The sequence below is a fragment of the Triticum urartu genome, chromosome 2A, assembly GCF_056163025.1.
Source record: "Triticum urartu cultivar PI428250 chromosome 2A, HENAU_Tu73, whole genome shotgun sequence".
Lineage (NCBI taxonomy): Eukaryota > Viridiplantae > Streptophyta > Magnoliopsida > Poales > Poaceae > Triticum > Triticum urartu.
In genome coordinates, this window is record NC_141874.1 from 3,940,862 (window position 1) to 4,011,380 (window position 70,519).

General features: G+C 45.5%; 3 protein-coding genes, 1 long non-coding RNA gene and 3 pseudogenes across 9 annotated transcripts; 1 reads left to right on the forward strand and 6 right to left on the reverse strand.

Moving 5' to 3' along the window:
• Window positions 1-11,972: 11,972 nt before the first annotated feature.
• Window positions 11,973-16,371, reverse strand: LOC125530406 (D111/G-patch domain-containing protein). Its single transcript, XM_048694808.2, has 7 exons — window positions 16,294-16,371; window positions 15,934-16,219; window positions 13,684-13,838; window positions 13,308-13,451; window positions 13,075-13,184; window positions 12,812-12,962; window positions 11,973-12,390 (listed from the first exon to the last, which is right to left on the reverse strand). Exons 1-7 carry the CDS (start codon window positions 16,294-16,296, stop codon window positions 12,304-12,306), a joined length of 936 nt encoding a protein of 311 aa, XP_048550765.2. The 5' UTR covers window positions 16,297-16,371; the 3' UTR covers window positions 11,973-12,303.
• A 172-nt stretch (window positions 16,372-16,543) lies between these two features.
• On the forward strand, window positions 16,544-21,200 carry LOC125530405 (uncharacterized). 2 transcript variants are annotated; one of them, XM_087542641.1, is made up of 14 exons: window positions 16,544-16,716; window positions 16,833-16,936; window positions 17,053-17,179; window positions 17,285-17,366; window positions 17,455-17,525; window positions 18,646-18,687; window positions 18,840-18,964; window positions 19,048-19,141; window positions 19,440-19,672; window positions 19,730-19,747; window positions 19,828-19,933; window positions 20,008-20,113; window positions 20,322-20,408; window positions 20,834-21,200. In XM_087542641.1, the coding sequence occupies exons 1-14, from the start codon at window positions 16,580-16,582 to the stop codon at window positions 20,984-20,986; spliced, it is 1,485 nt and encodes a 494-aa protein (XP_087398767.1). In that variant the 5' UTR covers window positions 16,544-16,579; the 3' UTR covers window positions 20,987-21,200. The 2 variants fall into 2 exon arrangements, with proteins under 2 accessions (XP_087398767.1, XP_048550764.2); XM_048694807.2 differs by having other exon boundaries at window positions 16,547-16,716; window positions 19,440-19,747.
• Window positions 21,201-22,098: 898 nt separating this feature from the next.
• Window positions 22,099-23,498, reverse strand: LOC147982697 (uncharacterized). Its single transcript, XR_015615487.1, has 4 exons — window positions 23,471-23,498; window positions 23,261-23,385; window positions 23,000-23,163; window positions 22,099-22,896 (listed from the first exon to the last, which is right to left on the reverse strand). It is a non-coding gene; the product is annotated as an uncharacterized LOC147982697 (long non-coding RNA).
• A 118-nt stretch (window positions 23,499-23,616) lies between these two features.
• On the reverse strand, window positions 23,617-29,853 carry LOC147982698 (putative disease resistance RPP13-like protein 1; annotated as a pseudogene). Its single transcript, XR_015615483.1, has 5 exons — window positions 29,610-29,853; window positions 28,917-29,033; window positions 24,415-28,824; window positions 24,232-24,343; window positions 23,617-23,639 (listed from the first exon to the last, which is right to left on the reverse strand). The product of XR_015615483.1 is annotated as a putative disease resistance RPP13-like protein 1 (transcript).
• Window positions 29,854-35,802: 5,949 nt separating this feature from the next.
• LOC147982699 (putative F-box/LRR-repeat protein 9) lies at window positions 35,803-37,746 on the reverse strand (annotated as a pseudogene).
• An 8,551-nt stretch (window positions 37,747-46,297) lies between these two features.
• LOC125534957 (uncharacterized) lies at window positions 46,298-48,752 on the reverse strand. 3 transcript variants are annotated; one of them, XM_087542646.1, is made up of 7 exons: window positions 48,475-48,752; window positions 47,791-47,910; window positions 47,598-47,669; window positions 47,387-47,508; window positions 47,156-47,306; window positions 46,883-47,042; window positions 46,298-46,720 (listed from the first exon to the last, which is right to left on the reverse strand). In XM_087542646.1, the coding sequence occupies exons 1-4, from the start codon at window positions 48,573-48,575 to the stop codon at window positions 47,478-47,480; spliced, it is 324 nt and encodes a 107-aa protein (XP_087398772.1). In that variant the 5' UTR covers window positions 48,576-48,752; the 3' UTR covers window positions 46,298-46,720; window positions 46,883-47,042; window positions 47,156-47,306; window positions 47,387-47,477. The 3 variants fall into 3 exon arrangements, with proteins under 3 accessions (XP_087398772.1, XP_087398771.1, XP_087398770.1); XM_087542645.1 differs by having other exon boundaries at window positions 46,298-46,793; XM_087542644.1 differs by lacking the exon at window positions 46,298-46,720 and having other exon boundaries at window positions 46,800-47,042.
• Window positions 48,753-51,115: 2,363 nt separating this feature from the next.
• On the reverse strand, window positions 51,116-54,618 carry LOC125534230 (putative disease resistance protein RGA4; annotated as a pseudogene). Its single transcript, XR_015615485.1, has 3 exons — window positions 54,273-54,618; window positions 54,107-54,177; window positions 51,116-54,024 (listed from the first exon to the last, which is right to left on the reverse strand). The product of XR_015615485.1 is annotated as a putative disease resistance protein RGA4 (transcript).
• Window positions 54,619-70,519: the final 15,901 nt, after the last annotated feature.

Below are 70,519 nucleotides of genomic sequence, written 5' to 3' on the forward strand. Positions count from 1 at the left end.
ATGATCGGTTATGGTTTAGTTGATTTGGATCACGTGATCACTTAGAGGATTAGAGGGATGTCTATCTAAGTGGGAGTTCCTAAGTAATTTGATTAACTGAACTTAAACTTATCATGAACTTAGTACCTGATAGTATCTTGCTTGTTTATGTTGCTTGTAGATAGATGGCTCGTGCTGTTGTTCCGTTGAATTTTAATGCGTTCCTTGAGAAAGCAAAGTTGAAAGATGATGGTAGCAATTACACGGACTGGGTCCGTAACCTGAGGATTATCCTCATTGCTGCACAGAAGAATTACGTCCTGGAAGCACCGCTGGGTGACAGGCCTGCTGCTGGAGCAACGCCAGATGTTATGAACGTCTGGCAGAGCAAAGCTGATGACTACTCGATAGTTCAGTGTGCCATGCTTTACGGCTTAGAATCGGGACTTCAACGACGTTTTGAACGTCATGGAGCATATGAGATGTTCCAGGAGTTGAAGTTAATATTTCAAGCAAATGCCCGAATTGAGAGATATGAAGTCTCCAATAAGTTCTATAGCTGTAAGATGGAGGAGAACAGTTCTGTCAGTGAGCATATACTCAAAATGTCTGGGTATAATAATCACTTGATTCAGATGGGAGTTAATCTTCCAGATGATTGCGTCATTGACAGAATTCTCCAATCACTACCACCAAGCTACAAGAGCTTCGTGATGAACTATAATATGCAAGGGATGAACAAGACTATTCCCGAGCTCTTCGCAATGCTGAAAGCTGCGGAGGTAGAAATCAAAAAGGAGCATCAAGTGTTGATGGTTAGCAAGACCACTAGTTTCAAGAAAAAGGGTAAAGGGAAGAAGAAGGGAAACTTCAAGAAGAACAGCAAGCAAGTTGCTGCTCAAGAGAAGAAACCCAAGTCTGGACCTAAGCCTGAAACTGAGTGCTTCTACTGCAAGCAGACTGGACACTGGAAGCGGAACTGCCCCAAGTATTTGGCGGATAAGAAGGATGGCAAAGTGAGCAAAGGTATATGTGATATACATGTTATTGATGTGTACCTTACTAGAGCTCGCAGTAGCACCTGGGTATTTGATACTGGTTCTGTTGCTAATATTTGCAACTCGAAACAGGGACTACGGAATAAGCGGACACTAGCAAAGGACGAGGTGACGATGCGCGTGGGAAACGGTTCCAAAGTCGATGTGATCGCGGTCGGCACGCTACCTCTACATCTACCTTCGGGATTAATATTAGACCTAAATAATTGTTATTTGGTGCCAGCGTTGAGCATGAACATTATATCTGGATCTTGTTTAATGCGAGACGGTTATTCATTTAAATCAGAGAATAATGGTTGTTCTATTTATATGAATAATATCTTTTATGGTCATGCACCTTTGAAGAGTGGTCTATTCTTGTTGAATCTCGAAGATAGTGATACACATATTCATAATATAGAAGCCAAAAGATGCAAAGTTAATAATGATAGTGCAACTTATTTGTGGCACTGCCATTTAGGTCATATCGGTGTAAAGCGCATGAAGAAACTCCATACTGATGGGCTTTTGGAATCACTTGATTATGAATCACTTGGTACTTGCGAACCGTGCCTCATAGGCAAGATGACTAAAACACCGTTCTCCGGTACTATGGAGAGAGCAACAGATTTGTTGGAAATCATACATACCGATGTATGTGGTCCGATGAATATTGAGGCTCGCGGCGGATATCGTTATTTTTCTCACCTTCACAGATGATTTAAGCAGATATGGGTATATCTACTTAATGAAACATAAGTCTGAAACATTTGAAAAGTTCAAGGAATTTCAGAGTGAAGTTGAAAATCATCGTAACAAGAAAATAAAGTTTCTACGATCTGATCGTGGAGGAGAATATTTGAGTTACGAGTTTGGTGTACATTTGAAAAATTGTGGAATAGTTTCGCAACTCACGCCACCCGGAACACCACAGCGTAATGGTGTGTCCGAACGTTGTAATCGTACTTTACTAGATATGGTGCGATCTATGATGTCTCTTACTGATTTACCGCTATCGTTTTGGGGTTATGCTTTAGAGACGGCCGCATTCACGTTAAATAGGGCACCATCAAAATCCGTTGAGACGACGCCTTATGAACTATGGTTTGGCAAGAAACCAAAGTTGTCGTTTCTTAAAGTTTGGGGCTGCGATGCTTATGTGAAAAAGCTTCAACCTGATAAGCTCGAACCCAAAGCGGAGAAATGTGTCTTCATAGGATACCCAAAGGAAACTGTTGGGTATACCTTCTATCACAGATCCGAAGGCAAGACATTCGTTGCTAAGAATGGATCATTTCTAGAGAAGGAGTTTCTCTCGAAAGAAGTGAGTGGGAGGAAAGTAGAACTTGACGAGGTAACTGTACCTGCTCCCTTATTGGAAAATAGTACATCACAGAAAACAGTTTCTGCGACACCTATGCCAATCAGTGAGGAAGCTAATGATGATGATCATGAAGCTTCAGATCAAGATACTACAGAACCACGTAGATCAACCAGAGTGAGATCCGCACCAGAGTGGTACGGTAATCCAGTTCTGGAAGTCATGATGCTAGATCATGATGAACCTACGAACTATGAAGAAGCGATGGTGAGCCCAAATTCCGCAAAGTGGCTTGAGGCCATGAAATCTGAGATGGGATCCATGTATGAGAACAAAGTATGGACTTTGGTTGACTTGCCCGATGATCGGCAAGCAACTGAGAATAAATGGATCTTCAAGAAAAAGACTGACGCTGACGGTAATGTTGCTGTCTATAAAGCTCGACTTGTCGCAAAAGGTTTTCGACAAGTTCAAGGGGTTGACTACGATGAGACTTTCTCACCCGTAGCGATGCTTAAGTCCGTCAGAATTATGTTAGCAATTGCCGCATTTTATGATTATGAAATATGGCAAATGGATGTCAAAACTGCATTCCTGAATGGATTTCTGGAAGAAGAGTTGTATATGGTACAACCAGAAGGTTTTGTCGATCCAAAAGGAGCTAACAAAGTATGCAAACTCCAGCGATCCATTTATGGACTGGTGCAAGCATCTCGGAGTTGGAATAAACGCTTTGATAGTGTGATCAAAGCATTTGGCTTTATACAGACTTTTGGAGAAGCCTGTATTTACAAGAAAGTGAGTGGGAGCTCTGTAGCATTTCTAATATTATATGTGGATGACATATTGCTAATTGGAAATGATATAGAATTTCTGGATAGCATAAAGGGATACTTGAATAAAAGTTTTTCGATGAAAGACCTCGGGGAAGCTGCTTACATATTAGGCATAAAGATCTATAGAGATAGATCAAAACGCTTAATTGGACTTTCACAGAGCACATACCTTGACAAAATTTTGAAGAAGTTCAAAATGGATCAAGCAAAGAAAGGGTTCTTGCCTGTGTTACAAGGTATGAAATTGAGTAAGACTCAATGCCCGACCACTGCAGAAGATAGAGAGAAAATGAAAGATGTTCCCTATGCTTCAGCCATAGGCTCTATCATGTATGCAATGCTGTGTACCAGACCTGATGTGTGCCTTGCTATAAGTTTAGCAGGGAGGTACCAAAGTAATCCTGGAATGGATCACTGGACAGCGGTCAAGAACATCCTGAAATACCTGAAAAGGACTAAGGATATGTTTCTCGTATATGGAGGTGACAAAGAGCTCACCGTAAGAGGTTACGTTGATGCAAGCTTTGACACTGATCCGGACGATTCTAAATCGCAAACCGGATACGTGTTTACTTTAAACGGTGGAGCTGTCAGTTGGTGCAGTTCTAAACAAAGCGTCGTAGCGGGATCTACATGTGAAGCGGAGTACATAGCTGCTTCGGAAGCAGCAAACGAAGGAGTCTGGATGAAGGAGTTCATATCCGATCTAGGTGTCATACCTAGCGCATCGGGTCCAATGAAAATCTTCTGTGACAATACTGGTGCAATTGCCTTGGCAAAGGAATCCAGATTTCACAAGAGGACCAAACACATCAAGAGACGCTTCAACTCCATCCGGGATTTAGTCCAGGTGGGAGACATGGAGATTTGCAAGATACATACGGATCTGAATGTTGCAGACCCGTTGACTAAGCCTCTTCCACGAGCAAAACATGATCATCACCAAGGCTCCATGGGTGTTAGAATCATTACTGTGTAATCTAGATTATTGACTCTAGTGCAAGTGGGAGACTGAAGGAAATATGCCCTAGAGGCAATAATAAAGTTATTATTTATTTCCTTACATCATGATAAATGTTTATTATTCATGCTAGAATTGTATTAACCGGAAACATAATACATGTGTGAATACATAGACCAACAGAGTGTCACTAGTATGCCTCTACTTGACTAGCTCGTTAATCAAAGATGGTTATGTTTCCTAACCATGAACAAGGAGTTGTTATTTGATTAACGAGGTCACATCATTAGTAGAATGATCTGATTGACATGACCCATTCCATTAGCTTAGCACCCGATCGTTTAGTATGTTGCTATTGCTTTCTTCATGACTTATACATGTTCCTATAACTATGAGATTATGCAACTCCCGTTTGCCGGAGGAACACTTTGGGTACTGCCAAACGTCACAACGTAACTGGGTGATTATAAAGGAGTACTACAGGTGTCTCCAATGGTAGATGTTGGGTTGGCGTATTTCGAGATTAGGGTTTGTCACTCCGATTGTCGGAGAGGTATCTCTGGGCCCTCTCGGTAATGCACATCACATAAGCCTTGCAAGCACTGCAACTAATATGTTAGTTGTGAGATGATGTATTACGGAACGAGTAAAGAGACTTGCCGGTAACGAGATTGAACTAGGTATTGGATACCGACGATCGAATCTCGGGCAAGTAACATACCGATGACAAAGGGAACAACGTATGTTGTTATGCGGTCTGACCGATAAAGATCTTCGTAGAATATGTAGGAGCCAATATGGGCATCCAGGTCCCGCTATTGGTTATTGACCGGAGACGTGTCTCGGTCATGTCTACATTGTTCTCGAACCGTAGGGTCCGCACGCTTAACGTTACGATGATAGTTATTATGAGTTTATGCATTTTGATGTACCGAAGGTTGTTCGGAGTCCCGGATGAGATCACGGACATGACGAGGAGTCTCGAAATGGTCGAGACGTAAAGATTGATATATTGGAAGCCTATGTTTGGGCACCGGAAGTGTTCCGGGTGAAATCGGGATTTTACCGGATTACCGGGAGGGTTACCGGAACCCCCCGGGAGGCAAATGGGCCTATTGGGCCTTAGTGGAAAAGAGAGAAGGGGCAGCCCACAGGCTAGCCGGCCGAACCCCCCTTCCCTAGTCCTATTAGGACTAGGAGAAGGGGCCGGCCCCCCTCTCTTCTCTTTCTCCCGAAGAGTCCTATTAGGAATAGGATTTGGGGGGAGGAGTCCTACTCCCGGTAGGAGTGGGACTCCTCCCTGCGCCTCCCTCCTAGCCGGCCGACCCCCTTGCCCCTGGCCTTTATATACGGGGGCAGGGGGCACCCCATAGACACACAACTTGATCCTTGAGATCGTTCCTTAGCCGTGTGCGGTGCCCCCTGCCACCAAATTCCACCTCGATCGTACCGTTGTAGTGCTTAGGCGAAGCCCTGCGTCGGTAGTACATCAAGATCGTCATCACGCCGTCGTGCTGACGGAACTCTTCCTCGAAGCTTTGCTGGATCGGTGCCCGAGGAACGTCATCGAGCTGAACGTGTGCTAAGAACTCGGAGGTGCCGGAGTAACGGTGCTTGGATCGGTCGGATCGGGAAGAAGACGTACGACTACTTCCTCTACGTTGTGTGATCGCTTCCGCAGTCGGTCTGCGTTGGTACGTAGACAACACTCTCCCCTCTCGTTGCTGTGCATCACCATGATCTTGCGTGTGCGTAGGAAAATTTTTGAAATTACTGCGTTCCCCAACACTAGGTGGGGAGGCGTGCCAGCCCACTAGGGGCTGGTTCTCTCTCCCACTTAGCCCATGTGGCCCCCCCGGGAGGGGTGGCCCCTCCCGGTGGACCCCCGGAACCCTCCCGGTGGCCCCGGTACAATACCGGCATGCCCCCGAAACTTTCCGGAGTCCGTTTAACCACTTTCCATATATAAATCTTTACCTCCGGACCATTCCGGAACTCCTCGTGACGTCTGGGATCTCATCCGGGACTCCGAACAACATTCGGTAATCACATACTTGTCTTCCTAATAACCCTAGCGTCACCGAACCTTAAGTGTGTAGACCCTACGGGTTCGGGAGACATGTAGACATGACCGAGACGATCTCAGGTCAATAACCAACAGCGGGATCTGGATACCCATGTTGGCTCCCACATGCTCCACGATGTTCTCATCGGATGAACCACAATGTCGAGGATTCAATCAACCCCGTATGCAATTCCCTTTGTCAATCGATATATTACTTGCCCGAGATTCGATCGTCGGTATCCCAATACCTCGTTCAATCTCGTTACCGGCAAGTCACTTTACTCGTACCGTAATGCATGATCCCGTGACCAGATACTTGGTCACTTTGAGCTCATTATGATGATGCATTACCGAGTGGGCCCAGTGATATCTCTCCGTCATACGGAGTGACAAATCCCAGTCTTGATCCGTGTCAACCCAACAGATACTTTCAGAGATACCCGTAGTCTACCTTTATAGTCACCCAGTTACGTTGTGACGTTTGGTATACCCAAAGCACTCCTACGGTATCCGGGAGTTACACGATCTCATGGTCTAAGGAAAAGATACTTGACATTGCAAAACTCTAGCAAAACGAACTACACGATCTTTATGCTATGTTTAGGATTGGGTCTTGTCCATCACATCATTCTCCTAATGATGTGATCTCGTTATCAATGACATCCAATGTCCATAGTCAGGAAACCATGACTATCTGTTGATCAATGGGCTAGTCAACTAGAGGCTTACTAGGGACATGTTGGTGTCTGTTATTCACACATGTATTACGATTTCCGGATAACACAATTATAGCATGAATAAAGACAATTACCATGAACAAGGAAATATAATAATAATGCTTTTATTATTGCCTCTAGGGCATATTTCCAACAGACATAACTTACACTATGCATATGTATTTATCGAAAAAGGCTTTCGCCCCGCACACACACACACACACACACACACACACGAGAGGAGTCCACACGAACATAGAGTACAATCTAGGGTTAATGCTGAGGGCACAACTCAACAAGCCCTGAAAACAGAAAGAAAAAAACACGAGGCACAACGTGCAAGATCGCAAGGCGCGGATCACATCCAGCGTCTCGGGGGGGGGGGGGGGGGGCATGCCTAGTCGGGCTCTGGGGGTGGAGGCGGAAGAGGAAGCGCCATACGGAAGGCCATCGCCCGAAGGTAGGCGTTCTTTGGATGACAAGCTTGTTGCGGATGATCCAGAGCCTCCAGGCAAGGACCCCCACACACAGCCACCTAATGTGGTGGTGGTGTGGGAGGGGGGGGAGGCTTGGATTTCCACCAGCACGTCTTGGAAGTTGGTGTTGCACCAATGACCACCGACCGTATCGTGGAAGTAGGCCCACAAGAATTGGGCCGTAATGCAGGAGAAGAAGATGTGGTTGGCGTCCTCTACTGTGCCACACAAGGGACACATCCCGTCCCCAGGCCATTGCACTTCAGGACTTCAACCCCAGAGGGGAGGCGGCCCTGAATCCACTGCCACAAGAAGATCCGGATCTTCAACGGCAGGCGGATATCCCAAATCAGGCTAAATGACTCAGGGTCCGGAGAGGGAGCAATGGCCTTATAAAGGGACTTCGTGGAGAACCGTCCCGAGGACTCCAGACACCACGACACGGAGTCAGGCGCGCCATCCAGGTCCAAAGGTTGGAGGCAAATGGCCTGGAGGAGGGCGTCCCAAGCGGCCACCTCGAGAGGGCCGAATGGGCGTCGGAAGGCGAGCCGCCCTAAGTCAATAAGGACCGACTCGACGGAGACCCGAGGGTCAACTGCTATGGAGAATAGCTCCGGATAACGAGCGGCAAGGGGGGATTCCCCCAACCAACGGTCGAACCAGAAAAGCGTCGCGGCTCTAGAACCGACCTCGATGGAGGTACCAATTTGGAGGACATGAAGTAGCTGAATCACCGCCTGCCAAAATTGGGATCCACCTGAGCGCTGACAGAAGGCAAGAGGCTGTCTGCGGAGGTATTTATTTCGGATGAGGGTTAGCCAAAGTCCCCTGTCCCCATTGGCGATCCGCCAAAGCCAACGTGTCAGGAGAGCGATGTTCATACGCCTGGAGGACAGGATCCCAAGGCCACCCTGGTCTTTGGGTTTGCAGATGTCGGGCCAGCTCACCATATGACATTTCTACTTATCTCCCTCTCCAGCCCAAATGGAACAACTGATAGAAGAGAGGCCACACAAATGTGCGTCGAGATATGTGCGCTACGACCCGAGAAACCACGTCGATCCCGACGACATGCATGATGTGTTGATGAAACCTCAATCTTTGGCAACCAATTGACCTACAGCTACAAGTAGTAACCTCGCCTCTAGCTAGCTAGTCAATGGATGGCAAAAAGGAGAAGCCACACAAGTGTGAGTTTGACCTTGCTAGCTAGGGTAGCATGAAACTGAAGCTAGTGGCGGTGAGAGCCACATGATACTTGGGTTAGTTTTCTGACCAACCAAACCATTCATGGCACCATGTGTGCATGCGTTTTTTTTGTTTTCATGGAGAAGTGAAGAGAAATGTATGCATGTTAGGTGTGAGGCATCTGCATGGCCAAGCTAGAAGCTCGTCTGCATGGCTCCATGTCCATGCATATGCCCTCACAACAGAACCCCAACCAACAATGCTGGACCATCTGATATTTCTCTCAAAAGAGGTCAAAGTGAAACATGCATGAGGGTGATCCATATATATAGCTGCCTGATAACCCCAAGTGAAACTGGGTTCAAGGCATGTACTTGCTCTACAGAGGAGAACATGAATAAAACCAACAATGATGGTCCATCCGATCCATCTGGTTTAGATGCTCGCATTCATGGCACGGCGGCCCTCATGGAGCAAGCTGGCATGAACGGGGGGTGACGTCATCCACCTCTTCTCGATGGAGGCAGCGGAGACTCAATACCACCCCGCGCTCACCGAGGAGTCTGAGCACCTTGCAGCCGAGGCGCACCTCGAGGCCAAGCGCACCGACATCGCCACAAAATGCGCCTCCATGACACCGAGCGGGAGAAATTCTTCGCGGAAGACGCGAATGATGAGGAGATGCCCTTGGTTTGTCCAGCCACCAACACCCATGAGGCTGGTGGCTCTGGCAAGGGGGTCATTGAGCTCTCCTCCGACGAGGAGTAGGGTAAGTTTTCAGTTTGTTTTATGCATTTTTCTTTTGGTATGCCTAGTAAATTTCACATTTGGTTTTAATATGTTTATCTATCCTATGTATAATCTATGTGCATGTGTTTGTATTGATTTGAGGTTTCGAAAAGGAGGGCACCATTGCCCGTATGGGCAAATGGGGGTCGGCCGGCTCTTGTCCACGAACAAGGAGAGGGGGGGTGTCAAAATAACCTAGTTCGGTTGGAGTTGCTCTTACAGTGAAATGTGTGCTAATGATAGTCAGCTGGCAATGTTACTACCTCTCATGTTAATGTTGACGTACACCTTTTTGTGTGTGGGGGCGGGGCGGGGGGGGGGGGGGGGGGGGGATTTGCATAGACATTAATGCATGATAAAATAATTTACATGACAAATAGCCATGAAAAGATAGATCATCAACGGAGATGATGGGTGGTGGCGATCGGTGAGAAAATGGTGCTCAATTCACGTGTCCCGAATCGACCAGTGTTTCCCCAAGATAGATATATCCAAATTGTTGCAAGTTGTGGGTACATCTTTTTTTTAGTAGGGAATATTTCCATACACTATTCATGGACTATTTCTGTACACCTTAATACATAATAAATCAGGTCATACGAACAATTACGTTAGCACACGGGATTGATAATAAAAGCCATGAAAAGACAGACCATCGGCAAGATCACGGGTGGCGGCGATCGTCGAGGAAATGATGCTCAGTTCATGCATATCCCAAATATATCCAAACTGTTGCTTGTTGTGGGTACGACATGAGCCAGTGCCAGAGTTGCTAAGTAGATGCAGGCCAGTTAAACAAATATACATGCTGATCCCAGTTGCTCACCTGCCCCAGTAGCTTAACTGCCCTCGGCCCCAGTTCATCCTTGGTTCCTTGTCCCTCTCTCTTAATCAATTAATGTTAACGTCATGCTCATCGATGTGTCGTACGACATTGCTATTATTATTGAAGATAATTTCTGCGGGGAACATGGATTTTGGTTTCTTGCCAATAACTTGGATTGGGATGGTACATAGCGGTGCACATGGAGGCAGATTGGTGTATGTACCCTACCACTCACATAGACATGGACATAACATATTCTCATGAGCATCTGCATTTGGCACAACTGATAGAGGAGAATCCAGGCGAACGCGCGTCGAGATTGGTTTGGTATGAAGAAGAAAACACGCCGATCCCCGGCATGCACCATGATTTGTTGATCAAACTTGAATCTTCAACCAAAAACAACATAGCTACCAATTGACCTATATCTTCAAGTCGTATGCCATTATTTATTTGATAACTTAAGATTAATTTCTATGGGGAAAGAAATTCCGGTTTGTTGCCAATAGCTTGGATTGAGATGCTATATAGCAGCAGTAGCAGGGCACATGGATGCGGATTGGTACTTACACTGACATGGACATCTTATACACTGTGCAGCTGTATTTGCAACAAAAGGGCACAACTGGTAGAAGAGAAGAAGGACAAAGGTGTGTCGAGATCCGTGTGATACCGAGAACCCATGTCGATCCCGGCATACAGGATGATGTGACCATCAAACTCCGATCTTGAACCAAATCAACATTAGCTAGGATCTGAATCACCAACTGACATACTCATCTACAAGTAGTAACCTCACCCTTCTTTAGCTGGCTAGATAGATAGTGAAATGGATGTCAAAAAAGCTGGAGAGGAAAACAAAACATGTACTAGTTCCTGCTGAAAGTGTGTCACCTTTCTAGGATGGATAGCATGAAACTGAAGCTAGTGAGAGAGAGGCACATGAGACCTGGGCTGGGTTAGTTATTTGTCTGACCAACCAACGATGCATGGATAGGAGATGCATATGGCAGCATGTGTGTGTGCATGCATTATTCAGAGCAGTGAAGAGGAATACTACATATGCATGCATGTTAGGTGCGAGGCATCTGCAGGGCCGAGCTAGCGGCTGCCCTGCAAGGCTCCATCTCCATGCAGATGCCCTCACAGCAAAAACCCAACCGGCAATGCTGGACCATGCAATGCATGTTCTCTCTCTCTCTCTCACCAAAAAGATGAAGGCCACAGCAGAGGAGGAAGAAAGTGAAACATGAGGCTGGTCAGCTTATCCATAACCCCAAGTGCAACTGGGTTCAGGGCCTGTACTTACTTTTTCAGAGGGAGAAGATGAACAAAAAGACCAATAATTGGATTCTTGTTTTCAACAATGGATGCTGATGTATGCGTGTTTGTTATGTGTGCCTGATGGATGACCATCATGGTCAGTGTTTCTGACATGCCTGCGTTGCACGCACTCACTCGCCCTGCTGCAGATCTGTGCAATAACTTCATACTGAGATGTGGGGGTAAAAAGGTGATCCACATGTACGCATGTAGGTGTGATCTGATCTCTCGGGACTGTTTACATGTCAATGCATGCATGAATGCAACCATGTTCACCATGATGGACCACGGCTCCAAGAGACAGGTCAAGCCAACTGCCTCTCCCTCTCCCAGGGGCTCCATCAACACCAAGCCATTTGCACTTTGATCTGATCAATCACCCTCCCTTTTTACCTGCTTTGTGAAAAAAGTGAGCAAAGAAATACACTTCACCACCCACCGACCGCCGAGGAATCTCGCAAGAATCCAACAATATTGATACAAAAGGTGTGCCCCAACAAAGGGGGGCCATGTTCTTCTAGTTGCCAGCCTGCCATGGCTCAAGCCAGTTACAACCACTCTGATATGGAAGTACAGACAGAGTTGCTCTTACAATGTACCATCAGTTCAATACAATTGACACCGCCCTGTTTGTTCATGGGGTTGGCCAAGATGCCGCTATCCACATCTGCCCAAACCAGCAGCACATTACATGCACGGCATCTTCTCAGGGATGACTTACTGGAATCTGCTGACAAGGCCGGCATTCCCCTCCTTTGTGAGGTATCATGTGAGGGCAAAGGAAGGTCATGCCTCCTCATCGCTGTCGTTTCCGAAGACGGAAGGGACTTTCGTGGCAATCTTTGGCTTCTTGCTCATGTTTCCAACAGGTGCCTGTACATTGTTAGAAGGAATGCTCAGTCAGAATGATCTCACAGAATTAGCAACTAAAGCATGATACATGTACTGTGAGTTTGACAGAAGACAAGCAGGAGATATTTGTGGAATTAGTGAACAGGAGGTAAAAGTAACTTCATTTGTGGTCTGCACAAAGAAGACAGGGATAAGAGGCTAAGATATGAAATTTTTGCACAGCACACAATTGCATATTTTTGCATGAAATTTCAAAAGCGCCACATTATTTGCAACATGTACACATGGTATTCTTTGCACTGTGACAAAAAAAAATGCTGTTTCCGAAGCAGGAGCAGAACATGCTCAAGCTCAGTTCAGAGTAACCAGAATGCATGCACAGTACCCTTTACTTCCATATAGTTATATCAGCTGAACAAAATGTGGTGTTGATGTAAGATACCTTGGAAGGGGTCATTTTGGAGAAGCCAAACTTCAATGTTCGACGCTGATCCTGATTGCCCGGGGTCGGCAAGTTCTTTGGCATAGCTTGCTCTCCTGAGATCTCTGGTTGTTCTTGCTTCTCTTTCTGCTGCTTTCTATGAGCATCTGCCCTGCGAGTCCCATCAAGGAAAGTACAAGTTTAATACACATTCAATGCATTCCTAAGGAAAAACAAGCATTCATCGTGTTTTATTAATTGAGGACAAAGTACAGAATGCATACAGTTGGGCAAATTTTGCCAGCTCCTTCTCTTCTCGCTGTTGCTCACGTTTCTGCCTATCATCACGGTTGCCACTGTTGCCGCTTTGCATCTCTTTCATTTCCTTGAACCTCTGCAGAACCAGAATATACAAAGTGTCATGTTTGGGGGACAAGGATACATGTGTGGCACAAAAATTAAAAAATCACAAAATAAAAATCAACGAGAGAGAAATTCAATAGAGCAAATGCATTACCTTCCTATGATTATGGTCATATGAGCTTAGATGACTCTCAAATTCATATGCCAGCTTGTACTGCTTATTACAGAGGCTGCAAAAGAACGTCTTCTGTATCTCCTTAACCTCACTGCGGATTTTCTGTTCGCGTTCTGCTGTGACCTGGATTGTCATGATTCGCACCAAGCAGGGAAAAGAAGCCACCAAATAAAAAGTGCACAGGATGCTAAAAAATTCATGAGGGTTGATGCTACAACTCCATATCCAAATGGCGCACCAGCATAGGTGCCATGCAGCGCCGCCAATCAGATACCGGTTCTCACAGCTGAAGCATCAACCCGGAAGAATCTCAAAAGAAAATACAGAAATTAGCACTCAGTGTGTGATTGCGCACCTCACGCTTCTTAATATGCTCTTCAGTCTCCTCAAGTTCAACATTCAATCTCTTTCTTTGTACATTGTCCTCAGCTGTGAAGAAGTCATCCTGCTCTTGTTTCCCCACTCCTAATTTTGCATCCCTGATACCGGCTTTTATTGGCTCTAGTATACCTGCATCGGAACAAAGTAATGTATTGTTGAGGTGCAGGAACTAGATGCCAATGCTAAATTGTAAAACGTCTTGGGAAGAACAAAATATCATCTCAGATGAAACTGTAGCGTAAGTTTAGAACAAAAAATGAGACAGAAATAAAAGAAAATATCCAGATCTTCAGTAATATGAAGCACTAGATATACTATGGTTACCAAAGTTGGCGAGAAAACTACTGCAGATTGATCTTCTCCGGATTCTTTTAGAGTAGAATAAAGCTACAGTATGTGCTGTGAGCCTGTGATGGTGGTAGCATACATATGTCCTTCAGAGCATTAAAGGAGACAGAGACTAAATTCTAACTTGAACTTGCTTTACGTTAAGGTTGCAATCATTTGTCAACAGCACTCAATTCAGTCCAGGCAGCTCTCAAACAGTGCAATTGACTTCTACTAGACTACTAGTACTCCAATCCAAAGTCCAAGTGCACTCATTCGATACACCAGAACTTTATAGAAACACATACAAATGTACCATAGAACATTAACATCGATAAGTCCCAAGTTCCAATGGCATGGCCAGAGCCTCTGCATCAAGCACTCCGCCCTTCCAGATCTATCAATATGGACTTTTTGTTCATTGCAGTATCCTCATCTTTGTTTCCTTTAGTTCCTCTCTCTTTCTTCTGTCTGGTTCCAGGTTTGGTGATTGATTTGATCTGAAGGCTTAGGAGGCAGAGAGCCTACATTGATGGGGTTTCACAGGGGTCAACAAAGAGTTGGTGCACTTTCCATGGGGATCGATGACGACAAGGGATGCCACGCTCTCTGAGATGACGTAAGCGCTTGCCACCTGCCGCAAAGTCGCTTTCGTGCATGATTTGTTTTAAGCATCGTTGAGACTCAACGGGTCCAGAAGAGTGTACACGGATGGCCCCTGCAACCTAGACCACTGGACCAACATGATGACACCAATCAATGGTTGATACTCCCTCCGTAAAGAAATATAAGAGCGTTTAGATCGCTACTTAACAATATAACCTAATCGTTTAGGTATGGTTGATCTGCTATGCCTTCAGCTACTGATTCTACTAATTATTGTCTCTTGCTGCATCGGGACAACGAAATGTATTGTTGAGGTGCAGGAACTAGAAGGCAATGCTAAATTGTGAGCCTTCTTTGGTCAATGATGGTATGTCATGGAAAAGAACAAAATAGCATCTCAGATGAAAAACTACAGCAGTGAGTTTAGAACAAAAGATGATGCAGGAACGAAAGAGAACGTTCAATTTTCGGTCATATGAGGTACTCCCTCCGATCCAAAATAAGCTTCACAGTTTTGAACTAAGGTTAGTTCAACCTTAGTTCAAAACTGCGACACTTGTTATGGATCAGAGGGAGTACCAGATACGCTCCTGTTACCTGAGTCAACGAGCAAGCTACTGCAGATCAATCCTCTCTGGATCTTTTAGAGTAGAACAAAGCATTAAATCTACAGCGTCTGCTGGGATGGTGGTAGCAGACTTCTATCCTTTATATTGCATTATTAAAGGAAACAGAGGCTAAATTCTAACCGAAACTTGTTGATTTACACTACGCTTGTTTTCATTTGTTAACAGCAGTCAAACTAGGCCACACAGCTCTTAAGCAGGGCAACTGACTTCTATGGCAGTAAGTGTGGACTCTTATTGCATTGACGAATGACAACGCCCTTTCTCCAAACCCCAAACTCGACGCTTAGCTCGCCTAAATGTGTCCCTAGACAGGCTTAAAATCCAGCAAGACCCCAACCAAGACAAGCTTAAAATTAACATGGTGGTCAGTCAGGCAGGTAATAAAACCAGCACAATGGACATTACGCAACCTGTCCTGCAGCCGCGGCATCAACAGCAGCCTCTGCTATGGTGTCCCCGGCTACTACTGATTGCCCTAATTGTGTCAGTTGCAACTAATTACTAACCGATGAGACAGAGTCTGAAACAGCCAAGGATGATGGCTGACAACAGTTCTTCACAGCCAAGGATGATGACTGACAACAGTTCAGTTCAACTACTGAAGTGAACTGAATCTATCTAGAGGGTAAACAAGCAGCTGAGAGGAGCAGAAAGAAAGAAACCTTGCTCGTTCTTGCCGAGGCCCTTGCCGGACTTCCATCCCATCTTCTGCAGCAGCCGGAAGCCGACGTTGGAGGCGGCGAGCTGCGTGTCGACGGAGGCCTGCTCCAGCCCCTCCGTGTCCAGGTTCTCCACCGGCCGGTGCCCCCTCGGCAGCCGGAACTCCACCTCCTCGTCCAGCCGGTCGTAACCTCCTCCGTACTCCTCATCCCCCGCCTCCTTCCCAGACGGCGGTGGGTTCTTGCTGCCGCTGCCGCTGCCGATGCCGCCGTGGTAAGACCGATTCTCCTGCGCAGCACGAGTCAGATGAGACGGCGGCGGATCTGCAGCGCGAGTCGGTCAGAGGAAAGCAAAGCGCTCACCATGGCTCGCTAGGGTTTTCGCCGGCGCCGGCGCCGGCGACGAGGGTGTGGGGATTGGGTTGTCGATGGGCTCTCTCCTCTACCCTCTCTCTCTTCCTCCTCCTACTAGATAGAAAAATAATCGTTGGTGGGCCCGGCCCGGAAGTGCTCCTGATGGGCCGTGCTGGGCCCAGCCCATTCTCGTGTTGGAATTGGGTCCGAGTTGAGTTGTTAACGACCCGGCCCGCGTGTCAAACGGTTAAACCCTCGTCTGGTCCCGTCTCCCCTCCCGAACTCGGCGACACCAATGGCGCAGCCGCCGCCGCCGCCGCCGCCGCCGACGCCGACGGCAGTGATACCGCGGGAGGCGTGGGAGGGGTGCAGCGTGCTCCTCGACATCAACGACGGCGACCGCCTCGCATTCTTCCGCCTCACCCCCGGCGCGTCCGTACCCTCCCTTCCCCTTCCCCTCTTTAGCTTCCTGCTCCGAAACCCTAGCTAGCTGTCCGTGCGGCCGCGCTGACGTGTCTCTCTGCTGCTGTTGTGTGTGGTTGGCGCAGGACGGTGAAGATAGGGGACAAGAGCTGCTCGCTGCAGCCGCTGCTCGGCCGCCCCTTCGGCTCCCTCTTCCGCGTCGGCCCCGACGGCCTCCTCCCCTGCCAAGGCAAGGATGGTTACACTGTTTTCCCTTGCAGTTCATCTCTGCACTCTACTCATCCAAACATGCTTTGCTGTTTCACCTTAGTAACAACAATGCCTGCCATTACCTTGTTGGTACAGATGATAAGCCGAGAGACGGCGGCGCCGCCGAGGGCCAGCCGCAGGACGAGACCAGGGACAATAGGTCCCTGGTCGACAATAACACTGCACAGACTCTGTCCAGCGAGGACATCGAGGCGATGAAGCGGTGAGGATCCGACCGACCGTTTCCCACGCGGCTTGGCTCAGCAGGATATTTATCTGTCTGTTCTCTGTTATTTAATGAGATCTTGACGTCGTGCGGTTTTAATAGGGAGGGTGCGAGCGGCGATGCGATCGTGGAGGCTTTGATAGCGAACAGCTCCACATTTGGAAATAAGACTGTGTTCTCACAAGTGAGTATGACTTACTTATTGGCTAGTTGATTCCTTGCTGTTTTGGAGGATGCTGAGAGCTGATTTGGTTCGATCGTTTTGGCTGCAGGAGAAATACAAGCTCAAGAAACAAAAGAAATATGCGCCTAAAGTTCTTTTGCGACGCCCCTCCACCAGAAGGTATGTCATGCCGCCCTTTTTCGCGGCAGGAAAAATATCTATATCTTTTTGAAAGCGAATACTGTCAAATCTGTTGTGCTGAATGAGTATGACAATCACATATGTGACCATATGTAGTGTTTATTTATGAATACAAAAATACATCTTCTGATGAGCTCTTTGTAGTGGATGTCTCGTCCAAACTAGTGAACCAATATCTCTGAACTCTCAAGTATCTTCTTAACTGAAGTTTGAAGATTGTTGTACTGTATGAATGAAGTAGGAGAAGTAGGAAAAAGTCATTGATTAATTTGTAATTTCGTACAACAATTGACGAAAACACATCTAGCATATAGGCTGTTGCTTTCTATTTCCACATCACCGCCATCTCTCTATGGCAGTAATCCAGTCTGTTGTGCTTAATCTTACATAGCCTAGCCAACCTTAGGTCACACTAACTTCTACCAGGTAGTGGGCTACAATGTACAATTTGAAGGCATTTGAATACACGCTTCCTCTGTGTTTTTCATCAAGAGATGCAGGAACATAATGATTATATATGCTATCATCATTCATCAATACAATCGAATGTGTGCTTCTTAATCTGAATATGACACGGAACATGGTGTATCAATTTATAAAGTGCGTAGAGAAGGAAAATAAGAAGAAGACTAAAACGAAATGTTTGTGAACTTATAGCCTATGGAATTTGAGTCGCACAGCTGCTCTTTTGAATATTTGTGTATCCTCTGTTTCATTAAAAGTGGTGGTATGGAGTATTCAGAACAAGAAATAACTTGTGGCTGCATAAAAGTCGCAATGCAAATTAATTTGTTTAAGTTGACATATGGATATGTTGTTGGTTGGGATGGGGCTGGGAGGGTTTTAATTTTCTCTTAATAGAGCATGTAAGTTTTCCAGCTTTTTGACTTGAAAGATTACCAGGTGAACTGGATTTAACTCAGTTATTTGGGAAGTTGGCATAATTTTGAAATAACTTTGTTGTAACTTATATTTGCAAGTGTTTGGCACTTGAACAAATAATTGCCTTTTAAATTATGGTCATTGAATTTAGCATATACTACTAGAAGTGGAAGGTGTGCAAAATTGTCTAATATTTTTGTTCCCTTTTATGCTACAGCATTTGTGAGACATATTTCAAGAAGTATCCAGCTCGAATAGGGTAATTAATTCGCTTTCATTACTTGCTGGAGCCAATATATTCTTTTCCTTTTCATCATCATAGTCAATTTCTTGATCTTGTTTCCTAGAAACAACGGAAGTGTATAGCTATAGCACTTAATTACATAACACTGTCTTTTCTGTGTTCCTCAGGTTTATGCGAGTTGATACACTCTCCCTCTTGTTGTCAATGGCAAATGTTGGTGCATATTCAGATGTGCTTGCCGTTGATATGGTTGGGGGTTTAGTTGTTGGAGCTGTAGCTGAACGCTTAGGAGGTAAATTATGCTTGTGCATTGCCGTTTTAATGCATATGTTAGTTTACAATCAATATTGATTGTCTCTTTTATTTCTATTATAGGTACAGGATATGTTTGTAGCACATATCTTGGATCAGCGCCCAGCTCTATAGACATAATAAGAATGTATAATTTGAACAGCGAGATGACCAGCAGGTAAATCCAATTTTTGAGCATTATATGGCTTCTCATTTAAAGATGCTTCTCATTTAAGGAGATAGTCAGTTAGAGAACCTTTGGAAAGCAAGCAGGAGTATAAGTTCATACATTAATCTGAAACATACTTTTTTTACCCTTAAAGTGGCTATAAGACCATACTAAGAATGTTGGTAGTTACATTATTTACAGTTTCCGATAATATGCAGCATCATTCTTATCATTATGTATTATATCTTGAGTTGTCATCTGTTACTTTTATCAGTATGTACATGTAACTGTATGAAGCTCCATTCAGGATTTTCCAGGCACCACTTAGCGACTTGTGCTCCTTGAAAAGTTCTGGCAATGCTCCTGGTAGCGTTCAAGGTGATGCGGTCGAACCTAGTGCAGTACCAGACGAGAGCCTTCAGTCATCCCTGGAAAAACCATCTGATACAGAAGTATCAGATGGGAATGCGCAGTCAACGACAGCGCAGCCAATTGTTATAGAGGCCCCTGAGCCTGCAACGGATGAGCACCTTAATCAAGGTGACATTCCAATTGATATAGAGGCCCCTGAGCCTGCGGATGAGCATCTTAATCAAGGTGACATTTCTATGCCGGGTAAGCAGTGATCAACCTATTACAAATAACTTTCCATGAGAGTGCGATGTTCGACCTACTGATTCTATCTTGATATGTAGATTGCAAAGGAAATAATGGCAATTCAATAGCTCCCAAAGCGCCGAGAGCAGGAAAAGCACCCTCACCGGAGAGGATGAAATATTGGGGAGAACATGGCTTTAGCAGGTAACGCAAAATACACTCCCATCAGTAGAAGACAACTGCAGTATGCATCTAAATATTTTCATTAATATATGCAGTTTGATTGTTGCTGCTCCGGGACATGAGGTGGAGAGTGTAGTTGCTGATTTGCTTCCACTCTTGTCTTATTCGGCCCCATTTGCCATTTATCACCAGTATCTTCAGGTAAATCATTGTTCTTTACAATTGATACAGATGCCAGTTCCTACAAAATGTTTGTCTTGCGGCATTTCTGCAGATTACTTTCCTTTATAGATTGGATTTTCTTTAAAAGTAAATCCTGTCGCTTCCCTGAAAAATTAGCCTGTTTGCTCATTTTGTAAAGTGTGGTTTTGCTGTTACTTATCTTTTGTTTTCTGGTGTCTACATGCAGCCTCTTGCGACTTGCATGCATAGTTTGCAAGTATCGAAAATGGCTATTGGGTTACAGATAACTGAACCCTGGCTTCGAGAGTATCAGGTCAGTACGCTAGGCATTTTTCTTCTTGTTGTTTTTATAAGCCTGATTAATAATTACCAAAGTGTGGCTGTTTATAAACCAATTTTGACAATAAGGAATGTAGAGTAATAAAATGTTTGAAGGTCCATATATGGATTCGTGTCTGAAACCTAAATTACCAAAGTGTGGCTGTTTATAAACCAATTTCGTTGCCACCCTACTTGAGTACTAATAACTGCTGGGTTGTTGTGGTGTGTAATGAGCATGCTTGCAACAAAATTGGTTTATAAATGCAAAAAAAATGGCCTCTGAATTATGAATGCTACTTATAAATTCAACAAAGGGTCTGTGACTAGTGTCGCGAATTATGCAGGTAAATCATCTATAAAAACCAGAAACTGTGCTGATTTCCTTGTTATTTTAATCTCCCTTACCTCTGGATGCAGGTCCTTCCATTGCGCAGCCACCCACACATGCAGATGAACGCGTTTGGTGGGTATATCTTGAGCGGCATCCGGGTACACAAGCCAGACCCGTCGGGAGCACGAGTGCAAGAGAAGTCATCTGGCGCAACGGAGAGCATGCTTGTCTCGTTGTAACTTCTTTTTTCTACGGGTTGCAGCGATACGGTTTGCGTTGCGGCCTAGCTAGGTCTGAGGAGTATACTTGGAAACAAGTATGTCTTGCATCCTTCCCCTGTGGGAAGGACATGTAACATATGCCTGCCGGTATTCGCCTGTGTTGTAACTGTGGTCGATTCACATCCCAGTTTTGACTAATTCTCTCTCCCACCAGTGGACCGTTGATATGCCATAGACATGGTTGTCCACATCATTCATTTACCACTTCCTCTTAAGAATTTACCACCATGAATGATGAATCATACCTAGTGACTTTGCCTACCCAACATGTCCTGTTGTCTGAAGAAACTTGATCCGTTTTGCTGTTCCTCAGAGTCAACCCTCTTTGAATGAGAAAACGAATTTGGAAAAACTAATGTGAAGCACACTTCTAGTTAGTCTGCAAAAGCATATTTCATTGTTATAAAAGCTTTGGTAGTAAGATTTGGACGTTTTTTTGGCAAGGTTTGGGATTTTGGTACTAGAACTCAAATATCTGAAATTTCAAAAACTATTCAGAATTATTTTGAGATTTCTTATTCAATTTTGAGAAAAAGATATCTGCTATATTTGAATTTGATTTCAAGCGTGTCAAAAGTTTTGATACCCACCGAAACCACCAAAAATCAAATGGTGAACTCTTATTTGTAGCTTTGACAATATTTCTCAAGGCCATGGAAATTGTCTGGCCACTGCGAACTCTTGTCCACTAACGCTTAGTATAAATCTATGCCACATTAGCTGGAAAATTACATATGGGTGTGAATATCTGTTGTTATATATTTGAGGGTTATCGCTCCGCTAAGAATTTGGAGGTGAAAAGGATCCTCTCCTGAATTTTGTCAGAAGTACTGCATGAATTTCCCTACATACTGGTGATGCTAAGCAGAGAACACACTCTGATGATGCTAAGTAATTGGTGAAGGAAGGATTTCATGCTAGTTAGAGCTGACAAACATAGTAACAGTTCAGTGTAACTGGAAGGAAAGGTGCGGCTTGCTGTGCCGTCACGGCTCGAGAAGTAAATATGGATGTTGATAGAATGTCTCATCAGACGATGACAATGATAATTTATATTGTATGTAGCATGTCTAAGATGTTTCATCACTTCAAAAGAGAAACTTCATTGTGTACAACATCACAAATTTAACTGCTGCTACCAAGTCTGGAGCACAAGACCATGCAGTTCATGGCGAAGAAAAGAAGCTCATATATTTGACGAGCATCTTGACCTGCTCAATGCACAAAATGCAGTAAAATGGTACTCCTCTTCTCTCCCATGGTGATGATGATATCTTGGGACTTGACACCCCTAATTTGGCGATGATCTACAGGATTTCCGGAACACAACTGAAGGTCATGACTTCAAGCAAGCCAGATGAGATCAGCAGCATTCTTCTGCTGAGAGGAACAAGTAGCAGCAAGACCCAAATAGTTAAGAAAACTAAATTACTCTCAGATCACACCTAGTAGCTAAATTACTCTGAGAGGATGGTCGCGACAGAAAATACATAGCGGATTAAGGATACACGTTCACGCCAGCCAGGACATTGCGGCTGGGATTTACCCCAAGTAGAGGAAGTTGAGCTCTAGGGCTATCAGATCGATCTGGCGTTTTGTACCCATTACAACCAGCGAAAGGTAACTTTTATAATGCTAATAATGTAAAAAAGCTGGTGAGCAAGGAGATAGTAAAAGTAATTCAAATAGTGACAGCTCTAGTCTTCAGAGCCGTTGGATGCACGATCAAGGGTGTGGCATTGTGTCGGAACTCTGTGGAAAGCGGTGGTATGTTGCTGTTAGATTTGATGAAGATAACCGCTGGGTGTCGATTTCTTCAGATAACAACATGACAAGTGTCGATTTCTTCAGAAGATGCAGTCTGATTCCTGACAAAGAGGGGGATGTGTAAGTAATTGCCATGGTTCTGCCGGTCAGGGTCAGATTGTTTTATACTGTACTACACTAATACTGAATGACCGAGATACTAACCAACGCACACACGGTATGAATGTGAGTGATGTACTGGTCGCAGCAATTTAAGTCTGAGGCTACGCTTCTGCTAGCCTAGCCTAGGAAAGGCTTCTTCTTCCTTAGCATTCTTATTCCGTAGACTTGCAATTCAACTCATCACCGTCCTTGGCAGCACTCCAATTCTGAAACGTTTTGTTTTCAAGTCGGTTAAGCTAATAAGAACATGTTAGCTAGCTAGTCTGCTTGTTGCAGAGTTGCATTTCACTGTGGCCTTATTACCTTACATGAAAAACGTTCTGCTGGAGTTGCAGTTCTTGGCGAGAAAACACCTTCAGTCTTCATGAGTTTTGGACAAAATGTAAACACAAATGGCCTTAAAGCCCACCAAACAAACATACGAACACCTGAACAACAAGCCAACAGAAATTAGAAATGCAAGAACACCTGGTACTGACAGCAACATAGCAGTATATGAAAAGGAAAAATGACCTTAATATCAGTAGCTTGACCCGAAGTCTCAATTGTTCCATACTGATGTCCTACTGCTATTTTGATCGTGACACCCAAAATAGGGGAGTAGACTGCCATGTCTTGATGAATAACAATAACCCAAATTTAAATCCAAAATATGAAGAAGCCTATAAGATCGAACAAACACCTGCACAGATAACAAAAACAAATGGTGATCACAGGTTTTGTTGGAAGAAAAGAAGAGAGACTTGCAGAAGGCATTGGCTGATAATGATGTCGATTTTACCAATTTGTGGAAAGAAAAGGGGCGTTGAGGAAGAAATCTTAAATAGTTTCACTACTGTTGAGAAGAAAATGGGAATCTGATATGGCAGGAATAAAAGTCGATTTTTTTTCTTTTTGTGGTTTTGCATGTAATGGCTCCACCTGAAATTAGAACCAAGAACCAAGAGGGAGCCCAGTTATAGTTCAGTTCAGAAGTATGTTGTTGAGAAATCTCAATCAGAAAGGTATTTTGGGTGCAGCCCCATGTGCTTAATCCCCATCTTATTTTCTGCTTCTCCTCTCACATCTACTTTGCTTCAACCAAGTTATCTATTCGATCTAATTTCTGGTTGCTAGATAGATCAACTTCTCTCCTAGTTCATACACTTCTCCACCAAAAAACCCCAAATATTGTTGTTATTAGTGTGTCGTGAAAGATCAGGGCCAATCAGCACACGTGGTGTCCTATCAGATATAGTACAGCAGGAGTAAAGTTCCAGTTTAGATGTACTTACCAGATTTAAGTAGAGGAAGGAAGGCCTTCGTTGTGTCATGCATGTGTTTGAATGGGAAGGGAAGAACTCTACAAGGCTAGAGGAATGTACAAGGGAACTCCAACGCATCGTCCTGCATAGTGGATGGGAACAAACTATGTGTTATTAGGAAAACACACACACACAAAAATATGTTTGTGTTACCTTGGATCACTAGTCAATGATGTCTATTTTGATTTTGGGGATGGTTCCCACTAACCCCCTGCACTGCTGTTTCAGCTCCTCACTGCAGCTGAAGATATCTAGCTTTTCCAGTGAATCCGAGAGGGCATCGTTGGGCAATGACGAGATGGCTGGACAGCAGTTGACTGATAATATCTTGAGGCTGGTAAGGTTACGCAGCCCTGCAGGGAGTTGTTGAAGGTCCTTGAAACTCCAAAACTCTAGTTCCTGGAGGGAGGAGAGGAGTTGAAGGGCGTCCTCTTGCTCCTTGATGAAGCGCTCCATCCCTTCACACCAACTCCCAATAAGTTGCAGCTTGGTGAGGGAGGAAGAGAGGAAACTGCAGACGGGTGCAGCAAAAAGTCCTGCTATGTCATCTGTCCTGAGCTCACGCAGTGTGGATGAAACAAGCTGTGTCTGCTGCTCTTCTCCTCCCTCAGCATCCTCCAAAGCCTGTCTGGGATTGGGATCCCAATCAGCAAAGAATCCAGGGCTGCCCTCGACCTCTAAGTTGTTGAGCTGACCCCCGGTGGTAAGGAGAGACCACAAGCCCTGACATTTCAGATCCTCTCCGCAATTCCACAGTTGTAATCTGCTAAGAGAGGAGAGGTTTGAGAGGGGCTCCAGTGTCCTCAAGCCTTTGGTGAGGAAGGAAATAGGTGACGAGAAAAGGTGAAGGTGGATAGAAACTTTGGGGAGCGCATTATTATTAATCCCTGGAGGGATCGCAAGGCTTGGAGCCCTCCTCCACCAGCCGGGTCCACCAGGACCAGCTCTGGGCAGAAAGTGAAATCCAATTCCCGTAGTGAGTCACGGAGATGAGCGGGGAAGAGCAGCACCCCGTCATCCTCTTCCTCTGCTGCTGCGGTTATCTCTGATGCTTCTTGTGTTGTCTGTTGCACATCCACCCCCACTACCAGCTTTTTTATGTTTTTACAATCCCGTATTTCCAATTTGGAGAGCTTTGGGAGGTGGGGAAGGAGCTCTGTCAGTTCCTCGCCAGTATTACCAGTTAAGCCATCGATCTTGATACACTCAACATGGAGCTGCCATTCCACATCACTCTGACCTCCTCCTAGTGGTCCAACTAGACCAACTGATTTTTTTACAGTCAATGTCCTCAACGAGGTTAGCATCAGAAGGTGCTTCAACTCCAGAAGTCCAGTGTCAGCGTCTCTAGACCGGTTTCTTTATCAAAAACTAACACTTGGTCTATGCTATGCAAATCAGCCTCTCCACTAATCTCCAATTGTGCTCCATTGGATGATTTTGAGTAGAAAAAATGCTCCAGTAACTTTACATTTTTCATCATGACTTGACGCAGACCTTCCATCCAGGAGACGAGGATCGCTGACGAGAACTCTGAACAGCAGCTTACCTCAAGCTCTTGTAGCTTGGGGAACCAATATGGGGAAACAATGTGGTTTGAGAAAGGAAACGCCAAGAGTTTCTTTATCAGAACTTGAAAAAGAGGAAACATGTGAGCAGTCGGTGGCAACAAGTCTCCACCAACGGAAGACTCTTGTTCACCTGTGTAAACCCAATTTTCAAAACTTCCTAGGCCAATGAGTGTAAGCTTTATTAGCCTGCAAAAGCTTCTCTCTATGATAAAATCCTTCAGTCTGGCAATATGCTTCAATTTTAGCTCACAAAGATCCCAAGCCTTCCCTAAAGAAGGGAAAACTTCCCAAGAAACACCATTCAGATAAAGAGATTGTAGAGCTTCAACAGCGAACTCCTCTGCCAGCCATGTTGGACAAGAAGGACCTCCATGCCCTCTAATGCACAACACTTGAAGATCTCCATGAGGTTGAAGGCTCTCAAGAACCGCTGCTTCCACACCAGGCTCAACACTAGACTGCTTAGTATCCCAGCTCAATGTTAACCTCCTCAAGTATCTTTTCTCCATCAATTTTGCTTGAGCTGCTTCTTTTGCTGTATCTATCTTCTCAAGTTTGTAGATGCCAAGCTCCCTTAGCTTGGTCAAGTGCTCTAGTTGCTTTGATTCAAACCCTTCACTTTTTTTATTGACTTGAAATACCTTTAACTCTTCTAAGAGTTTAAGTTTCCCCACATTATAAATATCAGAATGAAGCTGATCGTCACTTGGGACATAAAAATGGCACAATTTGGCAAGGTTACTCATGTCTTCGGGCAAATCATGGCTGCCATTCCACAACTCAAGATTTAGAATCCTTAAATGATAAAATTTAGAGATGCTAAGTGGTAAAAGCATCTCGCTCTCCTTTGTCCCTAGACATAGGTATCGTAGATGGACAAGTCCTGCAAAGTTATGTAACATGGACTCCACGGGACAAAGCATGCTAGGCAAATGAAGAACACGAAGAGTATTTGCTTCCCCAATAAAATCACCAAATATCTTAACAAAGCCTTCAGCCATTTGTCCAAATAACATCAATGTTTGCAATTCTTCAACTTTAAATCTTGTCTTTAGTTCTGCCAATTCACACTTCAATTTTTTACCAGACACTGCATCATATTTACCTAAACCATATGTGCTTATAGACAGGTGACGGATGGATGGCTGAATTTCCATTGATCCAACTTCAGAGAGACGTAAACTGAGACAATCATGGGATGCAACCTTCAATGCCAAATCATGCAGCAGGTCATGCATAACATAACGCAGACCATACTTAGTTTTCTCTTCTCTGAAAAATCCATGGATGACTAACTCATTTAAATTGCTCAGACCTATGTCTTCAAATATTTGGTCTTGCCCATTGGGTATCAAAATATCTAGTCCGATCCATAGACTGGTCAGCTCGTCACTTCTGAAATTGTAATCTTCAGGAAACAATCCAGAATAGGCAAAACATTGTTGCAGATGAAAAGGAAGAAAGTCATAGCTAAGCTTCAAGGCAGGCATAATTTCATTGTCATCGGTCTGCTTCTCCCATCCTTTACTTTTTAGGACCCTTTTCCAGTGACGCAAACTAAGGTCTTTACTCAGTAATCTACCAACAGTTTTTGCTGCAAGAGGTGAGCCCTTTAGTTTTTCCATTATCTTATCTCCAGTCTCAAGCAAAAATTGTTTATCCCTTGGATATTGCTCATCACCAAAGACAAATGCAAGGAATAACTTTCTAAACTCTTTAGACTCTAAACCATTCAACTTAATTGAGTGGCCAGGTGTTTCAACCTTCTGTGCTATTGCTTGAAACCGTGTTGTGACGAGAATCATGGAACCCTTTTCCTTTGATTTATTGAGTGTCGACAATAATTTTCCCCAGTCATCCCCATTATTAATCTTCCATATATCATCCAATACAAGTAAGAACCTTTTAGATTTCAATCTTTGGTCAATCAACTCTTCTGTTGTACTATACTCTTTTTCACTTTCAACTCGAGGAGTGTATAGTTTAATCTGTTCTAGCACCTTATCCAGATTGAAACTGAAAGACACACATATCCAAATCATGACTGGAAAATGATTCAGCACTTGCTGGTTGCGATATATGTGTTGTATGAGAGTTGTTTTCCCCATTCCCCCCGAACCAACAACCGGAAGCACAGTTATACCCTTGTCACAGTATTGACCCTTGGTGATGTCCTTTATGATGCTATCCATGACACGGTCCCTCCCATACAGTTTTGGCTCGTCAATTCGACCCTTGGTGATAGGACGACACTGGGCAATGTTTGAGACACTTTTAGGGTCACAACTCTGCAAAAGGCCATTAACATCCTTCCGCACAAGCTGCAATTTCTCTGTGATGTCCTTCATCTTTATTAGAGAAATCAACCCTATTAAACTCAAACTTTGGCATTTCTTGCACACTGCCACAATCTTTCTCACTTATATGTGGATCCCGGGAAGATGAGCAAGGGAGGAGTTTACCAATCAGCTTGGGCATGCATCCGCTGACTTCTTGAATGGTGTCTTGTGCTGAGGAGGATTCGCCGGGTGACCTCTGCCGGCGCTTAGCACGCTGCCAAGGGCAACAGCTGACCAGTTTGCCAACAGCTTTGGCGGTGTGGCGAGCATTGAGGGCGAGGTCGTGGACGCCACCCTTGCCGTGCTGGTCGGCAGCATTGTACGTGCTGTTGAGCTCGTCGTGGATGCGGAAGTAGTCCAGCTCGTCCAGCAAGTCTTGGGCAATGTGCGCCGAGTCCTGCAGCCTCTGCAACAGCTCCTCCATGGCCGGACCACCGATCTCCTTGCGGCCAGCATTTTCAAGCGTTGCTTGCACGAGCAGCAGTTCCATCCTGAGGGCCTCGACGTTGGGACCAAAGTTCCTGGTGGCCGCCCAAGCCTCCAGCACACCATCCGCGACGGGGGCTAGCGCCTTCCCCACTACCCATTGCGCCGCGCCGAGGGCCACGACGGCCATCCTCCGGTGTGATGCAGGGACGGACGACACGTGGCGCCTGCATCAATCAAGGAATCAAAAGGAATTTGATGTTAAATCGGCTGCTAGAAGCTGCAAAGTAAAGGGGCGGAGTGCGTGTATAGTACGTACGTTGGCGCAAGCGCGCCTGCCCGCCTTTGCTGCAGGTGACGGATGCCGCTGCCTACTACCTAGCTGCTGCTGCAAATGGGGGGTTGAATCGCAGCACAGCAGTCCAGGGATGGGTACCTATTGAGAATTTGCAATCACAAGAGAAATATAAATGAAGGCATCAGGCCAAGAATTTCCAATCACATTCTTTAACTTTATACTACCATGGGAAGCACATACAGATGGTTAAAGAGATGTTGTTTATTTCTTTGTGTGTGGTCAACCAAACTTAGGCATTTACCCGTATATATATATATATACATATATATATATATATATATATATATATCGTTATTCAAATCTCAGAAAATGCATTCCATATTGTTTTCTTTATTTTTCAAATCCAAACTTAGGCATCCTCCTTTTCCAAAAAAATAAAAAAAAATTGCATATTGCATCTCAGAAATCACGAGAGAGGGAGAGAAAGAGGAACATATCAGGATTGGTTTCTTTATTTTTCAAATCCACGACGGTAGCTAGCACATAATAATGCCTCGATGCTTTATTTATCTTCATTCTTGTACTCCTACCAACTATGGGAGGGAAGAAGCAGCAGCACGTAATATTATTGCTTAAAGAAAACTCGTCTAATACTAGTCTAGTCCGCCCTATCAAATTGGTTAGACAGACAGAGAGAGGGAGCGGTGATCTGACCTCTGACCTGTGCTGTCCGGCGGCGGTAGGTTGCGGCTGGTTCAGATCCGGGAGCCGACGTTGACGGCGGTGAGAGGGCGAGGTGACGGAAAGGAAGCGCGTTCCCGGACGGCGAGGCGGAGGTGAAGAGCAGCAGGGGCGGGGAGCGGAGAGCAGGGCCAGGGGAGCGCCGGACCGCCCAGCTCAGCTCAGCTAGCTTGAGAGAGCGAGGAAGAGCGTAGTAGTTGTCACAGTGCTCCCATCTTACCACCTCTGGATCTAATTCTAGATCCATCGGACGCGCACTGTTGCCCCGTAATAATGAACTACAGTATATACTGTATTATACAGTGTAGTATTTTTCTTTTAATTTCCTTGACTTCACCTCCACCTCAGATTCTTCTTTTTTTAATACCCCCAAAGTCTTTACCTACAGTATTGTACTCGCTCCGTCTTAAAATAAAAGGCGCCGTTTGACTTTTGTGATTTTCGTTGCGCAATTTTGACTACAACTTTCAAGTATTATGTATCCATAAAATAAGTATACAGACATATGAAAAAAAATTGTTTTGCAAGACAAATATAACAATGCCATTTATCCATGTTGTCTTGGTAAATTGATGTACGCTTTTATTTTTATTTACCAGCTAGTTAGAGCATCTACATCAAATCTGACCCACCTTAAATCTTTTCTTTCACAATCAGATGCATCAATTGTGAAACTTCAAATACATGTAGTTACATTCAACGTAGTAAAGCCTAATCCAGATCTCTAAGACGGCGCTCGTTCGGCTCCATTCGTCTTGTCCATGTCCGACGGCCGGCTGAGCCTCTCGGAGTGGAGAAGAGTGGATTAGATAGGGTTTGGTCCGACGAGCGAATGAGGACGAATATATGTGGGGTCGAGGCAAGCCACCGTACGTCGAAGGTTTGATTCGTCGCTAGGAGGGCCTCGGAGTCAACCTTGCCTGTCTGGTGGACATGGGCTGCTGGGAGCTCGCCTTTTGCCCAGATGTGGCAAGGCGGGGCGGTGGCGGCCAGATTTGGTCAGCCCGGGGGGTTGGCACGGACCTGGGGAGCGTCCAAGGGTGGGGAAGGAGGTGCCTTCCCGCCCGTTCCTTTGGTTGTCGTTGCTCAAGCATGGGGCGGAGATGGAGTTGGGGCCATCGATACCGAGGCAGCGGCCTTGGTGGTGGGAGCTGCGGTGCTCGTGGACGGGGCTTACAGCTCAGGTGGTGGCTGGTTGTCATGATTGCGTCAGCGGTGGTGCGGCCAGTACTGTGCGACGACTGGGGGGAGGGGTGGTGCAGCAGGCGTCCTCGTGGCATGTTGTATTCTGCCTTGGAGGCGAAGAGGTCTTGCCGGGGTGAAAATCTTCTCTGGCTCTACCATGCCGACGACGGTGGTGCCTATGGGCGTCGTCTCCTTCTTGAAGGTGTCGTTGCGGTTTCTCTCCATCCTCCGTGTTGCTCCGGGGAAAAACTTTTGATCCTTGGATCTGATGGTGGCGGCGCTCCAGTGTCGTGTCCTTCCTGAAGGCACTGCCTTGGAGCATTACGGTTCGTCATGTATGGCTTCTTCTCTTCGTGGTGAATCACTCACGGTTGAGGGCTCTGGAGACGTCAAGCAGCTAGCTTTCCTGTAGTTTGCTTGGTGCGTTTTTGGGGTTGTGAAGCTTTCGCAATCATCCTGGTATCTTGCCTTGGATGTGTGTATGGTCTGTCGAATTGTTGTGGTGGGTGTGTTTGTTTGAGAGTTTGTGTCGGTTGGCTCGATGATGGGTGCTTTATATACAAAGCGGAAGAACCCTTTTTGGTAAAATCTACTCCTTCAGTTCTAAAATAAGTGCCTCAACTTTGTACTAACTTTATATATGTTTAACTTTCTGATTTTGTGATGCCTAGAATACAAAATCGGTAGTTGTAGGCTTCTAGCTTAAAGAAAAGGCCACCTAACCCAATAATTCGTAGGGCACAGGGCAGGAGTTGTTGTTTGCAAATTTGAACAGATAAACACACTTTTTTGGGGGGGCAAAGAATGGTTCGTCAGTGCAGTAGTTTAAATAAAGTCTAGTTGTAATAATTGGGCGCGTGTGTAGAAAGAGCGAGTGTGGTGGTGTAAAAAGTGCTCAAAGCATTCCAACTTAGAAAAAGTGCTCAAAGCGATCTGATCTGATCCGGATGGGACACGCACTGTTGATGCTGTCTGGTGATCTTTTGAGATCTAATATGAGTAGTATTTTTTTCCATGACCTGCCAAAGTCTTACGGAGTATTCCTGGCTATCTTACTATAGATGAATAGGTTTTTCTTTTGAGGCATCCATCATCCTGCAGTAACCTTTTTTGTCATGGTCACCAGAGCAGAGCAGTACTAGTGTGATTTTCTGTTCAAATTGATGTGTAGTCAGACTTGCTTCATTTTCAACAATTTGGTTGCAAGAATAGCTCCCTTTTGCTACTAACTAGGATATATGCTTATAAAATTCTGATGCTCTCAACTGTCTAATTTTCAGCTCGTGCGGTGAGATGTGGGTGTAGTGCTTTGGCGTTGGTGCGTGCATTCCATCACTGACGGACGATATATACGGGCATAAGCACAAGCAAGCACATGGCGGGCGACAAGGCATGCAGGTGAGGTGGATGAAATTAAGCTGACTCACCTCACCCTGTGGGTGGCAGTGCTTCCACTTCTTGCTCCATCGGACGGAACAGAGAGGCGTCCTCGTCCTTGTCCGCCGTTCCACCGGTGTCTCCCCGCCGTCGCCATCGTCTGCTTGTTGCTGTTGGACAGCAGTGCGCGCGGTGTGTTGCAAGCCCCGGGTACATGTGCCATACCGCTTCGCCTCATCCCTCATGTGGTTTGTTTTCTTCTTCTAATTTTACTACTTTCCCTCAAAGCAAAATTCTATTTTCTACTTTAAAAACAGCGCTTCTGAGCCAAGGGAAGCAGGGAAGGGATTGGAAGGAGCGACGGACGGACGTTGAATGTAAGCAGGGGACACGTGGACGAATTTGGGCTAGGGTACGCACAGGATGGGCTTTGCAGCCGGTGTCCACGTGGACGAATTTGGATCAAAGTCATTCATCTCTAGACAAAGAAGTCAATCGCGGGTGGTATACTTGGTGCTGCGCGTCTTGTGTGCAATTGCAAGAATCCACGACGAGACTTTTCTTCCTTGTACAAATTTCTTTCACCGGATAATTTGGCACTGCCATGCATGCCAACGTACTGATTCAAAACTGCACTACTTAACATATATATCTCAAATGTCTGGGCAGACCGTTCGATCAATGACCGGTTAAAAGAAAACGACGCTCAAACCACGAGCAATCGTTCGGGCTTTCATTTCCTCGCTCACAACGAGTGCGACCACGACGGCTGCGAGCGCCAATTCACCTACTACGAGCTTGCAGATCACCGCGGCGCGTGCCCACGCGGACCCAGCATGTGCCCTGAGCCCGGCTGCTTCGTCGTCGGTCCGGCGACGGCGCTCCTCGAGCACCAGACCACCGCCCACTCCATGCCCGTGCATAAGGTCCGTTACGACGACGTCCTCGATCTCAAGGTGCCGGCATCGCTGGAGCAGCAGCATCTGCTGCTCGGGGAGGAGGATGACCGTGCATTCCTCATGGTTGGCGGCACACACGGCTCCGGCGCGGCTCTATCGCTGGTGTGCATTAGGACGGAGGCGATGACGTCGCCGCAGTATAGGTTACAGGTGTGGACGAATGTGTCGCCGCCGTTGTGCGACACCGTCCACGTGAGCTTCAAGGTGACGAGCAGCATGACACCCGGTGCGGTCACTTTCGAGGAGCTGACCTACCTGAATGTGCAATCAGATTGTTGTTCGGCATAACAAATTGGATAGGCATGGGGTTAAAGTAAATAATGGTTATACTGAACTTTTATACTAGTATAATTTTTCTATAAATTAATTATCAATGATTAGCCATGTGAAATATTGTTAAATAATAATTATGATCTTCTTGGTGATATTATTCTATCTTTCATCATAAATAAATATAAATCCATCATGCTAACTTCAACCAGATTTAATTTGTACATAAAAACTATTTTGCTTTATTTTAACTTTGGGACATTGGCACTTTATAAGATATGTTAAAGAGAACCTTCTAAATGCGTGAACAAAAAAAGAAAGACAATATCCGAAACCTCGACATCGTTAATTTGTGACACTTTAATAAATTATAGAATGTGCATTACCTTCTGCAAATATAGTGTATATATATATATATTAGTGTGTTCTTGTTTTTGTATATTTTAATATCTTAAAATATCCTAATAGAGATCTTTAAAGCGTTTCCTCCAACTAATATCTTGAAAATGGTTTATAGTGTAAGATCATGAACACACAAATAGGAAACTCTAGAATACATAAGTTTCAGATGTGAATTTTTTTATATGTGAGACATATTTCAAGGCGTACCCAACTCCAACAGGGTAATTATTTCTGGGTCATTACTTGCTAGAGCCTATATGTTTTTTCCTTGTCATTATCATTGTCAATTTCTTGATCTTGTTGCCTAGAAACAACTCAAGTGTGTAGCTATAGCACTTAGTTACTTCATGTTGTCTTTTTTGTGTTTCCTAGGTTTATGCGAGTTGGTGTGCTCTCCCTCTTGTTGTCTATGGCAAATGTTGGTGCATATTCAAATGTGGTTGCCGCTGATATGGTTGGGCTAAGTTGTTGGAGTTGTAGCTGGACACTTAGGAGGTAAATTATACCCTTTTTGTGGCTCTGGACATTATTTCGTATTGAATTAGACCTCTCAATCAAATGGGATTTTAGCTTTATGCAAATTTTGAATGCTCATGAATATAAAACAAGAAAAATAAAAAAGGAGAATAATAAAAAATAAACACAAAAAAGCCTAAAAGATGACCAGTAAAATCAACAAGAAACACGGAAAAGAAAAAGGGGGAAAAACTTCCAAAAGATTCTAGAAGCTTCCGAGAACCGGTGAAAAGGTAGCATCCTGAGTTGGGAAGATTTTGCTGTCTCTGCATGCGCAACCCCGCAAAAAAAATGTGTTGCTATTTTCTCCATGTCTTGTTGTCCTGAATAAACTGACTGCCTACCAAAGCTTCTTCATCCCGAGATACGACCATTTTTATCATGGGGTGGGGGAGGGGGGGGGGGGGTTCATTGTAGCTGAGTGAATATTCTTGAGAAGTAGTCCTGAGAGAACTGGACCGCCAAGCTCAGACCCAGGACATAAAGCACATTTCCTGACAGAGCTTCTATATGTGTGTGTGTGTGTGTGTGTGTGTGTGTGTGTGTGTGTGTGTGGTCACGGACCACGGCCACCCTGCACTCGCCGCTCTGAACTGAAAGCGCGTGGCATCAACATTGAACTTTACGGCTCGTGAGTCGTGATGGCCTTTCTGAACCGGACTTAATTGGCGCAAATTAAAGACAGGGTTCTTGGGACTTCACAGTCTTCTCTGGTTATGATGAACGAAATAGCATTTCTTGAATGCAAATGAGGACCAGGACTTCAAGCAAGCTGTACGAGCATCTAGCATCCCTTTGCTGCGTGAAAAATCTGACCATTTATTTTGCCAACAGGCAGGTACCCTCCATGGCTCCATTCCCTTTGCTGAGAAGAAGAATCTGACCATTTACATCTGCCTGCCACGCAAAGCAGCAGCGAAAACACAGTACTACAGATTTCAGTCTCAGAAAATTAAGAACCGCAAAGTGCAAACCCAAAGAGTAGACAGAGACAACGATTATATGATGCCATAGCATGTGCAAATTCTGGTCAACTCATTAACTTGCTATGCAGCTCTGCCAATTTGTTGTTGACATGTAGTCTTCGGAAAGAAGAGATCTTTAAAAGACACTGTCCTGGGGATGTAATTATGCATCTTGATGACTTAATGGGGTTCTTAAATTCAAACTTGCACATGCCCTGAAATGCAAAATCCCCTGTTTCACGCGAATGAAAGTAAAACATCCATGACCTCTTTTATTCCTCTGAACTGTATATATTTTTGGAAAACTCCAAACTAAAAAGTACGTAGATTCTGTATGTACAGTAGAAATTAAGCACAATCCAAACTCCATGCAGAGAGGTGAACCCGAGCCCAAGCAGAACCGTGGCTAAAATCTGAAGACGAAAGCACTGGGCATCAAAGACTGCAGCATCTGCCTCGGCCGTGGCACTTCCACCAGAAACATCTAGATTCTCAGGCACCTACACATTGCCAATATTCAAACTCGGTCTCCTCGGCACCACTGAAGTAACGAGAATGATCAGAGTCCTCGGAGTCAGATGTCTCTACCTCCTCTACAAAGAAAAATCGACAGTCGTGCTCATCACCAGCGCCGCGATGCCTGTTAGAATAACTAGTAGGGCTGCAAAGCTCAAAATACTCGTTCAAGTCAGGATGGATCTCGGGACAATAATGCTCCCACACATATGTATAGCGCAGCTTCGTCATGACACCACCGGCACACTTTGCTTGCAGGCTACTGTCCACGATGACATTGCTGCAATATCGTATGTCAAGAGACTCTAGGTGACCGCAGCCGTCAAGGATGGCTTTCAACCCTTTGTTGTCAAGACCACCGCGTAAAAGCTTCAAGGAGCGTAGCTCATGGATCCTTGCAATTGCCATGGCTTCATGGTTGTTTACACTCCATCTATATGGTGGATATTCTCTATCGTTGACATGACTGAAGTGCTTCAGCCGTGGACAAGCCTCGGCGACAACCTCAAAGACCCCAGTGTCATTTATATCACTTTCCCAAAACTCGAGCTCCTCCAATAGAGGGAACTTCTTTATTGCCTCTGTGAATGCTTAACTGGTTACACCAGAACACTCGGTAAGATGGAGGCTCTTCAGTAAGGGTGCCCTGCAAGGATAACACATGATCTTAGTGGCTTGTAATATGCACTGTTCACTTGTTCAAAATCTTTCATCTTGGTTATTCATGATAAGAAAGAGAAAATTCAGACTATGGAACAGAACACTTCATACTGCTCCAGTATTTCACTTGTGTAAAGTTCCTTCCTAAGGAGTACACTCTCTATATGTCGACAAGCCTCGAGACTTTTTCTTTTGGTTTTGCAAGAGAGTTTTATGTTGCGGTCGTTTCTCATAATTAACACTGTAGGTTGTCATAAGATTAACAGCCTTCTAGCTCTCATTTGACTGAAAGTAGAATAACGCCTTGGGCCTTGGGCTATCACTATAGCCCAAGGCCTCCACATATGGAAGACTCCGGAAGACTTGTAGATTAAGACAAGGAAGCCGGACCCATGGAGGACTTCCCCTCCATCGTCTTAGTCGATTAGGATCCTTGCAAACCTAGGTCCCCCGAATTCTTTAGAAATCGGGTTAGGGTTTGTCGATAGGCACCTCAATCTACTCAAAATCAATCTATCGACTGTACCTTGTACTTGTACACCCCTATACATCAATTCAGCACGAGCAGAAGTAGGGGGTATTATCTCTATCCCGAGGGCCCCTCCGATCTTGTCACCTTGCCGGAATACCCTATCGAGGGATCAGCCGAATTTTACTCCAACACAAATTATTTTGACTTACACTTAAATTTTTTTTTTTGTTCTGGAGATCCTAACTCGCTATGACACACATGATTTAAGTCCACAGAAAACGGAGAAACTTTTGGTTGTGCTTTCAGAATACATGTTTTGTACCCAAAAGGATGGACAGTAAATAAAATAATGAAATCCCAAGAAGTGCAGATGCGAGGTTGGGGATAGAAAAAAGAAGAGCAAAATGTTAATACCGCTCGGCCAGGAAGAGGAGGAGGTCGTCATCGACGTCGCACTGGCCGAAGAATTCTTGGCACTGCCCGGCGCTGAACCATATGGAGAGCCACGCCATCCTGCTGAGGCTGATCATCTAACGGAAGAGCGGGCAGCGGCCGCGCATGTCGACGCGGCGCCAGAGCTCGGGCTCGCACACCGCGTCGTGCCAGGAGCGGCACACCATGGCCGGGCCGCCGAACATGAGCTCCACGTGGTCAAGCTTGTGGAGGACTTGGAGCATCACGTCCAGGGGCAGCTCTGCCCAGTTTCTCCTCTTTGAACGCCCTCTCAGTCTCCGCCTACCGCATCCCGGAGGCGCCGTCGGCGACGGCGGCGGCCGTAGCAATGGCATCGCGATGTGGATGGCGCTGTGGCGTTAACCTTCCGCAAGACTTGGTTTTATGGATCGGTTGCAACGTTGGAATGTAGCCACATACCGGGTCCGGGCCACAAACCGGTCCGACGCACTTACATGTGTCGTCGTCGTCATCTTCCACTAGTCCATCTTCAGAGCAGATTGAGGTGCCAACCTTGGCAGGTGCCTCCGCCATCGACGCTACCATGACGCCAAACGACGACCTCCAACTACGCGAGTCCATCTCCAAGCAACGGACGCAGATCCATGCTAGGATAGGGCCGCACCACAGCCGTCGCCCACCACCCACAAGCGCCACCTAGCCCCAAGGTTCCCAAACCGGCGCCTCCAAGAAGGGAACGACGCCGCGAGCGCCGTCGCTGCCCAACAAAGTTAGGGCTTTCGCCCGGGAGACCTAGGGGGAGGAAAAGTGAGGGGATCAGTCCATACCGACGCCTCCAAGGAGGGCAACGGCGCCCTCGGGCGTCGCCGTCGACGCGGCCAGCCATGGCCGACTAGGGATTTCGCTCGAACTAGATCTCCGCCACCAGCAGCGCCTCCTGTACAGAACCGGCGACCCAAGGAAGCGCGGCCTGACGAGGCTGGCCCGCACGCCGAACAGGGGAGGAGGGGAGGCGCCATATCGCGCGCACCGGTCACCGCAGACCACCGCCGGCCGCCAACGACCACCGGATCCCGCCGCCCGCATGGCCGAGACGCCAGATCCACCGCCCGCGCGGCTGCTAGCCGGCCGTGCCTTGCCAATGGAGTCACCGCTCCAGATCAGGGGTTCCCCACGCAGAGGCAGGGCAACCGAGGCCCTGCCGCCACCATCCTTGGTGCCCCCGGCTTGCCCGGCGGCTGCCTCAGGTGGCGGCGAGGAAGGGAAGCAGAGGAGGGGTGGCTAGGGAGGAGGAGGGAGGAGGAGGAAAAGACCTTTGTCAAATTAAAACCATTGTGCTTTTTTTTAAAACTATATAATATAGATGTCCACATACACGTACGCACATCCTACCCTATGAGCACCTTCGAGATACTAAGCTAGCATCACATCTTGAGATTGACGAAGTTACTATATCTTATAATCAACGAAAACGTCTCCTCCCATTAAACGAACATCCCTGAAAAACTTGCTGATAGACACTTGAAGGTTTTGCCCATCTGCCCTTCATGCTCGAATGCTCCAGAAGATACAAAACACGTCTTGTTCCGGTGTCAGAAGGCGAAAGAAGTATGGGGCAAATTAGGTATATACCAGTGGCGGATCCAGGATTTAAAGTTACCCGGGGCGGACATTTAAAGGAAATAAAAAATCAAAGCCATGATGCAATCAACACAATAAATTCGCCAAGTGGTCAGCAATAGAACAAGATTATCAACGGAAATTATTTTAAGTAGTTTCATTTATTCTCAAGAACTACGACTCCCATTGATTGAATCTTCCCTTCTTTATCCCAAAAATATCCAATTTTCGAGTCCACTAGGTACTTATAACGTGTAAAAAATATTCATATTGACATAAATCTTAGCATAATACGGCACTTGTTCCAATAAAAGATAAGAAACGACCTGCTGTTTGTTTCCCTCCGTTGAATGCTCCCTTGCAGTTTTGAGCGGGGCGCACGACTATGGCACTGGCGATGTTGACTCCTCCCATGCAAACAACACCTTGAGGCACCATCGGTTTGATTCGGGCAGCGCTGCGGCGAGGAGGCGAGCCGGCGGTGGAGGGCTAGATCGCCTGATGTTCTGATTCGTTTTCTCGATCGATCATGATGATTGGGGAGGTTAGACGAATTGGGAACGTAAGGCTCAATGGTGTACGAAAGCAATCATTGTTGAAACACAGGCCAGATCCCGCACCCCGGCACTCGTGAGGCGCGGTGCAAGATGGCGATGCAGCCCGTCGCCCCGCACCTGCCAGACCGTGACCTCGACGTCGGTTGCATGCGTGATCAGGAATTATCTTTAATGGGCATGCAGAATGTGCGTGAATTGATCGCTATAACAGCCTGGTATTTATGGCGGGATAGACGTAAACTGGTTCATGAAGAAAAGTTTCAATATGCTAACCAAACTTTGATGGAGACTCTTGCCATAACGGCAAACTAAGTTAATGCCTATTCCCCTAAGGTATCCATTAAAACAGCGGGATGGAGCTGTCCTCCTAGGGGTTTTGTCAAGCTAAATGTTGATGCCTTTTTTGATCATGATTTGCTTCACGGTAAAGCTGGGGCGGTCCTTAGAGATGACAAAGGCAGGTTCATTGTCGGTGGAAATTGTAGGTTTGATTGTTGTCCATATGTATTAGTACACAAGCTGCGCCTCTGAAGTTTTTGCTTTTTCAGATTTCAAAAGATGTTCATGAATTAAAAAATTGTTTATGTATTTCAAAAAATATTCCTTTTTTTTAATATTGTTCAAACATTTGAAAATTGTCCCTGTATTTCAAATAAGGTTCATGATTTTTTTCCTTTTACTGATAAAAAACACAAATTTTAAAAAAAAATTAAGAGAAAACCTAAAAAACGGAAAGAAAAAACACTTGAGGGAAGTTACCTTCCCAAAACCGGTGGAGAGGAAAACCAGGAATCGGTCGTCCTAATGGAAGCAACGAGCGTTCAGCCGAGTGCGTGTTCGGTTAATATCCATCGACCAAAGCGGCCGGGGGCATTGGGATTCCCCTGCCTCCCTGCTCAGTGGGAGATGAGCCTCGGCTTGTATTGGGCTTTAGCTAGCTTTGCATCAACGGCGTGGTTTTAGACCCGTCATGTGATGACTTGTTCTTCGGTTGCGGCGCCGGCCATGGTGGTAAGCTCCAATCCTCGTAATAATGCGGCAATTTTCAGGCTTATATGTGTTATCGGCCTTCACGCCAATGAATTATTGTAGGCTTAGCTATTGTATGGTTATGAATTTTTCTAGGGTTCGCTGTTGCTTACACAAATCTGTTAAGGAACTGCGCTTGAGTTTAAAGGTGTTGCAGTATAGGCATGTGAACGATGATGATTAGTATGTGTTGAAGAACAATGTAGTCATGCCCACCTGTATCTGATCCTAGGACCAGAATTAGCAAAGCTCGCAGAGGCGCTCTTAATCGACACCTATCATGAGGAGGATATACACTACAATGTGCACCCCCTCGACGTCCATGGACCGTCCATTTCAATTACTTTTTTAGTTTTCTTTTCATTTTCTATTTTATCAGTTTTTTTTAAAACACACTAAACATTTTTTTAGGGTAACACACTAACATTTTGTTATTGTTATGGACATAGATTCAGCCGTGCATACGTTTTTCTAAGAAAATAATATATATTTTCAAAACCATAAATATAGAATAAAAACATTTAACGTTTTTGAACACATTAGCATTTTATTAAAATATACAAACACTTTTTAAAACATATGGGCTTTTTTTTAAACACATGGTGAACAAATTTTCTCATGCATAAACACATACTCCCTCCGTCCAAAAATTCTTGTCTTAGATTTGTCTAGATACAGATGTATCTAATACTAAAACGTGACTTGATACATCCGTATCTAGACAAATCTAAGACAAATCTAAAATGTGAACTAGATTATGGATCTAGTTGGGACGATAACTTGCCGTATGCGGAGTTTTCTTATAACAACAGTTACCAAACCAGTTTGAAGATGGCACCTTTCGAAGCTTTATACGGAAGGAGGTGCAGGACACCGTTGTCATGGGACGAAGTTGGAGATTGTCAGTTCTTTGGACCAGATTTGATTAAGGAGTCTGAACGGAAAGTTAAGTTGATTTGCGATAGGCTCAAGGTAGCCCAGTCCAGGCAGAAGAGCTACGCAGATTCTAAACGCAGGGAGACAGTTTACGAAACCGGAGACAGAGTGTATCTCCGAGTATCCCCACTTCGAGGAGTTAAGCGCTTTGGAGTTAAGGGAAAATTAGCATCGCATTTCGTTGGACCATATAAGATCTTACAACGTATGGGAGAAGTCGCTTATAAGTTGGAATTACCCGAGGGACTGTCGGGAGTACATGATGTATTCCATGTTTCTCAGCTAAAGAAATGTCACGCCGAGATGGCGGAGGTACCACTAAGAGATACAGTGCCGCTTGAAGCGATTCACTTGAAGGACGACTTAACGTATGAGGAGAAACCAGTCAAGATTCTCGAGTTTGCCAGCAGAGTTACCCGCACCAAGGTTATCAAGTTTTGCAAAGTTCAGTGGAACCACCACTCAGAGGATGAAGCCACCTGGGAGAGAGAAGAAGATTTGCTCAAGGACCACCCTCACCTATTTTCTAGCCAACCCGAATCTCGAGGGCGAGATTCATCTTAAGGGGGGTAGGTTTGTAACATCCCAAATTTTCAATTTGGAATGTTATACACTAGATCATCATGCATATCATATTTTCTTGCATTTTGGTCGATCCTAGAAATTTCACGCAACTCAAGGACCCTCGGAGAGAGTTGGAGATTTCGTCATTTTCATATTTGAGTTCTTCTCAAATTTTGAAGAAAGGATCATTGGTTTTGTCAGAGTTTATTTGCCTTTTATTTGGATAGGGAAAAATGCGTGTTTTCAAAAATTGCATTCTAGGTCCCGAGAAAGTTCATTTTGTTTGACTCATTCTTAGGAGTCGGGGAAAATTTACTTTAGAAGTTTTGTGCTCGTTTAGTTTTTCTTTTCTGTGTTTTTCTGCGCGTGAAACCTTTTAAAAAAAGGGTCCGCAGCGCCGCTTGGGCCAAGGCCCAGCAGCCGGCTGGTCAGGCCTCCCCGCGCGCGCGCCTGCGCAGCTGCCAGCGCCCCCCCCCCCCCCCCCAAGCCGACTCCTAGTAGGACTCTAGCTCCCCCCCCCCTCTTTTCTTGCCCCCTCCCCCAAGCAATCCCTCCCCTCCCTCCTATATATACTCACACCCCCCCTAAACCCCTCACCCCGCGCCCAAGCCGCCCTAGCGCCGCCGCCGCCCCTTAAGCGCTGCCGCCCTACGTCGCTGCCGTTCGCCGGAACCTCGCCGAAGGTAGCCCCACGCCGCGTCTCTCTTCTTTTCCTTGGTTCAGTTCTTTTCTAAACCGTTCCGGTTCTTTTCCAAACCGTTCCGGTTTTCTTTTCTTTCGTTTGTTTCGGTTTTCTTTTCCGAAACCCTAGATCGGTTTCGTTTTCTTTTCCGGTTTAGTTGCCTAGAGACCGTTCGCCGGACCGTTCGTCCTAACGAACGTGATCACCGGATTGTTCCCGGTTAACGAATGTCCATTCGTTCAACCGTTCTTCTTTTTCTTTTCGTCGGATTTATTCCGTGATCGCGATCTCAGATTCGATCTTCGTTCTAGTTTATCTTCTCGCTCGTTTATCGGAATTAGGTGATTCAAGCGCCCGGAGTTTCGTTTCGAAACCGTTGTTCCGACTAATCAACTTAAACAAGTTTTTGCTCCGGTAAAATTTGACCTAGTTTCTACTTGCTAGAACCGAGTTGTTTTCTTCTGCCGTTTGTTTTTCGTTGCTTTGTTCGGTTCTTTCTTTCTTTGCAACCGGAGTTCTTAAGTTGAACTTTCTGGTTCGATCTCTTGTTCGAGTTTTACCTGTGCATTAGATGAGTACTTATTGTATGCTTGTTGTTTGTCTGTGATAGATTACCCGGATTGCGCCGCCTGTTATTTCGAATCTCTAGGACTCGCGGATTATCAGCAAGGCAAGTAACACTTTGATCATACCTTTTCTACAACCCAGTTTTATTGCATTAGATCAATCCTCACACATTGCATGATTATGATCTAATTAAATTGTGGGATGGGAAGTAGATGAGGTAGTACCTATTACCTGTTTAATTATGAAACCTTTGGGAGTTACTTCTACGTTTGCTTATTATGCCATGCTATGCTAGTAGACGTGGATTGGGTGAGTGATATCCATGACAGATGTGAGAGTGATTATTTTAATGGTTTACTTAAGGTGGCAACTTAAACACACATCTGGGTGGATTGAGGCACCTGATGTCTATCAGGACTTGCCTGTTTTTTTTGGACCGCCACCCAGGCTCAAAGGGATTATAAGATCTTTCATGCTAGAAACTTCCGTGTGCATCCACAAGCCAATATGGGCTCTGGCATAGTTGACTAAGTCGTGCGAACTCTTACAGGGTAGACTAGCAGATGTAGGGGAAAGTAGGTGTACCGGTCTATCCATCGTAAGGTGCTAGCGCTTCTAAAAGACTGTGTCTCGGTCATCCGTTTCTCAAACACCAGTAGTGCGAGAAATCCAACGGAGGCGATCGAGTCTTGTGGGGAAAAGTGCGCAAACCTCTGCAGAGTGTAATAAACTAATCATGATTAGCCGTGTCCCCGGTTATGGACATCTTGAGTATCTAGTACTTGAATATCGTGTGAATCTCATCATGTTACTTCTAATTAATATTGTTGGGTTTTAATTGTTCACTTAATTGGGATTGGGATGCTGTCAACCATTCTTGATGTTCAATCACCATGATAGTTAAATAAATTTATTCCTTTGCAGTAGGGAAAAACTGGCTTTACGCAAAACAGTAACCATAGAGCTTTCCACCAGCCAAATATGCATATAGTATAGCTGTTTCATTCCATCACTCTCTGTGTGTTACATTGCCAGCATATTCCATGTGCTGACCCGTTTTCGGGCTGCAACTTTCATGTTGCAGACATTTCAGACAACGAGTAAGATGCTTTTAGGTCGTGGTTCTATACTCAGTGATGTCGTTGGAGTTGATGGACCCATTTATCTTCCAAGTCTTCCGCTGTTATCGATCTTAGATGGCCTTAAGCCATATTTATTGTAATAAGTTCTCTTTTGAGACACCGATGTAATAAGTGTGTGATTGCTACTCTGCTATAAATCATTCGAAGTATTGTGTGGTGTCAGCATTACTGATCCAGGGATGACACCGGAGCACAGTAGACTTGATCTATTTGGGTCGGGTCGCTACACATACAAAAAATGTTAATCTATTTAAAAATAAAAGCTTGAGTGCTTTCAGAATATTGTTTTGACGACACATGATTTTATTTTGTACAAAATATTAAATTATAAATATGCACCACTCCATTTAAAATATGTTCACATACATAAAGAAAATGTTCACACTACTCAATTAAAGTTTCCTTTGATCAGAAAAATGTTACGAGAAACAATATCATCATATGGAAAAATAATATCCATGAATAAGAATATAAATTATCCTAAAAATGATCACTCTGTTTCTTTAAGTAATTATGGTGTATTACAAAATTATCATGTATTTCAAAACAATGATTATATTGTATTAAAAAATCTTCATCGTATATTGAAAAATTCTTCAATGTGCATGTAATAAAAAATCTGTTCATTATGTACTTAAAAATGCTCAGTCTGTAAGAATAAATTGGCGTAGGGTATTTAAAAATATGTTAGTGCAAATTTCAAAAATGTTCAGGCATTTTGAAACAAAAACAAATTTGCTTTTAAATGGTTGTACTTAGTTTAAAAAGGAAGAAGTAGAAAAGAAAAGGGAAACAGATATTTCTTTGAGGAATTCATAAAATATTAAATTAATTATATTTATTTTATTTCGAAAGAACATAAAAAAGGAAAGGAAAAATGAAAATGGGAAAAGAAGGAAATGAAAAATTAAAGAGAAATAGACACTGGAAAGGGCAAAATGCCGAAAACAGAAAACTAATGTACTCCCAGGAGCGATCTAGCCGCGTAGGAAACGAAAGAAAACCAGTCTACGCTGGAGCGACCGAGCATATTGTGTAGGCGAGCGGAAGCTAGGTCTGGCTCGGAAAAAAAGGCGAGATATATTCTCTGCGAATGGTCTGTCCACGCATTTTGATAAATAAATAATATGTTATATTGAAAATGCCTGTACTTATTTTTTTGAAGGGAAGAATAGAAAAGAAAAAGGAAAAGAAAGATAATTGAGAAATTAGAAAATATTATATAAATTACATTTATTTTATGTAAAAGAACAGTAGCATCCTGCCAGGTGCAGTAGCATCCACAGCATTTGAGTTGGGAAAATTTTGCTATCTCGTGCGCGTGCAAACCTGTCGCTATCTTCTTCACCTGAATAAACTGCCTCCCTACGCAAAGCTGCTTGCTCACAGTCGCGGAATCGCTGCTCTCAAGGGAAAAATGTTCTTCAGAGAACTGAAGTGCCATGGCATTTACACTTTTCCTGACAGAACTTCTATCTGTCTGTCCATTGGCAATGGGCAATGGCATACATCACACCGCCATGGCGGTCTACTCCCGCATCACGTATGGCACCCACACTCGCCGCTCCGAAAGCGGCATCAACACGGAACTTAACGACTCACGATGTCCTGTCTGAACCTGACTCGGCTCCAAGGCAGGACAGTAGCAGCAATATATACAAGCCAGTCAGGTATATTCCAAACTCTGGCTCTGGCAAATTTCTTCTGCCTGGATGCATAGAAAGAAAGAAAACTCCAGCCAACCTTTGCATCCTTGACATTAATTTAAGCTCTATCTTTGTGATCGAGCAACATCGTATGTTTTATCAGACGATGACAATGATAATACATATATAGCATGTCTAAGATGTGGTGAAACATCAATCATCTCCTTGTTTTTGTTGAAAATACACTTCCAAGAGAGAAACTTCAATCTGTACAACGTCACAACTCACAAGTTTATCAGATGATGGCAAAATTTGATTGGATGGTTCTGCTTCTGGACCCATTCACGAAAGGTCCAAACCCTACCACCTTGGACCGTGGTCATCTTACCAGAAGTGATCGAAAGATACTGCTACCAAGTCTGTGTCACAAAACCCTGCAGCTGATGGAGTCATTTGACGAGCATTTTGAGCTCCTCTCCTCTCTGTCTCCGGTGATGATCAACGGTGCGTGCTCCAGTAAGCAGGCGCACGGAACAGGATTTCTGGAATACAACTGAAGGCCAGGACTTGAAGCAAGCGAGATGAGATGAGCACCGTTCTTTCTTCTGCTGATAGGAACACAAGCTCGTCATTTATTTGACGATCAGGCAGGTACGTACCCTCAGTTCCATGGTACATCTGTAGAGACCAAGTAGGTGAATTCATAGGATGATCACGAGACAAATATAGAAAATAAGGACAGCCAGGACATGGTGGCTAGGGTTTACCCCAAGTACAGGAAAATGAGCTCCAGGGCTCTCGACGATGAGCCCGGTTTGGTGCCAACCGCTGGCTGTCGATTTCTTCAGTTAACCAGCATGACAAGTGTCCAGTTCTTCAGTTAACAACATGCAGGTGTCGACTTCTTCAGAAGATGCAGTCTGGTTCCTGACAAGTGACAAGTAGGGAGATGTGTAAGTAAATGGCATGGTTCTGCCTCTGCCAGTCAGGGTTCAGACGATTTTGTACTACACAGTATGAATGTGAATAAGGGGATGTACCTACTCAATGCAGAAATTTCTGAGTGACATCACAAGGCTAACAGGCTTCATATATACCACCTAGCTGCAGGCTATGTTTTTGCTAGCCTATGCAGTGGTGCTGCTTCTTTCTTAGCATGGCTTCAGATCTTCCGCGTACTGGTAGCCGGTTCTGAAATGTTTTCAAGTCGGTTAAATTGGTAAGAACATGTAGCTATCTTGCAGAGTTGCACTTCAGTGGAGCCTATTTACCTCGATCGCATGAACGAACATCTGCAGTTCCTTGTGTGCCGTTCTTGGCAGGAGCCATGAGTAGGGTGTTCCTTTTGGTGCTCCGAACCGTTCAGCGGCACCCTTCTCCATTGCAGTCACACCTGCAAACATCGACCAGTGATTCATTAGCTGGCTATACATGATGTCCCTCTTACTCAGAGTAGACAGGCATCCATAATCTCCTCCTTACCTTCGCAGTACCAGTTTTGAGACTGTTAGCTGAACATATGTAGTTTCCTGGAGCAATGAAGAGCATGTCTGACTGAAATAGATAAAAGACCATGAAAAGAAGCTTAAATTTGCAGAGTAAAAGAGAGCTCTTTTGGTTAGAGTGTGATACAAGAGAGCAAAGAGTACTTTCCAGAATTAGAGGAAACACTTACGCTGCTGTATATACATGAGACACTTCAGAGGGGGAATCCATCTGAAGACCAATTAGCGAACGATTCGAAGTTGCAGTGGCCCATGTTGCTTCATAAGCATACAAGACTCCCAAGATTGCACTGCAATTTTCACCAAGATAACAAATTGATTAGATCTGCAAATCATATTGTTGGCTTCGATCATTCAGTAGTATGCTCGATTAGTTCTACCAAAAAAACTATATTGATTACATATGAATAAAGAGCACTGAAATGCCAGACACAGACCGGCCTAGTTTGCAGAAGTGTTTTTGTACAACAACATAACGGGAATTGCCCCTGCTAAAAGCCAGGTTGGCAGCATAATTTTGGTGCCTTAAAAAGAAATAAAATTTATCAGAAGTACTATTTTTTTTTACAGTGAGCAGTACTAAAGGTTTAGAACACACATTGGTGATGTTGAGCAATTGGTGAAGGATTTCGAGATATAACTCCTGCCCTCTTATAATAGCTAGTTAGAGCTGAAAAAACAGAGTGTTCATGTAGGAAAAAACAGAATGTACAATTGCAATGTACATTCTAATTAACACCATACTACAAATTTCAGTCTTAGACAATTCAAAACTGCAGACCCAAATAGTAGACAGAGATGACGACTGTATGACGCCACAGTATGTAAAAATTCTGGTCAATTCGTAAACTTACTGTGCAGCTGTGCCAGTCTGCTGGTGACATGTAGCAGTTGGAAAGAAGAAATCTTCTGAAGTCTTGTTAAAGGACACTGTCCTGGGGTTGTCGACTACCATGTCTTGACGAATGACAATAACCCGAATTGAAATGTAAAATATGAAGAAGCCTGCAAACACCTGCACAGATAACAAAAACAAATGGTGATAACAGGTTTTGTTGGAAGAAAAGAAGATAGACCTGTAGAAGGCATTGGCTGATAAAGATGCCGATTTTATCGATTTGTGGAAAGAAAAGGGGCGTCGAGAAACAAATTTTAAATAGTTTCACTACCGTTCAGAAGAAAATGGAAATCTGATATGGCACGAGTAAAAGTAGTTGAAGTATATATAACTGATATTGGTGTGGACACCCGTAATGAAGGTTCCTGCAACTAATTTGCATGTAATGGCTCCGCCTGAAATTAGAACCAAGAGGGAGCCCAGTTATAGTTCAGTTCAGAAATATGTTGTTCCTGCTTTGCATCAAAGAAAGGTGCTGAGAAATCTCAATCAGAAAGGTTTTTTGGGTGCACCCCCATCTTATTTTCTACTTCTCCTCTCACATCTACTTTACTTCAACTAAATTATCTATTCTATCTAATTTCTGGTTGCTAGATAGATCAACTTCTCCTAGTTCATACACTTCTCCACCAAAAATCCCCAAATATTGCTGTTATTAGTGTGTAGTGAAAGATCGGGGCAAATCGGCACAAGTTGTGGCTTATCAGACATAGTACAACAGGAATAAAGTTCCAGTTTAGATATACTTACAAGATTTAAGTACAGGAAGGAAGACCACAGCCACAAATCCCTTGTGTCATGCCTAGAAGGGAAGGGAAGAGCTCTACAAGGCTAGAAGAATGTACGAGGGAACTCCAAGGCATTGTCCTGCACGGTGGATGGGAACAAACACAGAGTTATTAAGCGGGATTGCAGGCAAAGGGCAAAGTGAAAAACACAAGAAAGTATGTTTGTGTTACCTTGGATCAGCATATATTGAGAAAGTCTATTCTGATTTTGGGGATGGTTCCCACTAACCCCCTGCAGTTCTCTTTTAGCTTCCAGCTGCATCCATAGACATCTAGCTTTTCCAGTGAATCCGGGAGGGCATTGTTGGGCAATGATGAGATGGCTAGACAGCAGTTGACTGATAATATCTTGAGGCTGGTAAGGTTACGCAGCCCTGCAGGGAGTTGTTGAAGATAGTCGAATCTCCAAAACTCTAGTTCCTGGAGGGAGGAGAGGAGTTGAAGGGCGTCCTCTTGCTCCTTGCTGAACCGCTCCATCCCTCGACACCAATCCCCAAAAAGGTTCAGCTTGGTGAGGGAGGAAGAGAGGAATCTGCAGACGGGTGCAGCAAGAAGTCCTGCTATGTCATCTGTCCCGAGCTCACGCAGTGTGGATGAAACAAGCTGTGCCTGCTGCTCTTCACCTCCCTCAGCATCCTCCAAAGCCCGTCTGGGATTGGGATCCCAATCAGCAAAGAAACAAGGGCTGAATATGACTCTTAATTCCTTGAGATGGCCCCCGGTGGTAAGGAGAGACCACAAGCCCCGACATTTCAGATCCTTTCCACAACCATCCAATACTAATGTGGTGAGAGAGGAGAGGTTTGAGATGGGCTCCAGTGTCTTCAAGCCTTCCACACCCCAAAGATTCAGAAACTGCAGGGAGGAAGGAAAAACGTGTTGGGAACACGTGAATGCAGATAGAAACTTTGGGGAATACTGTATTATTAATCTCTGGAGGGATCGCAAGACTTGGAGCCATCCTTCTCCAGGAACAAGAGTTGGCGGGTCCACCAGGACCAGCTCTCGACATTCACAGATGGACAAATCCCGTAGTGAGGCACAGAGAATAGCTGGGAAGAGCAGCACCCCATCATCATCCTCTTCCTCTGTTGCTGCTGTTATTTCACCTCCCCCCATCTCTGATGCTTCTTGTGTTGTTTGCTGCACATCCACCCCCACTACCAGCTTTTTTATGTTTTTACAACTATATATTTCCAACTTGGAGAGCTTTGGGAGGTGGGGGAGGAGCTCTGTCAATTCCTTCCCACTATTACTACTTAAGAAGCTGATTTGAATATGCTCAACAGGGAGCTGCCATTCCACATCACTCTGACCTCCTCCTAGTGGTCCAACTAGACCAACTGAATTCTGTACAATCAATGTCTTCAGCGAGGTTAGCATCAGAAGGTGCTTCAACTCCAGAGGTGGGCACTTGTCCAGTGTCAGCTTCTCTAGACCTGTTTCTTTATCAAAAACCAAGACTTGGTCTATGCTATGCAGATCACCCATTCCCTTAATTAGCAAATCTACTCCATCTGATGATTTTGAATACTCAAGCATCTCTAGTAGCTTTACCTGCAGTATCAGGACACGACGCAGGCTTTCAATCCAAGACATGGGGATCACTGACAAGAAGAATTCTGGACAGCCCTGTATCTCAAACTCTTGTAGTTTGGGGAACCAATCTGGGGAAATTATGTGGTTTGAAAAAGGAAACCCCAACAGTTTCGGGCACTTCCTAATAATCAGCACTTGCAAAAGTGGGAACATATGAGCATCCGGTGGCAACAAGTCCCCAACCAGGGAAGACTCTTGTTCAGCTGGGAAAACCCAATTTTCAAAACTTCCTAGGCCAATGAGTTCAAGCTTTATTAGCTTGCGAAAGCTATTCTCCAAGATAACCTCCTTCAGTCCAGCAATACCCTCCAACCTCAGTTCACGAAGATCCAATGCCTTCCCTAAAGAAGGGAAAACTTCCCAGGAAACACCATCAAGCGAAAGAGATTGTAGAGCTTCAACAGCGAACTCATCACCCAGCCATGTTGGACAAGAAGGGCCTCCATGCCCTCTAATGCACAACACTTCAAGATCTTCATGTGGTTGAAGGTTCTCAAGAACCGCTGCTTCCACACCAGGCTCAACACTAGATCGCTCACTATCCCAGCACAATGTTAACCTCCTCAAGTATTTTTTCTCCATCAGTTTTGCTTGAGCTGCTTCTTCTTCTGTACGTATTTTATCAAGGTTGTAGATGCCGAGCTCCCTTAGCTTGGTCAAATGCTCTAGTTGCTTTGGCTCAAACCCTTCTTCCCTTTTGTTGACTCGAAATACCTTTAACTCTTCTAAGAGTTTGAGTTTTCCCACATTACAAATATCAAGCTGAAACTCATCATCACTTGGGGTATAAAAATGGCACAATTTGGCAAGGTTGCCCATGTCTTTGGGCAAATCATGTCTGCAATACCACAACTCAAGATCCAGAATACTTAAATGATAAAATCTGGACATGTTAAGTGGTAGATGCATCTGCCTCTCATATGCCCTTAGAGATAGGTATCGTAGGTGGACCAGTCCTGAAAAGTTTTGTAACATGGACTCCACGGGACAAAGCATGTTGGGCAAATGAAGAACACGAAGAGCGTTCGCTTCCCCCAAAAAATCAGCAAATATCTTGACAAAACCTCCATCAAATTCTCCAAACAACATCAGTGTTTGCAAATGGTCAACCTTCAATATTGTCTTCAGTTTTTCCAATTCACTCTTTAATTTTTCACCGGACACTGCATCATATTTACCTAAACCATATGTGCTTATAGACAAGTGTCGGGTTGTTGGCTGAATTTTTACTGATCCAACATTAGGGAGACGTAAACTAAGACAATCATGCGATGCAACCTTCAATGCCAACTCATGCAGTAGGTCATGCATGACATACCGTGGATCACCATCAGTTTCCTCTTCTCTGAAAAATCCATGGATGACTAAATCATTTATAATTCTCAGACCACCTTCAAAGGTTGGGTTTTGACCACAAGGTGTCAAAATATCTAGTCCGACCCACAGGCTAATGAGCTCACGGCTTCTGAAACGGTAATCTTCAGGAAACAATGCAGAATAGAAAAAACACCGTTGCAGATTGAGAGGGAGAAAGTCATAGCTTAGCTTCAAGGCAGACATAATTCCATTGTTATCGGTCTCCCATTCTTCACTGTTTAGGACCCTTCTCCAATGACCCATACTAGGGTTTGTCCTCAGCAATCTACCAACAGTCTTTGCTGCAAGAGGGGAGCCCTTTAGTTTTTCCATTATCTTATCTAGCAAATGAAGTTTATTCCCTGGACATTGCCCATCATCAAAGATAAATATAAGGAATAACTTCCTAAACTCCTCAGATTCCAAACCTTTCAGTTGTATTGAATGGCCAGTTGGTCTGACCTTTTCTGCTATTTCTTGAAAACGAGTTGTTACTAGAATCACGGAACCTTTTTCCTGTGACTTGCCAAGTATCAACAATAGTTTTTTCCAGTCGTCCACATCAGTAAACTGCCATATATCATCCAATACAAGTAAGAACCTTTTGTATTTCAACCTGTGTTCAATCAGCTCTTGTGTTGTACTACACCCATTTTCACCTTCAACAGGAAGGGTATCTCTTTTAATCTGTTCTAGCACCTTGTCCAGGTTGAAACTGAACGACACACAAATCCAAATCCTGACCGGCAAATGATTCTGCACTTGTTGGTTGTTATATATGTGTTGTATCAAAGTTGTCTTCCCCATTCCGCCTGGACCAACAACTGGAAGCACGGTTAGACCCTTGTCACAGTATTGACCCTTGGTGATATCATGTATGATGCTATTCATGACACGGTCCCTTCCATACAGTTTTTGCTCAGCACTCTGAGGTGTGGTGGTGGGACGATACTGGGCAATGTCTAGGGCAATTCTTGGGCCACAACCTTGCAGAATCTTGTTAACATCCTTACGCGCAGGCTGCAGTTTCTCTACAATGCCCTTCATCCTTTGAGAGAACTCAGTCCTATTAAACACAGGCATTGATGTTTCTTGCACATTGCCACGGTCTTCATCAGCACTAACATGTGGATGCGGGGAAGATGAGCCAGGGAAGAGTTTACCAAGCTTCGGCATGCATCCGCTGACCTCCTGATCCTGATCAGCCTGATTGGCATTTGGCGATGAGGAGGAATCACCGTGTGACCGCTGCCTACCTCGCTGCCAAGCGCAGCAGCGGACATGTTGCCTTGCATCTCCTTGTCGGTGGTCACCAGAGTTGGCACCAAAGCAGTACGCGGGCAAAGATGCCAGCTGTTTGCCAAGAGCTTTGGCGGTGTGGCGAGCATCGCGGGCAAGGTGCTGGACGCCACCCTCACCGTGCTCATCGGCAGCCTCATTCGTGGCGTGGAGCTTGTCGTGGATGCAGAAGTAGTCAAGCTCATCGAGCAAGTCCTCGGCATTGTGTGCTGAGTCCCGCAGCCTCTGCAGCAGCATCTCCATGGCCGGCCCGCCGAGCTCCTTGAGGGCAGCTTGTTCGAGGGTGGCCTTCACGAGCAGCAGTTCCGTGCTCAGGGCCTCGATGTTGAGACCAAAGTTCCTGGTGGCCGCCCAAGACTCCAGCACGCCATCCGCAACGGAGGCTAGCGCCTTCCCCACCACCCATTGCGCCGCGGCAAGGGCCGCGTCGGCCATCCCCTGATCGGATGGAGGATGTTCTGCACCTGCACCGGTCCAGGAACCAACAAAATGTGATAAATCTGGGCTGCTGCTAGCTGCAAATTAAAGGAAAGAGTAGGTATGTACGTTGACGCGCGCGCACCAGGTGTTGGTCTGCCGGTGATGGATGCCGCTGCTGCCTGCCTAGCCCCAGCTAGCTACAAAAAGGGAGTTCTGTTGAATCATTGAGACTTTGAGAGAGAGAGAGAGAGAGAGAGAGAGAGAGAGAGAGAGAGAGGTCCGACTTTGGTACCTGGTGATGTACAGCGGTGGTGCGGCTGGTCCAGATCCGGGAGCCACCGTCGCCGTGGTGACAGGAGAGAGTGCAAGGTGACTTCACTGCAGGCAGGTGAGGAGGCGACGAGAGCTGCGCTGCTGACCGCGAGGTGGAGCAGCAGGATTGGGAGTGGGGAGCAGGGGGCGGGACGAGCACCGGTGGTGAGAAGAGATCAAGCGGCGGAGAGCGACATTGAGAAAGAGAGTGCGTTTAGTGAGTGTTTAGCCCTCAAACGGATCTGATCTAGATGGGAACTGCACTAAGTAATTAACTATTAACGGTGCACACCAGGGTAGCTGTCATCAGCTACAAATAAATTACTCTGTCCATCCTCCATCAAGAGAAAAAAAAAACTACTCCCTCCATCCAGTGTAAGTGGCCTTGGCGTATTTGAGATTCAAAATCAGTTTGGCCAGGCCAACAGAATGATGGGTATGGGCCACAAAATTACAAACTTGTCACTGAATTCGTACTCGAATAAAGTTCCCAGTGCTATAATTATTATGACATATAACTGGCGTGTTATTGGTCAGACTATTGGTTAAAGTTGAATCACAAACTATGAAAATGTCATGTAAACTGCCGATGTGTTAAGCCGAGGCTTTGGTCATAAGCAATTGCTCTATTAACATGTATAACTAGTAAAAGTTGCGAGTCATTTGGGGACACGTAGGCGTTGGTCCATATAAACAAGAGAGATGTGTACGTGTATATCTAGATACGAGCTGCTTACTTTACTTGCTATGTTATGATGTCTCTCAATCTGTATCGGTGATCAGCAGGTACAAATCATCAACTGAACTAATTGCTGCCCAAGAAATTAAGCGTGCATCATGTGAAGCAAAACCAAGAGTAAAAACAAGAATAGACCAGCTGCGGGTCTCGTGCGGTGGCGTTGCAGTTTTCAAGGCGCTGGCCGGCACAAGCGCACAAGGACATGCCATGTGAACGAGCTCGGTAAGCGACCTAGACTCAAGTTGATCATATTATACTTGAATTGACAGTAGGCAGCCGCACAAAGCCAAAAGTAGTTCTGTTCTGCAGTAGTAATAACCAGGCTATTAGCAGCACTTCTTGTCACACAGGTTGAAAAGAAAAAACAAGGACAAGGGGCTGTCATCATCTACAAATAAACTACTCCTGTCGTGCCAGAAAATACTCTGTCTGTAATGGGGAGAGGCTCGCTGGTTTTCTTTTAGAAATACAATCTGTATTTTGATTCCTTGGGCTCTGGTTAACAGTTGTTCTAACATGTAAGATTTTACTATTTCACAAAAAAGAAAAACTGAGTAAAGAGAGCAGCGTGCAAGGTTGCACAAGGCTCAAGTTTGTGAGTCCTAACAACCACTCGGCATCCAGTCAACCTGTGCCGCTGGATAAAATTGGTTTGGCTTCTGGATAAGCAAGCGAATGGGCACCTTTAGTATCTAAGCCTCTACTGATAAACTGCTAGAGAACTGAAGGAGTCTCAGTTGTGGTGCACCTGAACAAGTGATCAAGCTCACTAGCTCAGGCCGGAGGAGGCAGCGATATGCTTGAGCCAAAGATGTGTATGTTCATCTACACATTGCTACCACCGGATCTGATCAACCGAACTAATCGCATCCCATCCCTTGAAGCAAAACCAAGAGTAGGCCAGCTGCGGATCTCACACCGGTGGCGTTGCAGTCTTCAAGGCGCTGGACAGAACAAGGGCATGCCATGTGAATGAGCCTCAGTTGTGGTGCCCCTGAAGATGTGATCAAGCTCAGGGTCGGACGGGCCAGTGCCCAAACATGTGTATGTGAGTATGTCCAACTACACATTGCTCCCACCACATCTGATGATCAACCCAACTAATCGCATCCCATCCATTGAAGCAAATCCAAGTGTAAAGACAAGGCTGAGGGTCTCGCGCTGGTGTCCTTGTGGTCCTCTAGGCGATGGCTGGTGCAAGGACATGCCACCATGTGAAGGAGCCAACGCCTAGACTCGAGTTGATCGTATTATAGAGTAGTACTTGAATCGGTTCCCACAAGGCCCAGCTTTTTTCGCTTCACGCTCAAGCTCGTCGTCCCTTGATGTATGGTGGCCATTAGTAGTACTTAATTTCTTGATGTATGGTGGACAGACAATAGGAGGGACGGAGACAGCTGCTGAGTGGTTCCACTGAAGCAAACAAGTCTGAGTGGTTGGTTGGTGTGGAATGAACCTGGCGGGCATAAACGCAAGCACCTGCAGGGTGCGGGCAGAAGCAGAACAGACGAGAGCTGACCTAGTATCCAGGTCCAGCGGGCGAAGGAGAGGTCGGGCGAGCATGTCGGCCGGGGAGAATAGCAGCTTCAAGTCGACGGGCCTTCGTCCCTGCCCGCCGTTCGATGTCTCCTCGCCGTCGCCATCGCCGCCGTGGTCGGGAGCAGAGGAGGAGGGAATAGTGTGGGTGGGCCATGCCGGTGCCGTGACTGTTCAAGGGCCCGTCTACACTACTAGTATCCTCAAAACTCAAAAAAAAAGGAAAAAGAACATAAAGAAAAAAAGACGCGTCTAGCCGGTGCCCAGCCGCCCAGTATGATTAGCGAGCGGCCGGTTATTTAAGAATTTTTTTTGTCCTCTTTCTTAATTAGGAAATCTTTCTCATCTAATTCATTTTCGCGCGACGTATTAAATAGCAACACAGCCATATCTTTCGATGCATGCACTTTGTTTTCCTATAATTTTTTTGTGATTTCAGAATTTTAAAAATGCGTAACTTTTAATCCGCACATCAGAATTGCGATCTGTTTTCACCGTTGGAATCTTCGCGACATGCTCTTCAAAACTAGATCTCGCATGGGTATGTTTCGACGAACTAGTCTTCCTGCCAACTAAACATCAATATATGTGCAACTAGACTACATGCCGCGCCAACTTAGCATATGTGTGTGTCAATAGTCTTTTTGTCAACTAAACATCAATGTGTGTGCGACTAGACTACATTTCCGCACCAACTGAGTATATATGTGTGTAACTAGTCCTGTCAACTACTCCCTCCGTCCGCGAATAAGTGTACATCTAGTTTTTGTCTTAAGTCAAAGTTCTAAAACTTTGACCACCTTTCTAGAAAAAAGTAAAAACATTTATGGCACCAAATTCATATCACTAGATTCATTTCAAAATGTACTTTCATAATATATCAATTTGATGTCATATGTGTTACTATTATTTTCTATAAAGTTGGTCAAAATTTTAAAACTTTGACTTAGAATGAAAGCTAGATGTACACTTATTCACGGACGGAGGGAGTAAATATTAATGTGTGTGCAACTAGACTACATTGCCGCGTCAATTGCACATATGTGTGTGCACCTAGTGTCCTGCCAACTAAATATTAATATGTGTGCACCTAGACTAAATTACAAGTCAACTGAGCATATGTGTGTGCAACTAGTCCTTCTGGCAACTAAACATCAATGTGTGTGCAACTAGACTATATTATAAGCCAACTAAAACATCAATGTGTGTACAACTAGATTAAATTACAAGCCAACTAATTTTAAAAAAAAGTTGCACCATGTAGTACTAAAGTTGCATAATGCAGTATTTTAGTTGCACCATATAGCACCAAAGTTGGCATCAAAAAAATTTCGTCGAAACATATCCATGCGGGATTTAGTTTCAAAGATCTCGTCGCGATAAATCCGACGGTAAAAACGGGACTGAATTCCGACGTATGGTTTAAAAGATACGGCTTTAAAAGAATTTGAAATCCCGAAATAAAAGTACGTGGATCTGTTTTCTCTAACTGATGGGACTAGTGTGAACACATTTAATGCCAGCACCAATATGCGCTACGAGACAAAAAAAATACACATGCATGTGTATGACAGAGCGGCCGCTCGAGACGCCCAAATAGCGCGCGCGCACTTTTTAGTTTTTGGGAAGAAAAAACACTAGTGCCTTGCATTCCCTCGGAAAAAAACTCAAAAACCTAATGCGTCCATTTGTAGGTGCTATTTAAATAAACTACTCCCGCCATTCTTAAACGTCTTCATTTGTGAACTATTCTCAATTTTCTGAAAAGTTTTAGATTTAAAGCCTGGTAATATTTTGCTGGATGAAAGTATGACGCCGAAAATTGAAGATGCTTTGTCAATGTGTGTGTGTGGGTGGGGTGGGGGGGGGGGGCAATTGCCCCCCTGTCCATGTCCATTTCATGTGCCGGAAATCATTTATTTATTTATTTAAGTATGTGTATATATTGGGTCCTTATTTTATAATCATTCATTCGCACTAATTGAAGCCTTGTTTTCCTTGCAGAGAAGCTATGACACCAACATTTTGTCGAGAATCCAACCCTGAAGCTACGGAAGAGGCACATGAGTGACACCAAATAGCGAGGCCATGCAACTTCCAAGTTCCAACTACATTGCCGCCGTTCTGGCCCTTTTCATCTTCAGCATCCCACTCCTCCACCTACGTCGCACACGCCTCCGCCGACCGCTGCCGCCAAGCCCTACTGCCATCCCCTTCTTTGGCCACCTCCACCTCATTGAGAAGCCACTCCACGCCACTCTTGCCCGCCTCGCCGGGCATGACGGTCCGGTCTTCTCCCTTCGCTTGGCTCACGCGATTTCATGGTTGTGTGCTCGGCAGCATGCACCAAGCAGTGCTTCATGGAACATGACGCGACCTTCGACAACCGCCCGCGGTTCTCCTCATCGCTGGTGGTGTCCTTTGGCTGCAGACCTCCCGACGTGCCCTTACGGCGCGTACTGGCGATAGCTCCGCCGCGTCGCCACCGTGGAGGTCCTCTCCATGCACCGGGTGGGATACATCTCTGGAGATATTGCCAACGAGGTGCATGCGATGGTGTCACGACTGGCACGCGCCACCCCTGCCGTCGGCGCCACACTAGTGAAACTGAATAGTATTTTCGAGGTCTCGGTTAGCGCCCTGATGGATACCATTGCACAAACGAAGTCATCCCACACGGAGGCAGATGTGGACATGGACATGTTGCCAGAGGCCCAAGAGTAGAAGGAGTGGATGGGCGAGATCATTCTGTTGATGGGCGCAACCAACACGCGGGACTTACCGCCGCCGGTGCTATGGTGCTTGGATGTGTTTGGTGTGAGGAGGAAGCACTCATCAGCGGTGGGCAGGAGGGATGCCTTCATCCAGAGGCTCATCGACCTCAAGCAGTTGAGGCTGGACAGCGGAGAGCGAGTGCACAAACAAGAGTATGATCTCCCGTCCGCTCTCCTTGCAAAAAACAGAGCCGGAGACCTAGCTACACCGATGACATGATCTTGGCTCTATGCGCGGTAAACATCTCTTTGATTTATTTTCCCAATGTCAAACATCAGGCGCCTTGTCTTTTCTTATTATGTTGCTACGTATGTTGTATATATGCTGCAGAGCATGTTCTGTGCGGGTGCGGGCACAGAGACGACCGCCACGATGCTAGAATGGGCCATGTCGCTACTGCTCAACCTCCCAGACAATGCTAAGTTGACGGATCATCGTACTCCGAGCCGTTAATTTTTATGCCATGCCCCAATGATTATGAGATACATGTATTCACTATAAATAACAATTGGATGATTACAACATGGTGAACTTGCCCCGTGTCCTTATTTTACGATCATTCACACTAATTGAACCCTGGAGCTGCGGTTCGTCTTCGAGCTGAAGGACTCCTCGTGCTGCCTGTAGCGGACCAACAAGACAGACGGCTTCATTGCATTCAACCTAAAGATCAATCAGAAAAAGTACCGTTTGTGGCCAAGCCAAGGGACCATGACGTCGTGCTCCTGGCATTATGTCATCGTGACGCTGCAAAAGCAGGAGGCAGCACCGCCCAAGACTTGGCATCAAAAGATGGTGAGATTGATTATCAAGAATTTTTCAAGAATGCCATGGCGGATAAGGTGGTTCATGTCGTGAAGCTTCCGATCGTCTATGTTATAGTGGACCAATAGTCTCATCCATCAAGAACTCTTTGAGGATCTTAAAATCCAAAAGAAAAAATCTTGAGTTGTTCTTTGCGAGAGGGTGTTCTTTTTGTGCTCTATTTAATTGTTTGTTATTCGGTTATGCAGTCTTTAATTAGCTGCTACAAACATTGTCCTCTCTAACTATTGATTACTGTCTATGGAAAGTATGGAAGACATAATCCGAACAAGCAGCTAATGCAAAGGTCCTTCACTCAGGAAGGCTTGAGTATGTGTTACAAGAGATTGTCAATTTGGATGCGTGTAGAACAGGTCCATAATATTGAAGGTTGCAGTAGTCGTGACTTAATTCAAAAAAGAGCAACATTCAGTCAGGGCCGGCCCTGATGGGGGGGGGGGGGGGGGGGGGGGGGCGGGGGGGGGAGGGGGGGGGGGGCGGCCGCCCCGGGCCCCCTCCTACCTGGCCTGCATATAAGTACGTGCTTTGGCAGCCTAGCCGTACAATCGATCCATCCGATGGATCTAGGTTTGCGTATGGATTGCCGGCCGTCGTCTCTATCTCCACTAATCGCGATTTGTAAAGTCGCCTGATCCCCGAGCGCTGAGGGCTGGCCGCCCCCCGCCCCCCGCCAGCGGACGCAGAATGCCCACCGCGCATAGGCTACCTCGGTCCTTGCCATACACACCATCGTTGATTTCAAATAAGGTAGCTTATGTCTTAGTGATTTGGTCTTATCTTCTGCCCTAGAATTTTTCCATAAGACCTTGTGTTAAGTTTTTAATTAGTACTTGTCTCTTCTAAATTTAAGATCTACTATATCCGGTGGTGAGAAAAAAGAGATGAGAAAATGATTAGATGAGTTGATAGTATCACAGAGATCGTTGTGGATGAGCAAACTAATGCTAATCAAGAGACGATGACCATATAGAAGTCAATGTTGACATCATGGAATGTTTGAAGAAAATTCTAAGGTAATCTATAAATGTTCTTGGTAACATTTCATGTATGAAGAAAATAGTTGATATACTTATTATTTCATCTATCTCTATATATACTATCTAAAAGAATGAGGCTCTGTATTACGTTTGTCCTTCGTTTAACCTTTCTACGTCCTCACGTCTGTTTTTGTTTATCTCTCTCCCATCTTTGATTATTTTCCCCACTAATTTTACCCAAAAAACACCTCAACTATCCCAATGTTTTACTTATAAAGAACGCAATGTTCCGTCTTAAGTTTGTCCTTAGTCCAACCTCCCTATGCCTCCTCCTTATTTTGATATTTTATCTTTCATATTTGGTTTTCCCACAAATTTTTCTCAAAACCGCCTCAATTAACCCATGTTTTATTGACCTACTGTTTGGTAAGCCAATAAGTGTCTTCATTGCAATGCAAAAAAAATATCTAGTATGCTAATAAAAGGGCCCCGGGTTTTAGTTTCGCCCCGGGCCCCCGAAATCTCAGGACCAGCCCTGCATTCAGTTATCTTAACAGTTAGTTGAAATGTAAGAAAGCATGAGCAACATTCAGAGAACCAAAAAGTTATCCAGTTTTTCCCACAATCATCATGCTATTTAACATTGGTATAATGAGCAAGAAATAAGGAATGAAAGAATACGAAACAGCACCATAACTCAGTGAATGACTCTTAGCTGGGTATAGGCCAACCTCAATTGGATGCCCACTGCGAAGTCTTTACTCCGTACCCCTTGGAATTTTTTAACATTTATAAAGCAGAAAGTGCCTATGTAGATACGCGGGAACCCTCAGGCGATAACAATAACGATTTCTGTACTGCTATTGTCTGTTGTATGAAAGAGTACAAAAGAGCTAAAGAGCACAGGTCACTGACAAGTATGCAAGTTAGTCATTAAGAAGACTAATTAAAGAGAATATATGGGGAGGATATATCGATTCTTTCTTGCCGCAAAAGTAGATAATACATGGCACACTTACTTCATGGACGCCTATCCTTCCTTAATAAGGTTGGACTTATTATAATATAAATAGGAAAATATGATTCGACTCCTTATAAAAGAAATTTGGCTGGGAAACATGTATACAAGCTTACCCATACCATGTAAACCATATCACAATTGAAATTAGCTGCAAGCACGTCTGCCATTTTTTTAGAAAAGGAGGATGACCCCCGGCCTCTGCATCTGGGAGATGCATACGGCCACTTTATTGATTATTCTCCAGGACCTTATAAAATATTACAACAATGTGCCTGAACCCACCATCTTGGCAACATATGCCGCTACTCCTATCCAATATGATGAAGGGGTGCTAGCTGGGCCACTACTCAAACCACTCACCTAAGCCTAACATCAAAAGCCGGAAGCCAAAACTCATTCGGAAGCCCCAACCGAGCCACATACCGGGTCTGTGGCACAATCCGGTCAGACGCACTCGTGTGTCGTCGCCGCCATCTTCCACAGGTCTTCAGATGATATTGAGGCTTCTACCTTGTCTGGCCACTCTGCCATCGACGTCACCATGACGCCAGACAGCAACCTCCTCCTGCGCGAGCTCATCTCCGCGCATCGGACGCCGAGTCTCCACAGCACCATGCCATCGATCTCCGCCGCCATCAATGTGTGAGATGAAGCACCGCTCCACCATCCCTCCAGCCAGCACTTGCTCCAAAACGATGCCCCCAGAAGGGAAAGCGATAGAATGCCATCATCATCCGATCCGGAAGACCCAGATCTGGGGTTTCCCCCTGAGCACCCCGAGCCTGATGGCGCAGACTGCCGACGATGCCTCGACCATCGGCAGTAGCTCCACCAGACGAGCGTCACCTACGTCGCCGCAGCCTCCAAGATGAAGCTGACCAGAATGCATGCGTCGACACAGAACTGCCGCCACTTCCACCGCCGCTTGAGCAGCCCCCGAGCAACGCCTTCAGGAAGGAGCACGCCACCGTGGTGTCGTCGTCGCTTGGAACAGGGGGGTCTGAGGTTTTCACCTGAGCTCCTGGGAGGGGTGGAAGGAAGGAGGTCCTCTCTGAAGCCTCCAACGAGGGAAGCAACACCCAAAGGCACTGCCATCGGAGTGGCCGCCACGCCGGCCAAGAGATTCCCCCGGAACCCTTCCAGCCACCGGATCTGCAAGGGCAACACCCAAGAACGGTGACCGAAGCCACCAAGGGCCGGATCCGCTGCAGATCGGAGTAGATCGGGGTCGAGGACGAACATTACCATGGCCACCAACATCCAGCGAGGAACCGTCGCCGCAGCCGAAGCCCACCACCTCCCCGCCATCCACATGCCCAGGGAAGTGGCCCACCTGTCCACGCCGGCGCCGCCCGCCGCCAAGCTGCGCCGCGTGCCACCAGCCAGGGCCGCCGCTATGGATCCGAGGCTCCCCGCCCGAGGAGGAGACGCCTGGATCCCCGCCGCCACCTTCACCAGTACCACGCGGCGGCGCCGGTGAGTACCTCGGGCGGCGGCGGAGAGGGGGGACGCGCAGGGAGGAGCGGGTCGGGGCGATTAGGGTTTGCCCCCGAGTCGCCTCAGAGGAGGCGGCCTGTACGTCGCTCGTAGACGAGTTCTTTCCGTCTAGAGCACTTCCGTCGAGAGCACGTCTGCCTGAAATTAATAGGTGAATGCCAATCAAAGCGATACTTAGAGTTGCACCGCAAGTTAGGCAAGTTTCGCGCATGTAACGGCGCAGATGGACGGCAGCAGGCGTTTCCCCTGCGAAGTTTCGACGGTCTTGCTCTCACTCATCTAGTGCTGCTCCTGCAGGAGGAAGGCCTTGTACGTCACCTTGCGGACAAGCTCCGGCCCTCCCCATTCTTCCTCCAGCTCCTTGATCACGCATTCGTACGCCATCCTGCTGCCTGGCTCTCGCCACCGCCCGGCCCGCTGGACCTAAGCATGTCGATACAGTGTGCCGCCTCAGCTACCGTGATGAGGTCCACGCTGCCGTCGCCCCCGACGGCGGCCACGAGCTCTTCCTCTGGCGTTGTGTCGGCGGCGTGGAGGCACCGGACCTTGGGGTGCCGGACGGCGTGCCGCAGCTGCTCCGCACTCGTGTCCGTCGCCAGAACCTTGTCGTGGTGCTCTGGAACCTGCCAGACATGCACCCATGCATGTCCACAATTTGTCACGCTAGACGTACATGCATCTAACTTGATATACTAGATGATACCCCGCGCGTTGCCGCGAAAATTTATAGCATTGCTTAGGAGGAGGATTTATGAAGCAAGTAATTGGGGAAATCACTGAAACAAATTAGAGAAAAGTATACTTTTTGTCCACTCTTCGCAAAGTTTAGTTTTCGTCCCTCAACTCTAAAACCGGACAAAGTGCATCCCGAACTCTCAAAACCGGTCACTTTTCGTCCCTGCTGCTGAGTCAACCCAGTTTTGACCGCGCGTAAACAGTACACCCGATGAACAGTAAATTCGAAAAAAATAGCAAAAAAATTCAAAAAAATCTGAAATTTTGTGGCATCGAAAATATTCAGGTGCGCCACGTGCGTGCAAATTTTCATCATGTTTGGAAGTTCGAGAAGCACGCAGCAAAAAAACAAAAGTAAATGTACACTAAAGTGAACAGTAAAATAAAAAAAAATAGCAAAAAATTTCAAAATTTTCTGAATTTTTTTGGCATCGAGGATGCTCAGGTGGGCAAGGTGCGTGCAAAATTTTGTGGTAAAATGACATCCGAGAAGGTCGTGCAAAAAAAAAAATAGCGTACGTGTGCGTGCCGCTTTGGGTGGTTTCCAAACCCTCGGATCTTATTTTACCACAAAATTTTGCACGCACCTTGCCCACCTGAGCATCCTCGATGCCAAAAAATTTCAGAATTTTTTTTATTTTTTTGCTATTTTTTTATTTTACTGTTCACTTCAGTGTACATTTACTTTTGTTTTTTTTTCTGCGTGCTCCTCGAACTTCCAAACATGATGAAAATTTGCATGCATGTGGCGCACCTAAGTATCTTCGATGCCATAAAATCTCAGATTTTTTTGAATTTTGTTGCTATTTTTTTCAAATTTACTGTTCATCTGGTGCACTGTTCACGTGTGGTCAAAACCGGGTTGACTCAGCAGCAGGGACGAAAAGTGACCGGTTTCGAGAGTTCGGGGTGCACTCTGTCCGGTTTTAGAGTTGAGGTACGAAAACTAAACTTTGCGAAGAGTTAAGGGACGAAAAGTATACTTTTCTCAACAAATTAATATATAGATATAGGTTTACTTGAACCTTTGATAGAATGATGTGATTTTTTTTAAAATAGTATAATGTGGTTGACAAATGCATTGGCAATGCGTTGGCCTGACGATATATTGCAAAATGGTGTTGTCCATATTAAGCTTAACTAATGACAAATGTTCATATCATTCAGACCTTCGTAGTTCTTTATTGAATGAATTCCGGTTTTTACCCCCTATTTTGACATTTTTGACACTAATTATCCCATTTAGCGAAATTTCATCCATTTTACCCCATTTAGCAAAAGTTCTGCCACGATTTACCCTGTTTAAAATTTCGTGAGTGTTCTGACAGACAGGTCCCAATTGTGAAGTCTAGCTGGCATGCCACATCGATGGTTTTTTCCTGCTTATTTTTCTCTCTCGTGAACCAGTCCTCGCGGCTTCTCCCGACCGGAGCGGCCTGATGGAGGTCGCTTGCGTCTCGTCCATGCATAATGCCTGAGTCGACCATGCTCCTTACTCACGCCCGTCTAGGCTTCTTCCCACACGTACCTGTCAGGCTCGCTCGAACTTAGGGTTAGGGATTGTCAGGCAGCGGCAGCGGCAGCGGTGTGATTTCATACCTCCTCGAGCGGAGTTGTATATGGCCGCGACATCAAGGCAAGAAACGACCCCGTGGAATCCGGCTCCGTCAATCTCGCCGACGTCTGGGTGCGACATCAAGGCAAGAAATGACCCCATGTAATCCTGCTCCATCAAGCTCGCCGACGTCGGCGTGGGCACGTCCATGTACATGCCCCCATCAGGTTGTGCTCGGTTACGGATCTATGGGGGCCGCTCGTCCAACAAATCAGCGAGGTTGGTGAACAAGTAAGCCCTCTCGTCGTACCCCATTCCACATGATTTTGACCATCTTCATCATATGTGTATTATGAAGTTTTCCTGACTCATGCATTGGCCGGTGAGGCGTTTGATTCAGACAGAATTAAAATGCTTATTAGAAGATCACGTGTATACATATCACCCATCTATAAGTGACGTACATTGATTTAAAGTTTTTTTCAACATTTTGAATATTGTCGAAATCCTTTTACTTCTGTGTTTGCGGCGTGCGTGTGATTCGAAAGAAGGCGAACAATGTGTGCTATAAATATTGGAGGCCAGAGTGGTGCGGCCCAACTTACGCCTTGTGCGTTGGACGCGAGCGACCTGCTCTGGCGATCATATCGGGCCAGCCTGGTCGAGCGAAGCTGCGAGGACTGGTTCAACATGGAGAAAAATAGGTAGGTAAAAACCGTTGATGTGGCATGCTAGGTGGACCTAACAATTGGGACCTGCTCCTCAGAATGCTCGCAAAATTTTAAAATGGGTAAATTGTGACAAAACTTTTGCTAAATGGGGTAAAATGGATGAAATCCTTCTAAATGGGGTAATTAGTGTCAAAAACGTTAAAATAGAGGGTAAAAACCGGAATTCACTCTTCTTTATTGTGTAACTACTTCCGCAAGAAATCCAATGTATCACCCTTAATCATTAATAGTTTGTTGTTGGAGAAGAAAACATCACTCGGTGTGCTTTGTGCCAAATATTCAGACCAAGCTCAGGGACCCTCCAACTCCCCCAATATCATCATGTCACTTCTCTACAAAAACCCAGCATGTCATTGAAAATCTCATCAGATGCAGCCGGAGATACGTTGGAGCAATGTGTCAATGTCTCACTGTGAACCTCTTGATATTGTTGTTTGTAGGAACACGCTCTTCATCATATAAATGATTAAAATAGACCAACCTCAAGGCACATTTCTGATGAGATAGATTAATATATAGCTGTATGATAGACAGGTTTCCATAGTAAATCTAGTATGAGGAATTAAGAAGCAACTATTAGATGTCATTACTGACAGTGGCTTGGGAGCCCTGAACGGAGAAAAATTACAGGCCATTCAAAGTAGTCTGATCGGCTTGCTCCCAAGCTGCAGGAGGTCAGTTGGCCAAAAAACGATAACAATTACGCAGTAGAGGATCGCCACCTCCCCGCAAAACAAAGAGTAGAAGATCGCCACCGGAGGAGAGTCAAAGGTGTTGACCTGCAGCCGGGCAAAGAGACAAATCAGATGTGAACGGAAGTACAGCGGTGCCCACCTCAAGATGGCAATGGGGTCCCGAAACCGGCGCCCCCGCGGGTTTTTACCCTATTAGATGTTGAAATATGAGATGGGCCTAGAGCCCATATAACAATTTCAGATTTGATCTCTAAGGGCCCATATAGGTGGCATGACAAGGTGGTGGGAAGTTTAGTCCCACCTTGGAAGTGGAAGGAGAGTTGGAGTGGTTTATAAGGGATTCTCTTTCTCATGCCATTGGAGCTTGAGAAGAGATAAAGCCCTCGCGCACTCCTCCTCCTCCGCTCGCCACGCCCCGTCGTGCCGCGGGATTGAGCCGAGCCGAGCTCACTCCTATGCGCTTCTTTTTGCCGGTCAGGAACAAAGAGTCTTTGACAGGTGGGGCCACGATCTGAGACGTCGGATCGTGGGCCACCGACTTGGACGTGGGTTTAGCCCACGTCTCTCCACGCGCAGTCGCACATATATATGTGGGGCGCTGCCAACCCTAGCCGCCACGAAACAGAACGCATCTCAGCCTCCACGCCCACGTTCCTCTGCTGCTGCTGCCGCTGGCGACTCCGTCCCGTTCACCGCGTACACGGTTGACGGGAGAGCAGGCCTCCGAAACCCCGCCTCTCCGGATCCTGTACGGGAGAGGGGCGATTAGGTTTTTGGGTAGCGACTACGCGACTGCTCGCTTCTGTTCATCTACGTCCGCATCACCATGTCGACCGACGCCGAACGCGCCGCTGCTGAGAAGGCCGAGGCCGACAAGAAGGCCGCCGAGGATGCTGCGGCTACTGCCACCGCCACCGCCACCGCCGCCGCATGGCCGATTGGAGGGTATACATCGTTCATCCTTCTCGTGTTTCTTTCTGTTGTAGCAGTACTAGCGATATGCGTAGATGTTTCTACTATATGCGTAGTACATGCTCTGTTAGATCGTAATCAGTGTGTTATCAATGCTGTTAATGTCATGCTCATGATTTATTCATGGATTAATTTAATCGGAAAACTGCCTCTTTTCTCATCAATCCAAAAACCTAATGTGTGTAGGAGTTTTTCGAATTCTGGTTTTGCTGCTGCACTGAAACCGTCGCCGTTTACGGGGACGTACTTTAAGCGTTGGCAGACTAAAACCACCTTATGGCTCACTGCCATGAACGTGTTCTGGGTCGCCGGTGTGACTCCCACAGGAACGATCGCTCCTGATCAGGAGAAGGCGTTCAAGGAGGCCACTGTCGTGTTCCTCGGGGCAGTTCTGAGCGTGATTGGAGATAAGCTGGTTGACGCATATTTGCATGTGCGGTCTGCCAAGGACTTGTGGGAGGCGCTCGAATCTAAGTTCGGGTCTGCCGATGCAGGGAGCGAGATGTATATTATAGAGCAGTTCCATGATTACAAGATGGTTGAAAACCGTCCTATATTGGAGCAGGCTCATGAGATAATATGCATTGTTAAGGAGCTTGAGCTTCTTAAGTGCGAGTTACCGGGCAAGTTTGTCGCGGGCTGCATAATCGCTAAGCTTCCCAATTCCTGGAGGAACTTTGCCACCACTCTGAAATATCAGAGGCGTGAATTCTCTGTGGAGGATGTCATTGGCCATCTGAGTGTTGAGCAGAATTCAAGGGCAAAGGACTCGCACGGAAAAGGGGTCGAAGGAACTTCTGTGGCCAACATGGTGCAACAGAAGAACTCCAATTCCCACAAGCCCAAGGGAAAGAACGGTGTCCAACAGAGTACCGACTTTAAGAAGAAGGGTAAGAAGACCTTCAAGAAGAACAAGAAGGATGAGGGCTGCTTTACTTGTGGTTCGCTTGAACATTGGGCCAACAAGTGCCCAAACAAGTATAAGAAGCAAGGGCAGGACTCCAAGTCTGTCAATATGATTGTGAGCAACAATGAGAGTGGTGCATCTGGGTACGGTAATCTATTTGCTGTATTTTCAGTTTGGCCGTCCACCGATTGGTGGGTCGACACAGGTGCAGGTGTCCATGTGTGTGCTGACATTTCATTGTTTTCTTCTTACCAGGCCACAGGTCACGGGTCCGTACTAATGGGGAATGGCGCGAGTGCTTCTGTTCTTGGTGTTGGCACGGTCGATCTAAAGTTTACTTCGGGAAGGATCGTGCAGCTGAAGAACGTGCAGCATGTCCCCGCCATCAAGAAAAACCTCGTTAGTGGCTCCCTTCTATGTAGAGAAGGGTTTAAGTTGGTATTCGAGTCTAATAAATTAGTTGTTACGAAATATGGACTATTTGTTGGAAAGGGTTATGAATGCGGAGGCATGTTCCGCCTATCTCTTGCAGATCTATGTAATAAAGTCGTGAACAATATTCATTTGAGCGTTAATGAATCTGAAGTATGGCATTCACGTCTTTGTCACATTAGTTTCGGTGTTATGACGCGGCTAGCAAAATCGAATTTAATCCCGAGTTTCACTTTAGCCAAAGGTTCCAAGTGCCATTCGTGTGTGCAATCTAAGCAACCTCGCAAGCCTCACAAGGCAGCAGAGGAGAGACACTTGGCGCCACTGGAACTCATACATTCTGATCTTTGTGAGATGAATGGTGTGTTGACTAAAGGTGGAAAGAAATATTTCATGACTTTGATAGATGATTCCACTAGATATTGCTATGTGTATCTGTTAAATACTAAAGATGAGGCTCTACACTACTTCAAAATCTATAAGGCAGAAGTTGAAAATCAACTTGAAAAGAAAATTAAACGAGTCCGGTCAGATCGTGGTGGAGAGTACTTCTCGAAAGAGTTTGATGCCTTTTGTGCGGAACACGGCATTATTCACGAGAGGACACCTCCCTACTCACCCCAGTCAAACGGGGTTGCCGAGCGGAAAACCGTACTCTAACTGATTTGGTTAACGCCATGTTAGATACGTCGGGTTTATCCAAGGCATGGTGGGGGGAGGCTATAATGACATCATGTCATGTCCTGAATAAAGTTCCGACAAAGGATAACGAGATCACTCCTTACGAGAAGTGGACCAATAGAAGGACAACACTCTCGTACTTACGTACC

Coding starts and splice junctions, on each gene's coding strand:
- LOC125530406 (XM_048694808.2), bottom strand. Junction 13,839..15,933: donor CCTCGGCAAGAACGAGCAAG/GTTTCTTTCTTT, acceptor GTTCCGATGCAG/GTATACTAGAGCCAATAAAA. Junction 13,452..13,683: donor AGCATATTAAGAAGCGTGAG/GTGCGCAATCAC, acceptor ATGACAATCCAG/GTCACAGCAGAACGCGAACA.
- LOC125530405 (XM_048694807.2), top strand. CDS start 16,580: ATGGCGCAGCCGCCGCCGCCGCCGCCGCCGCCGACGCCGACGGCAGTG. Junction 18,965..19,047: donor TGTAGCTGAACGCTTAGGAG/GTAAATTATGCT, acceptor TTTCTATTATAG/GTACAGGATATGTTTGTAGC. Junction 19,934..20,007: donor GGAGAACATGGCTTTAGCAG/GTAACGCAAAAT, acceptor TAATATATGCAG/TTTGATTGTTGCTGCTCCGG.
- LOC125534957 (XM_087542646.1), bottom strand. CDS start 48,575: ATGGTAGTCGACAACCCCAGGACAGTGTCCTTTAACAAGACTTCAGAA. Junction 47,911..48,474: donor CAGACTGGCACAGCTGCACA/GTAAGTTTACGA, acceptor TGAAAATTGCAG/TGCAATCTTGGGAGTCTTGT. Junction 47,509..47,597: donor TCAAAACTGGTACTGCGAAG/GTAAGGAGGAGA, acceptor CGATGTTTGCAG/GTGTGACTGCAATGGAGAAG.